The sequence below is a fragment of the Macrobrachium nipponense genome, chromosome 1, assembly GCF_015104395.2.
Source record: "Macrobrachium nipponense isolate FS-2020 chromosome 1, ASM1510439v2, whole genome shotgun sequence".
NCBI classification, from domain to species: domain Eukaryota; kingdom Metazoa; phylum Arthropoda; class Malacostraca; order Decapoda; family Palaemonidae; genus Macrobrachium; species Macrobrachium nipponense.
The window spans coordinates 168,848,741-168,920,829 of NC_087200.1; the positions used below are offsets into that span (position 1 = coordinate 168,848,741).

Consider the following 72,089-nt stretch of genomic DNA (forward strand, 5'->3'; position numbering starts at 1 on the left):
CAGATCATTGAATGGACATGAAACCAGAGCTGGAGAATGGACAGCGGTTTGGGGAGCTGCTGGAAGTTAACTGACTCTGGAATGGAAGCCTGACTTAGAAGCAGATCATTGAATGGACATTAAACTGAGGCTGGTGAAGGGACAGCAGTTGGGTGGCTGCTGGAAGTTCACTGGTCTTGGAATGTAACCTATACCCAGAAGCAGATCACTAAATAGACATGAAACCGAGGCTGTCGGAAGGACAGAAGTTGGGGGGCTGCTGGAAGTTCACTGGTCTTGGAATGTAACCTATACCTAGAAGCAAATCACTAAATAGACATGAAACCGAGGCTGGCGGATGGACACCAGTTAGGGGGCTGCTGGAAGTTCACTGGTCTTGGAATGTAACCTATGCCTAGAAGCAGATCACTGAATAGACATAAAACCGAGGCTGGCCAATGAAAAGCAGTTGGGGGGCTGCTGGAAGTTCACTGGTCTTGGAAGGTAACCTATACCTAGAAGCAGATCACTGAATAGACATAAAACCGAGGCTGGCGAATGGACAGCAGTTGGGGGGCTGCTGGAAGTTCACTGGTCTTGGAAGGTAACTTATACCTAGAAGCAGATCACTGAATAGACATGAAACTGAGGCTGGCGGATGGACAGCAGTTGGGGGGCTGCTGATAGTTCACTGGTCTTGGAATGTAACCTATACCTAGAAGCAGATCACTAAATAGACGTGAAACCAAGGCTGGCGAATGGACAGCAGTGGGGGGCTGCTGGAAGTTCACTGGTCTTGGAATGTAACATATACCTAGAAGAAGATCACTGAATAGACATGAAACCAAGGCTGGCGAATGGACAGCAGCTGGGGGGCTGCTTTAAGTTCTCTGGTCTTGGAATGTAACCAATACCCAGAAGAAGATCACTGAATAGACATGAAACCGAGGCTGGCGAATGGACAGCAGTTGGTGGGCTGCTGGAAGTTCACTGGCCCTAGAATGTAAACTAGACCTAATAACAGATCATTGAATGGACAGATCATTGAATGGACATGAAACCAAAGCTGGAGAATGGACAGCGGTTGGGGGAGCTGCTGGAAGTTAACTGGCTCTGGAATGGAAACCTGAGCTAGAAGTAGATCATTGAATGGACATGAAACCAAGGCTGGTGAATGGACAGCTGTTGGGGGGATGCTGAAAGTTTACTGGTCTTGGAATGTAACCTATACATAGAAGGTGATCACTGATTGAACATGAAACTGAGGCTGGCGAATGGATAGCGGTTGGGCGGCTGCTGGAAGTTCACTGCCCCTAGAATGGAAGCCTAACCTAGAAGCAGATCTTTAAATGGACAGTAATTGCAGGGCTGCTGGAAGTTCACTGGTCTTGGAAGGTAACCTATACCTAGAAGCAGATCATTTAATAGACATGAAATCAAGGCTGGAGAATGGACAGCAGTTGGGGGGCTACTGGAAGTTCACTGGTCTTGGAATGTAACCTATACCTAGAAGAAGATCAATGAATAGACATAAAACCGAGGCAGCGAATGGGCAGCAGTTGTGGGGCTGCTGGAAGTTCACTGGTGTTGGAATGTAACTTATACCTAGAAGCAGATCACTGAATAGACATGAAGCTGAGGCTGGTGAATGGACAGCAGTTGGGGGCTGTTGGAAGTTCACTGGTTTTGGAATGTAACCTATACCTAGTGTTGTGCCTACTTTTTGTCGTGCCTACTTACTTTTGTGATTAGTCCTTGTTTTTTATTTCTCTTCATTATGTTGCGTGGCGTATTTACGAGTTCTTATTCTTCTTCTTCTTGATTCACTTCTTGTTACGGGTAATGTTTGAAAGGTTATCTGTTTATAATGGGCTAACCTTCATTTATCACTTATTACGGTTGTGTTTCTTTTTTTTTTGTAGGAACAGGCACTATATTTATTTAGTTTGGCTATGTCTCTCAGGAGGTCTTTCTTACATAGCGTGGATACGTTTCACGGATTCCAGGCAAGTTAAACACCACTTAATTAATTTGCTTATTATTACAATAAAGTATAAGTTCACAATACACACTACACTACACTGGGACAGAGGGAGAAGGGATACAGCCTCCCGTATAAGGCCTTGTTCTTGACTAAAAACTCTCTGGCACTTCAAAATGAAGTTTCGACCTAACTACTTTTTCTGACTCCTCCCCGAGTGTCCTTTAGGACACCTCCTACTTCTACATGAATGGCTTTCATTACTTCCGGTGCCACCTCTAGATTCATCTGATTGGTTTCGTCCTTCGACGGTAACCACCCACTGAAAGGGTCATAGATCAACTTTTCTGGTGAGGTTAGCATCTTACTGTTTTGACCAACCCAGTGCCAATGTTTGGTCTGGTTTTACGAAACTGCTATCCGTGCAGACTTATGCTGTACACATCTACTCCTTTTTTTTTTTACCTCCACTTCTGGGAGATCCTTCATCACTCTACTTTTACTATATATATTCTACCAGTGGTTTTTCCTAACTAAGTTTTCCCTAGCTATTTCTAGACAGACTCTTATTGTTTCCTAGTACTACATCAAGTTTGCTGTTAAAAAGGTTTCTGTTTCAAATTATAATTTAGTTTAACAATCAAATCTTGGTTCTTGTTCGCTAAGGAGTGAACGATAAATACAAGGGTGTTGTTGTCTTCGATCTTCTTCATGACAGACTCTTATTGTTTCCTAACAACACTCGGCCACCTACCGGCAGTGACCTCAATGCCTAAATTTACAAAAATGATTATATATAAAAAAATACAATGTTGAAATAAATCAAAAATGGTTATATATATATACAATAATGCTAGTATATTAGATACTTGAAGGCAAATTTTTCAGTAAAGACTTAATGGTGTTGAGTTTGTTAACAACTAACACTCTGACAATACATATGAAAGCAACTAAGGTGAGTATTAACAAAACAATATTTATCATGGACATGATAGGGGAAATGTCAGTCTTGTACATATGGAAAAATTGATTAGCTGCCTCAAGTTTGTTAAATGACTTTAATTCAAGTTTGGATACTTTGAAATCCTTGACATTATCAAAAATATTGATATGGCTAGATAAATTTAAGGTATAAGAAGCAAAAATGGTATGCTTGTAGTACGAATAACACAAAATAACTACTTCACAAGATGTCACAAAGGATTTTTTTTTTCTTGTTTTTGTTTTTGTTGTTAATATTATCTGAGATTGATTATCCATACAAGTGATCTTAGCTGTTAGTTTCATCAATGACCTTAGTCATTAAACTGTGAAGCTCTTGGTGTTGTTCTTGTACTGTTGTGATGATGATGGTTACAACCGCTATGTCGTGTATCACCTTGACATGACCATTTCTTTTAGGATTGCTCCCTCCTTGATTTGCAAGAGGGAGATGCAAATATCGCTCACCATGAGCCATAGTGTAATCCATTACCTGCAAATATATCCTAGGCAGTAAACCTTATACTACAATGTTATTGACCTGTTGCACTTGGTCCTATCTTTTTCTTAAATTGTATCTCGAGTCACTAATGCTGATGAAGTATGGGAATCATTTACGTTACTGTTTTCCTTACTACTTGACTCCTTTAAATCTTTAAATCTTTTAAATGTTCTACTACGACCAAATGTCGAATGTACTATTTTAATATGGTTCCAATGTGCAACAGTTTCACTTAAAGTTGATTCATGCATTAGCTTAAATTTTATTTAACTTTAACCTTTCTATTACTCTATATGGACCTTGAAATTAGGAATTACTTTAACATTAGGTCCTTCAACTTTGTGATTAAGCACATATACTTGTTGACCTATTTTTAATTCTGGGACTGTTGATTGCTACTTTTTGTAATACTTACTAGACTTTTGATGTAACTCCTTCAATCGAGCCCTTGTGCCTTTTACGGTCTCGAAAGTCCGTCTTGTTTTCCATGTAACGTAGTCTTCGTAATTATAAGTATGTCTTGGTGGGGACGCTTCGTCTAATAAAGTATTTGGCATTCTTTTCTGATAACCATATAACAGAAAGTGTGGGGTTTCCCCAACAGATTTATTTACAGTGTTATTAATAGTGAACTGTACGTCTTCAGTATTAAGTCCCAATCTTCAGTCTGTGGAGTTACTAAAGTTTTCAGTACAATCCTTTTATTTATCTTACGATTTGTTCTCTCCTACTGCTCCATTAGAGCTTGGTTTATAAGCTGTAACCTGACACTTGGTTAATTTCATAAAACTCACACAAGTTCTCAAAATGTCACTAGTAAATCTCCTGCATTATCAGATAATAATGTTTGAGGGCATGAATGTCTAGTTATTATTCTAGATTTCAGAGCTTCTGCTACAGTAGTTGCTTCTCTGTTTCTGACTGGAATGATCTCACATATCTAGTCAAGTAATCTATGAAAACTAGAATCTGACGATTACCTCTAGTTTGTGTTTGGAAATGGACCTACAAAATCCATTGAAACTACTTGAAAAGGAGTTAATTCTGATGGATATTTCTCAAGAGGGGCTTTTACATTAACGTTACCCTTGTATACGTTACAGATATGACAATTTTAAACACAAATCTTTTAGCTTCTTCATTGCAATTCGGCAAAAATAGTTTCTAGTGACTGTTCTACATGTTTTCTTTATTCCAGGATGTCCTGACAACTTGTAAGAGTGTGTTAGTTCTAATACTTCCTTGGTTAGTGTGTTAGGTACATACAATCGTGAACAAGCATTCGGTTCATCTGATGTTTTATATAGAATTCCATTAATTAACTGAAATTCAGACTGATCATCCTCATTTTGCATAATTACCCACTATTTTTCTAATGTTAGCATCTTTTTGCTGTTCGATCTGAACTCTTTCTAAGTCTAGATCTATGATCTGACAACTAAAACAGAAAGTATTAGTTGTGATTTGTTTCTCGTTTTCTTCTTGCGACCTTGACAAAGCATCTGCAATATGTTATATCTTCCTGGGATATACCTAAATTCTGGGGCAAATTCTAATACACTTATGAACCATCTGTTAAACTTCATATTATGATGCTGCTTTTCTTAAATAGATCACAAATAGGTTTGTGATCGGTAAGCACATTGACTTTATGTCCTAGCAATATATGCCTAAACTTACGTAATCCCCAATAAAGAGCTAAGCACTCTCGTTCGGTAGTGCTATAATTTCTTTCTGCGCATTCAAAACTCTACTTGCATAATATACTGCTCTCATTCTGGTTTTTCCTTGTTGCATTAAAACTGCACCTACACCTGTACTAGAAGCATCGCAGGCTAAGTAGAACTTCCTTTGAGAAATCTGGATACACTAAAATTGGATTTTCTTGTCATCATTTCTTTGGAGTGTTTGGAAAGCTCTTTCATGTTCTGGCTTCCATTTCATAAATTACATCCTTCTTTGTTAAATCTGTTAATGGTTTAGCTATAGTGGCAAATCCTTAATAAAAGGGCGGTAGTAGCCAACCATACCTAAGAATCTTCTTAAGGCTTTCAGTTACTTGGGGCTGGATATGCTACAATTGACTTTATTTTCCCTTCCTGCATACGCAGTCCATTTTCAACTGATGACATGTCCTAAATATTCCAATGATTTCCTCATGAATTGACATTTTCTTAATCTTTATCTTTAATCCTGCGCTCTTTAGTCTTTCTAACACTGTTTCTAATGTCTTAAAGTGACTATCCAAGTCCTTACTAGAAATGACTACATCATCTAGGTTATCTGAAACATCCTCTATGTCTCCTAAGATTTGGAGCATTATCGAGTAAATGTTAGTGGGGCTGATGTAAGACCAAAGGGCATGACTTCAAACTGTAAATGTTCCTTATGAGTGCTAAAAGCTGTCAAGGGCTTGGATTCTTCGTCTAAAGGTACTTTCCAATATCCACTAAGCAAGTCTAATGACGTAAATATCTTTGCTCCACCTAATTGAGCTAACATATCAGTTTATAACTGGCATGGTCATCCTATCTGGAATGGTGTGAGAATTTAATTTCCGATAATCTATTTACCATTCTCCAAGTGCCATCTTTCTTTGGAACTAATAAGAGAGGTGAGTTATATGGTGATTTAGAAGGTACTATTACACCATCTTGTTTCATTTCTTCAATTAACTGATCTACGATCGGTCGTTGACTGATGGGTAATTTATAGTTAGGGATATAAAATGGTTTAGTTCCATCTTGTATTAAAATCTTATGTTGCAAAGTATCCGTTCTGCCTAATTTATCTCCTTCTAAGGCAATGACATCTCTATACTTTTCCAATATTTGTAATAGTTTAACTCTATTCTGAGGAAAGTCTGTATTATTTACTTCTGTATTTAGAATTGAACTCGTTTCTGTGCTAGAGAAGAATGCCTTTTCACTTAGTGTTAGTAAAGGATTATTCACTACAATTCCTGTACAAAATTCTATACCAGGTCTTAGTATTAGTCTTTTGTCTGAAAAATTCTGGACGTATGTCTCACAGTTATTACCTTTCACGTAAACTAAAGAATTGTCCATCCTAACAAAGTCAGGTAAGTTTTCATTAGTTAGCATTACGTCCTTTTCATGCAAGTCTTCGTCTGTTTTAGCCCTGAGACAAACCTTGGTTAGACATTGCGGGTACAAAACTACTTCTCTATTAAGTACAAATGTGACAGTATGGTCATCTGCAGTACTGATTAAACATATTTCTTCGTCATCTCGTATCTCTGAGAAAATAACAGACATCTGTTTCATCCGAATTTTCATCCAGTAGTATTGTTGAGTTTAATTCACTTCATTTATTGTTCCTAATAACAGGACTTCATTGATATATTTTTCTTCTTTATTTTCATCTATTATGAGATATGTACAATCAATTTCTGATTCATTTTCATCCATTTGTTCGCATGCATTAATATTGTTCCGCGGCAATAAATTGTTCAGCTGCGTAGATTTGTTCAGAGTCAAAGCTCTGTTCAGAATTCTGAGTATGCAAGGCTTGCATTGTTAATGTTATTTATTTGTGCACAATTTATCATAGAATCTTTCCTGGCTAAGGACATTTCTTGCAAGGTATTATTTCTACCACTTATTCCGCTAATATCTGTGCTAGCATTATTATCTATCTTAGTATCTTGGATGTTCGCTTCTCTAGAAGATGTCGTCTCAGATAAATTGATCAGATTTATGCAAGACTTTCCTTCTTCTAGCTGAAAACAAAACAGTTTTCTCTATTTCTGCGTGGTAAATTTATTTTATTTTCTCCACAATCTAACATTATTTTTACATCTCCGCATAGCCTTATATGAAAACAGCGCTTGCGTAGGATTAAAACCTTTCCTTCTAATACTACAAATACTTCCTTAAAAGTTTGTCTAAATCTTATGTCCAGTGTGACATTGCCTAGCGCCTTTATTTGTTTCCCGGCTATTCCTTTTATAATTCTACCAGGACCTTGTATTTCTATATCTGCAAAGCCTAAATGTTTTTGTTAATGTTTGTTTATCTATTATATTTACTGTACTGCCTGTATCTAAAAGGATTGAGCATGTTTATTATTAATTCTGGTTTGGATGATAGGTAAATCTTCTTGGCATATTTCCTTATCCTTTACTGAAAATACTATCTCCTTATTTACTTCAAAAGGAAACTTGAAATTATCTTCCTGACCTACCGTAACTATTTCATTCTCATTTTCTACTGGTAATGAAGCTTTCTCATGTATTACCCTCTTCTGTAATTGTCACTGAGTCTGATTATTATTTTGGGGTGTATTACTTTGGGCATTATGGTTAGTATTGGTATTTCTGAACCAACAATTTTGTGTTAGGTCACCTGTCCTATTACAATGAAAACAATACTTTGGTCGCCTACAATTCTGAGTTGTGTGGTTGGAATAACCACAATTTGCGTAATTTTGTTCCTGCTTGTTATTCTGTGTTCTATTATCTCCGAAGCTCTGACTGTGATTTGGGCCGAATGAGGTTGGGTTATTATTGTTTAGATTTCCTCTATACTGTTGAGGCCTATTTTTATTATTCTTGTTTGCTTGGAAATATTTCCCATTCCCGTACCTTGGATTATTCTTAGGGTCTGGGTTTCCCTGTTGTCTATGCTTAATGTTTCTAGATCTGTCTGGGACACCATCTTGCCCTTCCCTGAAATTATTTCTATTTCTATTAGGGTTTCCATTATTTACGAACCTGTAAATTCCTTTGCCAGATTTAGTCCCCTTTTACACATTTCCTCTTCCATAAATCTTAAAGCTGCTAGACTATCCTGTTTCGGATCAGGATCCTGTTTCTTAAAGACTCGTTTTTCTTCTTCCCCGATAGCGTCATATACTATACCATGAACTATGTAATTCAAAATCTCTTGTAGACTAACTAAATCCTTTTTGTCACGACTAAATGAATCAGGATCGCCAATAACTACGCCGGCTCGTTTCAAATCTGTGGTTAAGTTACGGATGGAATTTTCGACGTCCGTATGTAATTTTGCGATACTTTCCCCCATCCTATTTCTGATGAAGGAACCGGGAGAGATTGTACCATTTATCCCGTTGATAAATGGGCTCCCATAGTTCTAGACACACCTTCTTAAATTCAGCGAAGGTCGGAATCTCCTGAAACTTAGGGGACGTGAGAGTGCGATGTGCATCGCCCTTTTCGGAACTAACATAGAGTAACGCTTCATCTATTTTCTTGCGTTCATCTTTAATTCCACTAGCTGAAATTCGACTTTCAGTCTCTGTTATCCACTGAGATACTGTATATGCTTCTAACTTAATTTTGTCAGGATGACCTTTTTCTACCCTACCGCAAAAGCGTGTAGCTTGTGTTATTGGGCGGCGGCCTGTCCCTCTAGAGTTCTAGTTTGTACTTGCAATGGGTTAGGAATGTTATTATGATTAGTAACAGTCACTAGCAGTGGGTCTATTTGCTACTGTCGAACTCGGTATTCTGGTTGGGAACTTTCGATGTGATCGTCGAGTATTTAGTCTCGAGCGTCTGTCAGGAGTTGGACGTAGGCTATAATGACTCAGATCGGGAGTTCTGCTTTCTTGTAACCTAGTAAATAATTTCGTTAAACCATTTTCATTATTCATATCAACAGCATTAGGTTAGATACAATTTAAAAAAAATAGATGCATTGTTGTACTTACATTATCTTCATACTGAGTCTGTCTTCCTTATTGCGATTTCTATCTTCCTAGCTAAACTTATTTCCTAGTGTTTCCTTCCTTCAATCTGGAAAAACATTAACATTAGTGTATGCCGTTATTCCTTATTCACACCACTGCATTTTGTGAATTACATGACAATATCTTTATTGTTCTAGATTTATCACAATCAATGAAGCAAAAAAAATTTATTTTATCTTGCAACTTTACGGCAAAGAAAAATTTTATCTCAAAACTACTTATTATGAATTATTTTATAAAAACATTTTATATTATCGCAGTGGGTGATTTTTCTATATTTATTTTCAGACGTTAATCTATCAGGATACTTTAAACTTTTCTTCTTGTCGCTTGTTGCCGATCACTTCTGCGACGCCGTCCGTCTCTGCCTCTGTTTCACTTGTTGTAGCGTTGTCCGTACGCTGCCGTCGTTCACACCACGGTTGGAGTCCAGTGCGCTGCCTTGTCCATGGGGAAAAATCGTAGCGATTTATGGAGAAATGTGCGCTATCTCAGGATTTATGATAGTTTAGCGCTCACAGGTTGATTGAAGAAATCTGTCGTCAGTCCTCGCTGCGTTGTATTCAATCTTCTTTTATCCGCCTTGATGCGTTGTTACGTATTCCTTTGTCGGGTTTATGGCTTAGGAATGCAGCTATCCTTGTTCCGTACTCTTCTTATGATTTCACTGTGTTTCGTCGCTGCGTTTCGTTCGCCCTCTCAGCAGAATTGAAGTGTTGTTGAGTCTACGTTATACTGAGTTTCACTCTTGTTCGTTGCTCTTTTTCTTTTTTCTTCATTCTTCGAGTTATTGAACTCGGAATTTCTTCTTTTTAATTGTAAAGTTCGTGCCTGGTTTTCTTGTATGTTTCTGACGCTTAAGAATTAGTACTCTTTTATTGGCAATTTTATATCTTCCACTCTGTTTAATTTTTCCACTGTGTGTGTGTGTGTATGTATTTTTGGTGTTATATGCACTCGGAATCCCACTACCGCTGTACACCACTTATGTTGTGCCTACTTTTTGTCGTGCCTACTTACTTTTGTGATTAGTCCTTGTTTTTATTTCTCTTCATTATGTTGCGTGGCGTATTTACGAGTTCTTATTCTTCTTCTTCTTGATTCACTTCTTGTTACGGGTAATGTTTGAAAGGTTATCTGTTATATGGGCTAACCTTCATTTATCACTTATTACGGTTGTGTTTCTTTTTTTTCGTAGGAACAGGCACTATATTTATTTAGTTTGGCTATGTCTCTCAGGAGGTCTTTCTTACATAGCGTGGATACGTTTCACGGATTCCAGGCAAGTTAAACACCACTTAATTAATTTGCTTATTATTACAATAAAGTATAAGTTCACAATACACACTACACTACACTGGGACAGAGGGAGAAGGGATACATCCTCCCGTATAAGGCCTTGTTCTTGACTAAAAACTCTCTGGCACTTCAAAATGAAGTTTCGACCTAACTACTTTTTCTGACTCCTCCCCGAGTGTCCTTTAGGACACCTCCTACTTCTACATGAATGGCTTTCATTACTTCCAGTGCCACCTCTAGATTCATCTGATTGGTTTCGTCCTTCGACGGTAACCACCCACTGAAAGGGTCATAGATCAACTTTTCTGGTGAGGTTAGCATCTTACTGTTTTGACCAACCAGTGCCAATGTTTGGTCTGGTTTTACGAAACTGCTATCCGTGCAGACTTATGCTGTACACATCTACTCCTTTTTTTTTTACCTCCACTTCTGGTAGATCCTTCATCACTCTACTACTTTTACTATATATATTCTACAGTGGTTTTTCCTAACTAAGTTTTTCCCTAGTTATTTCTAGACAGACTCTTATTGTTTCCTAGTACTACATCAAGTTTGCTGTTAAAAGGTTTCTGTTTCAAATTATAATTTAGTTTAACAATCAAATCTTGGTTCTTGTTCGCTAAGGAGTGAACAATAAATACAAGGGTGTTGTTGTCTTCGATCTTCTTCATGACAGACTCTTATTGTTTCCTAACACTAGAACCAGATCACTGAATGGTCATGAAACCGAGGCTGGCGAATGGACAGCAGTTGGGGGGCTGCTGGAAGTTCACTGGTCTTGGAATGTAACCTATACCTAGAAGCAGATCACTAAATAGACATGAAACCGAGGTTGGTGAATAGACAGCAGTTGGGGGCTGCTGGAAGTTCACTGGTCTTGGAATGTAACCTATACCTAGAAGCAGATCACTGAATAGACATGAAACCGAGGCTGGCGAATGGACAGCAGTTGGGGGCTGCTGGAAGTTCACTGGTCTTGGAATGTAACCAATACCTAGAAGAAGATCACTGAATAGACATGAAACAGAGGCTGGTGAATGGACAGCAGTTGGGGGGCTGCTGGAAGTTCACTGTTCTTGGAATGTAACCAATACCCAGAAGAAGATCACTGAATAGACATGAAACCGAGGCTGGCGAATGGACAGCAGTTGGGGGGCTGCTGGAAGTTCACTGGTCTTGGAATGTAACCAATACCTAGAAGAAGATCACTGAATAGACATGAAACCGAGGCTGGCGAATGGACAGCAGTTGGGGGGCTGCTGGAAGTTCACTGGTCTTGGAATGTAACCTATACCTAGAAGCAGATCACTGAATAGACATGAAACCGAGGCTGGCGGTTGGACAGCAGTTGGGGGGCTGCTTTAAGTTCACTGGTCTTGGAATGTAACCTATACCTAGAAGTAGATCACTAAATAGACATGAAACCGAGGCTGGCAAATGGACAGCAGTTAGGGGGCTGCTGGAAGTTCATTGGTCTTGGAATGTAAACTATACCTAGAAGCAGTTCACTGAATAGACATGAAACCGAGGCTGGCGGATGGACAGCAGTTGGGAGGCTGCTGGAAGTTCACTAGTCTTGGAATGTAACATATACCTAGAAGAAGATCACTGAATAGACATGAAAACAAGGCTGGCGAATGCACAGCAGTTGAGGGGCTGCTGGAAGTTCACTGGTCTGCTGGAAGTCACTGGTCTTGTGTTATGCTGGAAATCATTCTTCTTTAGCATTTATGACAGTACTCATGGAAATTGGTGGACTGGAAAACCGAATTGGTTTTCATCTTATCAAGATGTTAAGTTAGCCACTCGAAGTTGAGATTGTCTATGATCGAGTGTATGTACGTAAGTACGTAACTGTAACCAAGTGCGCAGTTGCAAAAGCTGAAATCTCTCTGTTCGAGACGAGTACGGCAACGCTGAGAGGAAACGAATGTCTCTCCCCTTATATTCATTTGAAATGACGTATTTCTCCCTTGTAAAAGGTATGCACTTGTCGTAGTTTATAATGTATATGTTGCTATAACATTTGGTAGTGTTTCTTTATACTTTTACTTTGATATAACTGCCAATTGCCAAGAATTTGTAATGGTACTGTTATGTAAGTTGCACCATGTTGGAGTCTGCATGTTGTTGCAATTGTACCATCAATTAAATGTAGGCTAAGATGTGAATTAGTCTTCCATATGTTTATAAAAATGTCAATTCTAGAGTAAATTCCACCCATGTTATGCATATAAGTCAGGACAACTGTGATGTGTAACAGTAAAGTTAGGCATGAGTAGCATAGCCTAAAGGCCTAACGAATGCATGCTCTTTGGCACGAGATTGCCATCCTAAATGAACTGTTTGTATTACAGGGAACCAGTATAGGGGTCCTGTGTGAGAACCGGGATAGGGATCGGTGTTGGTTCTTACTGGTATTGAAGGAGTACAGCTAGGAATAAGCTAATTTTACAATGTATCCACCTACTGTTAAGAAGAAATGTTATTAAAAAAACCCGGGAGCCAGCCTTTCCCTCAACCCTTATTATAACAATGAAGATTCGACCGTCTCCGACGTCAAGTACCGGTTCCAGCTAAGGATAGGCCAAGAAGTATAGTAGCCTAGGCCTATGAGGTACCTTTATATTAGCCTATGGATTGAAGTGTTTTGTAAAGGCTAGTCTGAGTTAATTGTCCTAAAATGTATGGTAGCCTCCGAATGTCTAAGTCAGGACAATTGACACATCAGTACTGTATACATATGCAGTATAGTAAATACATGAGTCATAAGGATATCACATTAAAAGAGATTTATACTATTACATTGGAATGTAACTTTATACCTAGAAGCAGATCACTGAATAGACGTGAAACCGAGGCTGGCAAATGGACAGCAGTTGGGGGCTGCTGGAAGTTCACTGGTCTTGGAATGTAACCTATACCTAGAAGCAGATCACTGAATAGACATGAAACTGAGGCTGGCAAATGGACAGCAGTTGGGGGGCTGCTGGAAGTTCACTGGCCCTAGAATGTAAACTAGACCTAATAACAGATCATTGAATGGAGTCATTGAATGGACATGAAACCAAAGCTGAGAATGGGACAGCGGTTTGGGGAGCTGCTGGAAGTTAACTGACTCTGGAATGGAAGCCTGACTTAGAAGCAGATCATTGAATGGACATGAAACCGAGGCTGGCGAAGGGACAGCAGTTGGGGGGCTGCTGGAAGTTCACTGGTCTTGGAATGTAACCTATACCTAGAAGCTGATCACTGAATGAACAGGAAACTGAGGCTGGCAAATGGATAGTGGTTGGGCGGCTGCTGGAAGTTCACTGGCCCTAGAATGGAAGCCTAACCTAGAAGCAGATCTTTAAATGGACAACAGTTGGGGGGCTGCTGGAAGTTCACTGGTATTGGAATGTAACCTATACCTAGAAGAAGATCACTGAATAGACATGAAACTGAGGCTGGCGAATGGACAGTAGTTGGGTGGCTGCTGGAAGTTCACTGGTCTTGGAATGTAACCTATACCTAGAAGCAGATCATTGAATAGACATGAAACCGAGGCTGGCGAATGGACAGCAGTTGTGGGGCTGCTGGAAGTTCACTGGTCTTGGAATGTAACCTATACCTAGAAGCAGATCACTAAATAGACATGAAACCGAGGCTGGCGGATGGACAGCAGTTGGGGGCTGCTGGAAGTTTACTGGTCTTGGAATGTAACCTATTCCTAGAAGCAGATCACTAAATAGACATGAAACCGAGGCTGGCGGATGGACAGAAGTTGGGGGGCTGCTGGAAGTTCACTGGTCTTGGAATGTAACCTATACCTAGAAGCAAATCACTAAATAGACATGAAACCGAGGCTGGCGAATGGACAGCAGTTAGGGGGCTGCTGGAAGTTCACTGGTCTTGGAATGTAACCTATGCCTAGAAGCAGATCACTGAATAGACATAAAACCGAGGCTGGCGAATGGACAGCAGTTGGGGGGCTGCTGGAAGTTCACTGGTCTTGGAAGGTAACCTATACCTAGAAGCAGATCATTGAATAGACATGAAACCGAGGCTGGCGAATGCACAGCAGTTGGGGGGCTGCTGGAAGTTCACTGGTCTTGGAAGGTAACTTATACTAGAAGCAGATCATCTGAATAGAAATGAAACTGAGGGCTGGCGGATGGACAGCAGTTGGGGGGCTGCTGGAAGTTCACTGGTCTTGGAATGTAAACCTATACCTAGAAGCAGATCACTAAATAGACGTGAAACCAAGGCTGGCGAATGGAACAGCAGTGGGGGGATGCTGGAAGTTCACTGGTCTTGGAATGTAAAATATACCTAGAAGCAGATCACTGAATAGACATGAAACCGAGGCTGGCGAATGGACAGCAGTTGGGGGGCTGCTTTAAGTTCACTGGTCTTGGAATGTAACCAATACCGAGAAGAAGATCACTGAATAGACATGAAACCGAGGCTGGCGAATGGATAGCAGTTGGTGGGCTGCTGGAAGTTCACTGCCCAGAATGTAAACTAGACCTAATAACAGATCATTGAATGGACAGATCATTGAATGGACATGAAACCAAAGCTGGAGAATGGACAGCGGTTGGTTGGGGGAGCGGCTGGAAGTTAACTGGCTCGGAATGGAAACCTGAGCTAGAAGCAGATCATTGAATGGACATGAAACCAAGGCTGGTGAATGGACAGCAGTTGGGGGGATGCTGAAAGTTTACTGGTCTTGGAATGTAACCTATACATAGAAGGTGATCACTGATTGAACATGAAACTGAGGCTGGCGAATGGATAGCGGTTGGGCGGCTGCTGGAAGTTCACTGCCCCTAGAATGGAAGCCTAACCTAGAAGCAGATCTTTAAATGGACAGCAATTGCAGGGCTGCTGGAAGTTCACTGGTCTTGGAAGGTAACCTATACCTAGAAGCAGATCATTTAATAGACATGAAATTAAGGCTGAGAAGCGGACAGCAGTGGGGGGCTACTGGAAGTTCACTGGTCTTGGAATATAACCTATACCTAGAAGAAGATCAATGAATAGACATAAAACCGAGGCAGCGAATGGGCAGCAGTTAGGGGGCTGCTGGAAGTTCACTGGTGTTGGAATGTAACTTATACCTAGAAGCAGATCACTGAATAGACATGAAGCTGAGGCTGGCGAATGCACAGCAGTTGTGGGCTGTTGGAAGTTCACTGGTTTTGGAATGTAACCTATACCTAGAACCAGATCACTGAATGGTCATGAAACCGAGGCTGGCGAATGGACAGCAGTTGGAGGGCTGCTGGAATTTTACTGGTTTTGGAATGTAACCTATACCTAGAACCAGATCATTGAATGGACATGAAACCAAGGCTGGCAAATGGACAGTGGGTGGGGGGCTGCTGGAAGTTCACTGGTCTTGGAATGTAACCTATACCTAGAAGCAGATCGTTGAATGGACATTAATGACTGACTGGGAAGCACGGCTGCCCAATGGACAGACTGTTGCTGCTGGAAGTTACTGGTCTTGAATGTACCTGGATACTTAGAACGATCAGAGCTCAGAATAGACGTGAAACTTACGCTGGCGAATGGACAGCAGTTGGAGTTGCCTGCTGGAAGTTCACGAGAAAGAGGTAAATTGGAATGTAACTATACCTATACAGCAGATGCATTGTATAAGGACAATGAAACCGAGGCTGGCAAATGGACAGATGGTTGGGGGGCTGCTGGAAGTTCACTGGTCTTAGAATGTAACCTATACTTAGAAGCAGATCACTGAATAGACGTGAAACCTATGCTGGCGAATGGACAGCAGTTGGGGGCCTGCTGGAAGTTCACTGGTCTTGGAATGTAACCTATACCTATAAGCAGATCACTGAATAGACATGAAACTGAGGCTGGCGAATGGACACCAGTAGGGGGGGCTGCTGGCAGTTCATTGGTCTAATGTAACCTATACCGAGAAGCAGATCGCTGAATAGACATGAAACTGAGGCTGGCGAATGGACAGCAGTTTGGGGCTGCTGGACGTTCACTGGCCTGGAATGGAAGCCAGACCAAGAAGCAGAAATTGATAGACATGAACCGAGGCAAGCAAATGGACAGCAGTTGGGAGGCTGCTGGAATTTCACTGCTCTTGGAATGTAACCTATACCTAGAACCAGATCTTAAAATGGACATGAAAATGAGGCTGGTGAATGGACAGCGGTTGGGGGGCTGCTGGAAGTTCACTGGCCCTGGAATGGAAGCCAGACCAAGAAGCAGAAGATTGAATAGACATGAAACTAGGGCTACCAAATGGACAGCAGTTGGGTGGTTGCTGGAAATTCACTGGTCTTTGAATGTAACCTATACCTTTAAGCAAATCATTGAATGGACATGAAGCCGAGGCTGGCGAATGAACAGCAGTTTGGGGGGCTGTTGGAAGTTCACTTGCCCTTGAATGTAACTTAGACCTAGAATCAGAACATTGAATAGACCTGAAACCTAGGCTAGCAAATGGACAGCAGTTGGGGGGCTGTGGGAAGTCATTGGCCCTGCAATGTAACCTAGATCTAGAAGCAGATCATGGAAAGGACATGAAACCGAGGCTAGCAAATGGACAGCAGTTGGGGGGCTGCTGGATGTTTACTGGCCCTGGAATATAACCTAGAACTAGAAGCAGAGCATTGAATGAACATAAAACTGAGGCTGGGAAATGGACAGTAGTTGGGGGGCTGCTGGAAATTCACTGGCCCTGGAATGGAAGCCTGGCCTATTATTATTATTATAAAGTTAAGATGTACCAGCCCAATGAGTCTAACTAGACTCTTACAGTGCTGGCCCGAAAACGTTCAGGAAATTATTTTAAAAAAAATACGCACATAAAATCCATGTCTGCAAAGTGGGATGGGATGGAATGGTAGTTAATGAATTACAATTACAATACATTAATGATAAATGAGGATGATTGTTAAGTGATAGATGAGGTTGGAATTAAAGATATGAATTGAACTTACAAAAGACTGAAATAAATAAAAATGACAAAAGTCATCTATTTTAGTAGGGTATAAATATGATGAATCTAAATAAATAAATTAGATTTTTTCAAAAATATTAATACTCTATATAAAGAAAAATTATCTGACTCTGATAGTATTTCTGATAATGATTTATTACCTAAATATAAATTTCTTTCTCTATTAAAAATTAGGCAATCACGTAAAATATGCTTGACTGTTAAAATTGTATTGCAGACATTGCAGTGATGGATGTCCCCTTGTGGAGTTATTATTAAATACTCGTGAGTTAGTCTCGTGTGGCCTATTCGTAATCTTGTTAATATTGCTTCAGTTCTTTTTTCATTTTGTTCTAATGTACTTCACAAGTCTACATTTTGCTTGATGCACTTCAACCCTTTAACCATTTAGTATGTATATATACTTAACATGCCAACGCTACCTGAGCCGCCATTTAGTACGTATATATAAGGGGAGCAGATGTTTTGACCGTGATGTTTAGTACGTATATATACGATTGATTTTTCCTGCCTTTCTTTCAAGGTAAATCCACTATAATGTATTCTCTCTAAGTCCGAGGAAGTGCTATCAACCTTATCCGAACTAAAACACTTCCTCCTGAACCCCTTTTATCATAATTTTCCTGATTTTCTATATTTAATGTGGGAATTCGCCAATTACTTGGCGGAGTCGCTATGTAGCGAGACAACACGCTGCTGGCTGGTCGTTCATTTACACGGAATTTTAGTCTTTCAAAGCAGGGGGTAAAAGGGCTATAATCCTTTCTAAGCCAACTTAGCATTGGTCATGAGTGGTTTTCTTCTCTGTTTTTCTTTTCCAGCTCTAGTGCAAATGAAAAACGATAAGTACGTAATTGTAGTTTATGACTTTTTCCCCACGAAATATAAAAAACGTACTGGAACGTTACAGAACAAGAGGTTAGATGTAGAACGCATAAACTTTCATTCATGAAACAATGCACAAGTACTATATTCTAAATGAAAGTTATGTACAAATTCTTACACAACAAACATTGCTGAAAATTCATTGACAGTGAGAATGATGAAAATGAAAACAGGGCTAACAAGGTAAAGACAATAAAGTAAGGATATATGTGTAATGATTGCCAGTAATCTCCTATCCGAAGATTTCGTATTTGGACAACGCTGGGAGATTCATACATTGAATAAAGGAAAATCTAAAAAAATCAGATGATGAAATTTATCGCTATCACCATTTTCTTATTAAATTACCCTTCAGTCCGTGTAGAGAGAGGATGTTTTCTTTGTATTCTACTGTCTCCTTTGAACACTGATGCCATATACAGAAATTCGAACCTAACAATTTTGTCATTGATAGAATTATATATATATATATATATATATATATATATATATATATATATATATATGAGTAGGTATGAGTGTTATGTATGTAATTACATTTATAGTGCACATAGAAACACTGTACACAATATGGGTGTCATTAGCTACGTTTCCAAACTTCTTCCCCGACTTACAATCTGACTACAGATAATCTGCATCCAACAATTCGGGGTTCTTTAATCCGGTCATAAAATCCTACTTATCCCTCCCCCGGGCTGTCCAGAAGAAAGAGGCCCTTCCGGGACAAGGCCGAGTTAATCTGCTATCGCTTGAGGAAAAATAACAGTATTTTTTTTTATCGCATAGTTTCATTTATTGTCATCGGTGAATCTGGGCTAGACATTGGGATGTTAGTATGATTTATTTAGGTAATTAGAAAACTAGTTATCTTCACCCTACCTTTTCATCAAAGCAGTTTACTATATGATTTAAATTCTTCAGATTTCGGTTCATTTTACGTCTTCACGGTTAGATACGCAAGAAACCCAAGGTCTAAAGCAAGGTATATAGAATAAGGGAGAGAGGTACAGTCACTTTGGTCGCGGGGGTAGTTGTGGGGTATTTCCGTGACACGCCTGGAGGCCAGGGTGGGAGCGGTCAAGGCAAGTACTACCTGGGAAACTTAAGTACCTTGGGTCGAATGAGATTAAGAGGATTAGGCCTGTAAGATGTCCTTTTCACTCTGTTATCTTGTATAGGTTTGGTGTTCTTTTGAATTCATATAAGGTCACTGTACTATACATACAAAATCGTGGATTAATCATGTTTGGCTCTCTAATATATAATAGAAACCTTAAATTAATATGCTTGACAGGACTTAAAAAAATGTTCAATTAGCATTTGAACCTGGCATTTATTTACAAAGGCTTATGTATCAATTTTACAATCATTATTTAATACACTAACATAGATCGACATAGATAACACTACAGTATCTGGCTTCATAATGGAAATAAAAAATACTTAGTAAAGTGAAAAAAACAACAATTTTTAAAATTTTCATGGCATTATTAAGTTAATTTATGCATCCTAAGAACTGATGATCTGGAAATTTAGATGCCACATAACCTCCAACATATCGAAGGCCCTCTTCGTCTGCAACATTCTCTAAAGTTATTCATGAAATTCATTTTCAAAGTTTTTCTGAATCTTCTTCTGAGATTCTCATCTTCAGTAGAGGCAAACACCATTGCAGAAATCATAAGCTCTCTTTCAAGATCGGTTTCATTTGAATCATTATTTTCACAACTTTTCTCTTGACTGAACATTCCATCTGACATATTTGAAGAATCGCACTCCTTCATAGTTACAATTTTTTCCAGTTATAGAGTTTATTTTGCCAAGTAAATATGACCTTATTCTTGTGTTTGACTTCATCTGGCGTAAGATGATCATAAGTTGCACCCATTTGTCTAAGACAGACAACATGTTTTCCAGTCCATCTTGGTTAAGTCTGGAGGTATTATGTATGATACATCATATTTACTTTATACATATGCAACCTTGGCAAGGATTTGCATGACACAATAAGTCCTTTAGGAACTGATAGATCTTATTACTTTTTGCAAACTCGTATATTGTTTCAGCAGTACACTTCATATTGTCAAGGATTTTATTCTGTTCCGTCAGTTGCATCCCATAAGTATTTATAGATTTTTTCTGTCATAAGATACCCTTGAATTGACACAACAAACCAGGAGTCGGCAAGCTTTATAAAGTCCCTTGTACTTTCCCAGGACATGCTCGTCAAAAGTCCTGACTTCCATAAAAATCTAAAACTTTAGATGTTGTTTCCGAAAGAAGCTGCACTGCTTTCCTCACATTCATACGTCTGAATTTCATTGCTGGGGCTCGCGATCCAAGAAGTTTTCCTTGCTGCAGGTCTCTTTATATGCATTTTCTTCAAAAATGTTTACTCCATATGCGATGAGCAGTAGGTTAAAGTAGTCCTTTCTATTACAACGATGAACCCATTTTCCGTCTTGTTTCCTCATCACGAGGGAATCGGAAAAAGGATACCTCCTCTTTTTTTTCTGCTATTTGAATAACAACCAAAGTTATTCCAGGCGACCATGTAGCCCCCCCAACACAGGCTGCTATGTATGGACTTGAAGTTGAAAAGGGAAAGAACAAAAACCAAAGCTAAAGGGATAAGGAAAATTAAATGGTACGAATTACAGAAGGAAGGGGATAAGAAGAGAGAGTTTAAGAGGAGGGTTTTGGAGATATTGATATAGGGATTGAAGATGTTCAAGAATGGTGGGCACGAAATGCAGCAGTAATAAGAAGGCATGGAAAGGAGCTGCTAGGGAGACATCTGGTATCATATAAAGGGAAGAAGGAAAAAGGATAGTTGGTTGTGGTGGTGGGGGATGAAGACATGAGAAAGTAGTAAAAGATAAGAAGGAGGCAAAGAAAGATGGGAAGAGTCACAGTCAGTGGAAGACAGAAATAGGTACAGAGAGAAAAAACAAGGGGTGGTGAAAAAGGTGGTAGCCCAAGCTAAAGCAAAGTCGTATGATGATGTGTATAATGAGCTGGGGACAAAGGAAAGGATTAAAGAAGATGATGAAGCTATCAAAGGCTAGAGAATAAGAGCACCAGATATAACACATCATCAAACATAAAGAATCAAGAGGTGTAGTGCTTAGAAAGGAGGAAGCACATTGTGAAGAGATGGAAAGAATATTTCGAACAGTTGTTAAATGAAGAAAATAATAGACTAATAAGAGAGGATGGGCAAGTGAACATTGGCATGGTAATGAGGTTTTCTAGGCAAGAGGTACTAAATGCACTGAAGAAGATGAAGAATGGGAAGGCAACCGGAACCAGACATGATCCCGTGGAGGCATGGAAAGCATTAGGAGATGAAGGAGTGGATATACTGTACGATCTTATGATAAAGATCCTTGAACAGGAAAAGATACCAAATGAGTGGCGTGGGAGTATATTGATCCCAATTTTTAAAGGGAAAGGCGATGTCCAAGAGTGTGGTAATTATAGGGCATTAAATTGATGTCCACACTTTGAAGATACTGGAAGGATGATAGATGCTAGACTGAGAGAAGAAGTACAAATAGGTAAAGAGCAGATGGGATTTATGAAGGGCCAAGGGGAACAACAGATGGTATATTTTGTCTGAGGCAAAAATAAAAATGGAGAAATTCGGGGAAAGACAAAGGACCAATACATATGGTATTCATTGACCTTGAAAGCTTATGACAGAGTCCCGAGACAAGAGGTATGGAGGAGCCTGAGGGAGAAGATGGTGCCAGAGAAGTATGTGCGATTGATACAAGAGATGTACCGGAATGTAGTTTACCAGAGTGAGGAGCAGTGTTGGGGAGACAGAAGGTTTTGAGGTGAGAGTAGGAGATTACACCAGGGGTCGGCTCTGAGCCCATTTATCTTTAACATAGTGATGGATGTTATTAATAGAGGAAGTAAGGGAGACAGTACCATGGAACATATTGTATGCGGATGATAATTTGTTCTGTGTGCAGAGAGCAGGGAAGATCTGGAAGTGAAATTGGAAAGATGGAGACAAGTATGGAGGACAGAGGAATGAGAATGTAAGTAGATCCAAGACAGAATATATGTGTACCACCACTGAGGGGGATGATAGAGAAAGTATTCAGCTTGGTGGAGAGCAAATAAGGAGAGTTGATAAGTTTAAGTATTTGGGATCTTTTGTTAACGCTGGAGGAAGTATGGAAGAAGAAAAAGTAAAACATCGGGTACAGGCAGGCTGGAACAACTGGAGAGCGGCCTCGGAGTTCTTTGTGACAAAAGAGTGCCGCTTAGGTTAAAGGAAAATTTCACAAGACGGTGGTAAGAACAGCAATGCTGTATGGTACGGAAAACAGCAAGCATGAGAAAAGCAGAGCAGAAGAAGATGGATGTGGCAGAAATGAGAATGCTTAGGTGGATGTCTGGGGTAACAAGAGTGGATAGGATCAGAAATGACTACATAAGGGGGTCAACTAAGGTGGTGGAAGTATCAAAGGAAAGTGACAGGAGGCTGAGATGGTATGGGACACCTGTGAGGAGAGATGAGGACCACGCTGGGAGACATACTATGGGAGTGGAGGTGCAAGGAAGAAGAAAAGAGAGGGAGACCAAGAAAGAGATGGAAGGACTGTGTGAGAGGAGATTTACATGAGAAGGGAATTGATGAGGCAGAAGCGCAAGATAGAAATAGATGGAAACGGCTCATCCGAAACGGCGACCCCATATAAAAATGGGAAAAAGCTGGGAAGAAGAAGAAGAAGAAGAAGAATAACAACCAAACACGGCGCAGTTGTTTGGCATTATTTAAATAATAATTTAGATTATATAAAAATCAAAACTATGGTTGTATTCGAAGAATGTAAAATTAAAATTAAATCATCAGAGATGACTTGTAGTTGACCTGTGATATACATTTGAATGAAACGGTAGCTGATGTGACTTCTCGCCCTGACCTGGCCAGGCCTCCAGGTGGATGCGGCTCTTGGGGGATAAGCCGCAACCCCCCACAAATGACTCTACCTGACCATTCTATATACCTTGGTCTAAAGAATACCGTGTATTCTTTAGACCTTGCGCAGAACCTAGCATGGAAAGGTGTGGCGGCTTGTTTCCGCCACATCTTCACGACATCTGAACTTTGGCCAAGGTTTCATGAATCAAATCTGGGAAAAGTGACTTATTTGATGCGCTTGGTATTAGGGTCTGGAATTGTAACGAGTCCTTTTGAAAGATTCCAGTTCCTTCTTTCATTGATGGTCAGTTCGGAATTCCCTTGTTGATGGTCAAAAGTCACGGGGAAAGTTGGAAAAATTAGTCATCTAGAATTCAAGTGAGATAGGATTATTAGCATTTCCTTAAAGTTAGGAACGTTTCAAGCCAGCATAATTCAGGTGTCTGCACCACAGCAGGCCGCCCTCAAGAAGAAAAGGAAGAATTCTTCAGACATCTATAAGAAGTAAAGAGATTCTGTCCCATATGTAGAGAATACATAATAATTAATTGGAAATATGAATGGACATAGTGGGCAAGACAGGACAGGCATAGAGGGCATATTGGGAGCATTTAGCATTGGAGACAGAAATAGAGAAGGAGAAAACATAATTGATTTTTGCATACTAAACCAGATGTCCATTATGAACTCTTTCTATAATCATAGAGACAGCCACAAGTGGACGTGGTACCGATGGAACTCGGCTTTAGGAGCAAATACTGAAAAATCAATGATTGATATGGCAATAACAAATAACAAAAATATGGCCAGAGATGTAAAAAGCATCCCTTCTGTGTCATTCGATTCAGATCACAGGCTTCTCTTAATTAAATTAAAGATGACGAAACCCAAACCAATTAAAAGCCAAGTGAGAGGAAGATTTATTTTAGAGAATATGAGAGGAGTGCTTAGTTAGATATCAAAACGAAATAAGTCGAGCTAAACAAATGCAACAGAAGAGCAATGACCCAAATGAAAAATGGAGACACTTTAAAATGGCTGTAGTGGGTGCTGCTAATAATACAGTGCAAAAGAAAAAGAGTTCGAGGTTGGAGGAAAAACAAACTTCTTGGTGGATCCCCACACTAAAGGCCGCTGTTGCAAACAAAATGAAACTCTTCAGAATATGGATGAAAATTTGAAAACTTGAAAATTGGAAGATCGCAATAACTATTAAGAAGCCTCGAGAGAAACGGAAAGAATAAAAGCTCAAACAAAAAGAGAAAACATGGGGAAAGAATAGAAGATCTGGGAAATGATCTCCAAGGTACCAGAAAACTCATATATAGCACTGCCAAAAACTATAGAAAGGGAAGCCAACCACCACTTATGTAATCAAAGACCCTATGGATGGGGCAATTTTAACCGAACCCCGAGAAATTGAATTAGGATGGAAACATCACTTTGAAACACTACTAAACAACGGAAACAATGACCTTGAAGAGCATGTAGAATTTGATGTGTTTGGGGATGCAGAAAACCTGATCATAACAACACTGGAGTTTAAAAAATGCTCTCAAGAGGATGAGAAATGATAAGGCCCCTGGAGTGGATACAATACCTGCAGAGCTCCTTAAAAACATGGGGAGGATGGAGTCATCTGGCTACTATAGAGCTAATCGGCATACTCTGGAATAGGCAAATGCCACCTGAAGACTGGAGAAGAGATCTAATATGCCCAATCTATAAGAAAGGTGACAAGACAAATTACAGCAATTATAGAGGAATATCCCTAATGTCACATGCTTTTAAAGTATATGAAAGAATACTTGAAACTAGATTGAGAGGATATGTTAACCAAAGCTGGGTGAATGGCAAAACGGTTTTCGACCAGGAAGAGGGACAACTGATATGATTTTCTCCCTCAAGATGGTACTTGAGAAGAGCTGGGAATGGGACAGGACAGATATATTGCTTTTATAGATCTTATAAAAGGCTTTTGATAGAGTACAAGAATGAAAAAATATGGGATTGCCCTAAAAGACCCTTACTATGGAATCCCTGAGAAACTTATAAGAGCAATTTATAACACCTATCAAAACATCAGATCCAGAGTAAAAACAAATCAAGAGAATGAAGACTGGTTTGAAATTAAATCAGGAGTAAGACAGGGCAGCGTCCTTTCTCCACTTCTTATTATGTTGTTCCTAGATAAATGTATGAGGGAACTAGGTGGGGATGAAGCTGCAGATATGACCATCAACCTTATGTATGCAGATGACCATGCAATGATAGCCCCCAGCGTAGAATCTCTCTAAGAAAACGTCAACAACTGGAAACGCGATCTTAAAAGCTAATGGAATGCGGATCAACAAGAATAAGACAGGGATCATGCACCTATCACGAACACCAAGTAACGTAGATGTAGAATTAGAAGGCCAGACATTGAAACAGTGTAGAAATTTCAAATACTTAGGAGTAGAGTTTAGTGACCAAAACGATTCAAAACTGGAAATAACTACCCGATTACAGAAATTCAGTAACAATCTGTATCTGCTCTACCCACTAATGAAAGACAGAAATATACCTCGCAAAGTGAAAACCATAATATACCTCTCTATTTTAAGACCAATATTGACTTATGGCCATGAATCATGGACATTAACATCAAGAACTAGAAGCCAAACTTCTCAAGCAGCTGAAATGAAAGCCCTAAGACCTCATAAAAGGTGAAAACAAGACTCCCCGGATAGGCTACGAAATGAAGACATTAGAAGAGAACTGGAGTGGAGGGATACTAGATTTTTGTGGAGAGAGGACAGCTTAGATGGTTTGGACACACCAAAGAATGGAGGAGGAGCGTATCCTTTAAGGTTTTGGAATGGAGAAAGTTCCTGAAGCAGGACGACTGACAGGCCTGGAGGCCTACCTGACGTCTGGTGAGAAAGGTGAGAAAGACCTAACAGACTTCGTTGGAGTACTCCTCTTTTCAGTGCTTCATAAGATATATATGATTTCCAAATCTATTTTCCGGACTTTCTGCCGTCCTACAGGATACTCAAAGGCTTCATCAACAATTCCAGTGGACCGTAAATCATTTAGAAGTAATTAATACACAACTGTCTAAAAAGCTACATTTTAAGATCAAGACCTGAATACTTCATTTACCTTCATCTTCCATACTAAAACAGATAATTTACAATAGAGCATGCAGCAGTCTGGTTGAATATATTCACTTTCTTAGATATAGGAAAGTAGTGCTCAGAAATATTGGTATTTATAACTTATACCAATATATATCAGTAAAGGATGAAAATTCACCAACCAACAAATTCAGATATATTGACATCAGATCAATTGCGCAGATTGGTTTAGTCATTCTAATAATATATCACCGTTATTTACCATATCTTATCCCAACAGTCTTACAGTGGAATAGGTTCAGTACTAATTTGATTCAGCGTTTCAGTAAAATTGACAATTATACTACCAACAATTTTTTCATGAAATATCCAAAAATACTATATGCTTGTTCTTGATCACTGAAATCATTAGGGAACTATTTTTTCTTTAGTTTAACCTTATCATTAAGAAGCCTATATAAAGTTTGCTTATGTAAATTGCTTTCTTTTTCCAAGATTTATTTATTATATTGTTGCAGTTTCTACATTCTCAAATAAATGTGACGGTTCTTTACTATTCTTTATACTCGTGCAGCTTCAGTTTTTAACCTCCGCTATTTGTCCTGTTTATATTATTTTCCCTCTTCAGCGTGAAGGCCATACTTTTATTCGGCAGATTATAACGATTCATGAGGTAACCTACGCTGTCTGAATCAAGGCACTAACAAAAACATGACTAGGAAAATTTTATATATTTCTTAAACCTCTCCAAAATACAGACATCACTCTACAAGTTTCGTAAGCATTAACTCGCTTAGAATCGTGGTTGCTGACGTCACGTGGTAACGCTCCTTATTCATATGTGAACTCTTTGATGTGAATTACAATGACGTCAGTAACAAGCAAGTTAGTTCCGTTTTCATGAATTCAAACTATCTCGAAACCACAAAATGTTGGTGATCATAAATTAGCAAGACATTTCTAACATCTAGAAATAAATAAATTCAAATTTATAGTTACTCAAGTATAACAGACTGGATTTCCTAACTGAATTTACCCAAATAATTTAATAGATGGAGACAAGGAGATCATTTCCCGTTCTTAATTCCACCCTATCTCGAACACTTCGAAGCTTCGAAAAGCGATGACGTCAGAGTCTTCGGACAAACTACTAGTCTACGGCCGTTAGATGTCCCTCCCTCTGACGCGGGAAGCATGCGTCGTTTATGAGCGAACAACCGCTCTCTCTTTCATTATTGCATCTGCTTGCAAGCCAGTGGTAAACCGCTTAAGGTAACCTAAACTGATCTGTTGGTTAACGCCCGAGCCATGAAGAGACAGCGAGAAAGTGCTCCAGACGCCCCTGACAGCAGCAATAAGAAGAAATGTGCAACAAGATGGTCGTCCAAGAAGGAACAAAGGAGTGGCGGCGTTGTAACGGTCGAGGCGTCGTCATCATCAGCGTCATCGGCGGCGTTCAAACTCAGTGATACCACGCCGTCGCCTGCCCCAACGCCTCCGACTCTGCTCCGCTGCTCCTCCTCCACCACTCGCGTCCTCAGCATTTCATCCTCCATCACGTATAAATGAACCTTCGGAATTTCTCACAGAGCTGAGAAAATGCGCTTTCCCAGCGTTGGTGAGTAAATATTTTACTTTTTGCATTTTTCATTTAGCCTTCAGTTGAATCATGAGAGAGAAAGACAGGACGCAGGGCGGCTTCTATCTAGGGCTTGTCTTCTGGGTGGCAGCTGAGGAGGGGCGCGTGGTGGCCTCTGGGTTGTAGACTAGATACCATTTGGGACACTTGGGGTCAGGCATTTGATAGTGAATAACAAGCAGCGTTGATTGATTGGATGGAATTGACTCCAGCTTTCTTGCGAAAACGGTTGGGGGATGTTGGTTAGTTGTATATCAGCTTGTCCTGGTCAAAATTCAACTTCGCGGTTAGTTGTTCTACGACGAATTGTACCAGTTCATAGCTACTTTCGTGGTGTTAACTTGGTGTGGAATATGTTGTACGTGTGTGCTTGCATTTCCAAAGTTGGTGCTTTCTATGTGGACTTGCTTAAAGGCTATCCTCTGTTTACCAGATAGTCTTGAATTTGGCCAGTAGCCTACTGCAACCAAGCCTAGCAGGCGTTTTAATACGTATTACTTCAGTTTTCAGTTTCTGAGACTGCAATTACACTAACATTTTAATAAAGCTAACATGAGGAATTCCTTGGCTTTGTGTCCAAGTGCAAAGGTCTACCACCCAGGTCAGAGTTTGTTGACCTGTGGTTGAGTGAAAAAGTTATGTGAAGCCAGGTTGCATTCGTTTTGAGTAATGTGTAAGTTCTCTTATGATGGCTGTGATCTGCAGTATTAGCCTAACAAGTGCACACAACCCGAGTGAGTCTTGACCCTAGACTGCATAGATTGGCTTAACCTAATGAGTTGAAGGTTGGTAGACCTAAGTACTTGCTCTGCGTGGTATTTATTACTTTGGTAATTTACGTTATAATATTTTCATTGCATATTAAGAATTTACTGTTTTTGTTGCTGGTTGACTGTAGGGTAGAAAACCCCGCATGGTACAGGGGTGGACCATGTACGATCAATGTGTACAACCCCATAAAAAGTACATTATAACGCGTCCTGACATCGGAGATGGGCATCATACGCGCTGTGTTGGTGAGAAACGGAGCTAAAAGATCTCTACTCCGGTGTAAGGACACGTTTATAATGTACTTTTCTTGGGGTTGTACACATTGATCGTACATGTCCACCCCTGTACCGTGCGGTTTTTTACCCTAATAAACATCAGAACAGATTGTTTTTGTCTGCTGGCCATCCTGGAGTACTAAAGTGCATATGCTGTGTTACAGGGGGATCGGAGGGTAAGTAGCATGCCCAACTAGGTTAGGTTAAGGTATGATAGGGTAATGCATCGCTGTGTGGACAGGTGGACACTCCCAAAATAATAATTTCAGCACTTGAAGTATCCTGAATTAGGTGCCAGTCATAACCCAACCAGCATGGAAACAGCAGATAGAGACCCCTACTTTCTTCTCAAAGTAAGTTTTTTTTTTGTTTTTTTTTTTTTTTTTTTTTCCCCCTTCACAAAATGTCATAATTTTCTGGTCAAACACAAGTTAATGAAAGTAGAGCCGTGTGTAGTGCAAACTTACCTCCATGACACCTACGACGAAATCTTACACATAACACCTTATGGTGTAGAAGATTGACACCATCTCGGTGTTTGCAGTCACTTGTGTCGATAAAAACTAAACCATTCTCCTTGTGCTAAATCCGCACACCACTTTTACCCATAAGACGCTCTGGGTGGGACATTTAATTCACAGTCTTAAATGATGAAAGTGTATTGGCTCCGGCCAGCAAAACACGTTTGTCTGGGAAGAGGAAGAAGAGTGCTTATGGTAACATTGAAATAATTTGAAGTGGATATTGTCGCTGCATATTCTTTAAAACCTTTGGGTAACTTCGCCAGCTTCACTTCCTGTTTTGCTTTTAGCAATAAAGGTGCAAATTTCTTCAAATTTGATTGGTACTGCAGTGTTTGAAGACTAAGTCTCATAATCATGACATTTTTCCAAAATCTTTGGTGAATTAGCTGTAGAAGTATGGAACTACAGTAAAGATCTAAGATCGCGAGTGTGAGCACACAAGTGAACCACCTATTCCCCATTACAATTGTCATTATTTAAGCAACCAGTGTGAACCAATACTTTGAAATAAGCATAACAGTTGTCATATATTAAAAAGATAGCATTACAGTAACAATAACTACTGTTTATGATAGTGATGTAAATTACAGACCAGTGGAAACAATATTTGGAAAGTAAAAACTGCAATTTTATTACAAATTTCAGTATAAAATCACTTATAAATGCAATGAAAGAAAAGCATGCAGCGAGGATAAATGACATTATATATATATATATATATATTGAAATAACTTTCAGGAGGTGAACATATTTCAGATTATTTTGATTACGAAAATGGCAACATCTGTAGGCCAAAGGTTGAGAGTTTTGTGCGGTGAGGATAAGTGCTGACATTATTTTCACTGCGTAGTGACAATATCCACTTCCGAAATAATTGGTTAAAAACCAGAGTAAGGTTACGCATTGCATATATTTATTATGTATTCACGATAATTCATTTTAAAATTTCGTTGTTGTGAAAGTAACCAGATTCCTGACAAATTTCATCGGATTTGATGTGAACTAGGGTAAACAACTGCAGTTGATCATCGTCATCACGTGGCTTGGCCTTATCCTCTTGATATTTAATTGGTGAAACAAGAATCCAATTACATCTGGGATTTCAAAACTGCTTTGAAAACATTTTACGAATAGCTCACATGCTTATTTTAGTTTGTATGGGTCTTTCATATGTCGCATTATGTTGACAAAACTTCAATTTTTTGAATGTTATGCATAAAGATGTAATTGTATTCTTGTTTCACCAATTATAGAGTGAATAATGTATCTCATTGCGTTGAAGAAACTAGTCTCTTGAGTGGTATGCTTAATTATTGAATTATAGTTTTATTTATTGAATTTTATTTTTATTTCCGATTAAATATAGTGAAAGGTGACTCAGTCCATGCAAGTGCCCGCACAACGATGCATTACCCTAGTTTATTGCCTCCTTTTATGGTAGATCTAGGTAAAGACTTTGCATTGGGTTATTTCTGTGGAAATCAAGTTTCCTATAGTAATTTGGGTTGTTTATCAAGAAGTTATTAATTTTGGGGGGTTGACGCAATTACCCCAGGGGTAGTACTAAACACTGATGTAAATTTGATGTTCCAAGTCCTAGTGGCTGTCGTATTCGCAGGAACGTTCTTTCCAACCCATGCAGTTAGTGCCATTTATAATAGTTTTTCCTTTAGCCAATCCCTTCTTGAACATATTACTTGTTGAAGTGCAGATTTACTTTTTCCACATGTGGCGTTATCACCATCTGCTCCAGTGACGATGCGCCCCAAGTCCTTCTGGGGCAAATCTACTTCTTCAGTTGTTGATGCGCCCCAACTGCTCACTATATAGTTGTTGCGCCCCAACTCGCGCAATTAAAAAAGATTACACATTGGATGCAATAGAGTAGTTTTCATACATAGAAAATTCTTTATTGCATACTTGTCATGAAGACACCTTTATTTCATATTCGGCAAATTAAATTTTTTGCGCCCTAAATCCTTTTTTTAAATTAACTCAATTTGGGAGATATATTTCAGACTGGATGTAGTAGAAATAGTTTTAAATTCTTTATTCTTTTATCACAAAGCCTGTATTCCTTAACTAATTGAATTGAATATGAAATAGAGAATACCATATAAAATATTGTAAAACTAATATCTAAAGAAAAGGAGTCAAAAGAGGATGGAAAAATTAGAACGTTGACAGATCTCCACTAGTGTACCTATCCCAGCAATTATGCAAACTGCCCTGGAGTGTCCTTTTATGATTTTCTCGATGCACTTGAGTTTCCTGTAAGACACTTAACTTAAGTGGCCTATCAATAATATCTTCTGCTTCTTCTTTTAGAAGGGTAGTTAGGATATAGCTGTAATTGGCTTTTCACAAAAACAGACAGTGCATGGGTATGTTGGCAGGGCCATCGCCATGATTGATGTGTGGTTAAAACTGTATTTGTACTCAAAAGTAAGGAGCCCCACTACATATCCGTGGACGATCGATTTTTGTTGGAAAAAATCTTTAATAAAGTAACTACATGTATAATGCATGTTTGGAAATGATAAAGGGAACAGTATGATTGCTAATAACGAGGTTTTTGTAGTTGCCCCAGTGAAAATAAAGCCTAAAAAACATCAAATGGTAAAGGGGGACCCATTGGGAAACTTTTTTTTTTTTTTTTTGGGGGGGGGGGGGGGCGGCGGCCTCAGACTTTCACGGCACCCAAAACTCTCAATTCCCGGTTTTGAGACACACAAATGTACATATTTACGGTTTGTTACGGCTGGCCCTTTACTCTGAATACAAAAGTTTGGCCTCTTCCTCTGCATTCAAGGTTGACGTAGGCTAGCCTAGGACCCCTTACTTTGCAGAACTTTTTAACCACTAGCCTTAAATTAGATGCTAGGACCCCTTACTTTGCATACATAACTTTGAACTACTACTTTACATGTAAATGGTAGACTAGCCTAGGCTACCTCACCAGTATTACTGATAAATTAGTTGTCAACGGTGAATGTTTGTGTGCTGTCAGTAAGGCCATGGCGGAACAGCGCTTCATGCCTTATCCACATAGTATTTGAAGATTTATGGCAAGCACGGTATGTTCTGGCAAGAGGTAATGTTGCGCTGTGCGCGCTAGCCACGGGTTACAGTCAAGGCCGTACATACAAAAAAAAAACACAACTAGCCTAGGCTATAAATCCCCTCATAAATGTAACATTAAACACCTTACTCGTTCGCCACGGCCTTACTGTTCGAACACGTGCTTTGGTATTGGCTTCGAACTAACCGAAAAACTAGTTTACATACAAATTGTGGCATCGTGCATGCTTCTGCATGCCCACCGTCGGGCCGATAGATCTGTTCGAACACGTGCTTCGAGGGGTTTTAAGTTTTCGTGAATTTAGCAGGGAGTTTACCCATCCCCATGAGTAAGAGGCTCCTCTAAGATAAGAAATGTGAGAGTAAAAATATGTAGTGCAGCAGTGCTATATTAACCCTCACAGGGCAGTGCAAATAATGCAAAACCTCTTGCCTGCCAGTTAAAAAAAAAAAGGAAGATGTGCAAATACTCTGACGAGAAAATTTCTAAGGCTGTTTGTACCAACCATGGGAATTTGGAAGTGAATACCCATTGCAGTGTCTATGCAGATAGGTGAAATAGTAGGTGATTAGCGAGTTATCAGTTACAAAATTCATTGTGCTTGATATTGCAGACTTAGTTCACATCATGTAGTAAAAGGGAAAGAGAATAAATAAAAATGGGAACATACCCTTTGTAATTTAGGATATGTATATTAAGTGATGTACGTATACTTGGAGGAGTGGTGGTGTCGTGGCTTCGCTCATGATATCACATGGGTGTCTTATTATTCTCCCTGTAACTGAATTGTGGTGTTTATCATAGGAATTGCACTTCATTTATAGTCCATTTAATAATTTCAATATTTTCTTCCAATTTCATTCAAAAAAATATGGTGTAAAATACTAATCACTAATTTGATGCCTCTTGTTAACAATGGTCAGTACTGAGTGTATCCTTTGCAGAACAAGGGTTCAAGGTTGAGCAAACTCAGAAATTTCAAGAAACGTAAAACCTTTATACTCGGTGTTTTCATTGTGTAACTCGAAGTCCAAAATTTATAACAAGTCATTATGTCTTATAAAATGCTCTAGCTTACAAGGCGAGTCTCTAGTTGCTATGCTACTGAAGAATACTGCAAGATTACTATCTGGAGATATTCCATGAGAAATCAGGTGCATGAATCTAACTTTGGCCCAGGCACTGACAGTTAACTTGTTGTAGTAATTGATGCTGTTCCGGGGGGGGGGGGGGGTCTATATTTTTTTTTTCTCTCGTATTAGATGAAATTTGCAACAATAATTCTACAATCAATGTTTGTCCTTGGGCTGTGTCTGTCTTCTTGACCATGGGGAAATATTGTAGAATGGTGGGCTAAAAATGGGGGGGAAAGGAAACACGTGTTGTTGAATTGTAAGGCTGGTCTTACAGAAATGGTAATTTCGGGTGTGTTCTCCCGTCATTCTCCGTCCATGGCTTAGATTGAAAGAATGCAGATCAGCTTGGGCATGTCTTTAGCATATGTCCAGACAAGTTGTTTTGGGTTTTGGCTTTGACTGACAGGTAATTACAACTTTAACCTTTTGTAGGGAATCATGACCTTTAGAAGTGTTAGAAAAAGATTCTAATGAAATTCCCAATTAGCATTATATAAAGTTCTAAACATAAAGACTTCCCAAAATTCTGAATTGTTAAGATGTGATCCTAAGTATTTTAGCCTCTGCCTTGAAGTTTGGTTGTTCATTCACATTGGAAGGGCTACGGCCTGACTGTGTGGTCTTAGCTGGGGAGGTAAAATGGTAGGATGTCCATTAGGTATTAATTCCATAAATGTCTGAAATGGGCACAGCATATTCTAGATAGTCCTTATACATGGTATGCAGAAAAGTATCTTAAGTTCTTTCTGCTTACCATGTCCTAGCAGGATGGTCCTTTTCTAAAGTGCCACTGCAATTGTGTATACATCGAGTAGCTCAGACTGACGAAGTTTACACAATGATTACTACCTTCTGTTGGTCATTGCTAAATCCGTATTGCAATCACCACCATGAGTTGATCAAAAGCAGCTCACGTCTACTAACAGTTTGGCTGATATGACAGGTGAGAGCGCCGGACCTTCCTGACCTTTTGTTAACGCCTTTGATTTTCCAAACTTAATTTATGAACAGGTATGTTTCCATTGAGGGTTCTCAAAGGATTTCTGCTCCTGGCTTGGTCCTTGGATCAAGCAGGAAATATGCTGGAGCAGTTTAGGTAGGGTTTCAGGGTTCCGGTGAGGTTCCTTCTCTTAGGGAGAAAGTAGATCGGGAAGACTGCACCTTGGAGGAGGGACTCAAGGGTCCTTTGCCAAAACAGGCGGAAAATCCCGAGATATAGAGGACCTTTCAGATCAGTGCTGATCCATCAGCATAATGGTCTAGAGGAAGGACCTATGACCTCGTCAGTTGATCATTCCTCTCAACTTGGGACCCTGTATGGAAACCCCAGGCTTCATTGGGATTACTGTTGTCTTTCCCTTGCTGTCGGGGGGTCCTTGATCAGGTGGATGAAGTATAGTGCGTTATTTTTCTAAGATCGCTCTGGTGGGGCCAGGTAGAAAAGGAGCGTCGTCATCTACGGGTATGTAAGTCCCATTTTAAATGCTTCCTGCAGATATAATCCTTCCTAGGAGATTCGGTTTAGACCTTGGGAGTCGAGGGAAAGGGTTTGCTTTTCCTGTTAACTTTTTTTTTTTTTTTTTTCCATTCCCCATTCTATTTAGCTATTCCTTCTTTCTCTTTCTATAATTATAGATGCGCTGAATGGCCTGTTGGCGCCGGTGTTTAGACTTTAAACTTAAGTTCATAAGTCAATTGATCTATTATGCCCTTAGAAAAGACAAACCACTTTGCATAACATTATCACTTTCTCTTTTCGTTTTTGAAACTAGAGATTCCACTGTATTTCCTGCCTCTTGCTTCCTTGTTAAGTCTACGAATAAGTTCATTCTGACACTTGTCGCTTCAGATGTTGTCTGGATAGCCTTCAAAACATCAGTTACAGGACCTTTATGATAGTTTTTATAAAATGAAGTATTTCAGGAAATTATAGACATATTTCCTTCCTTGGCCTCAACTGGTGGGTGAGGACGTTTACGGGAGTCACTTAAAGTATTTCAATAGACCATAAAGCTAATATGATTACCTTAACATGGAAATTGGCAACATATATCTGTACAAGCCACACCACAGCAATCATGTTATGGTAAACGCACTAAAGTCTCGCAAGAGATTCCTCCTCTTCTGCCTCACCAGAAAAGGTTATACGAACCTTCAAAAGAGGTTGTCAGGTAAACAGGTGGCCCTGGGTTTAGTTCACCTAGACCCCAGTCTCGGTGCAACAACCGATTGGAGAGGCAGTTCCCATCTCACAAGAAGCAGCAGAAATTCTGGTGGCTGTTTTCTGAACGTTTTCCTGCCTAGATCTGTGGTCTTTTGCATTGGCCAAACTAAGGACTCCCTCGGGCCAGTTTTTGAACAAGGGTTCGGCTTTAGGTAGACAGTACCAGTTGGGCAATTTCCTACCCAGCCCACTAGACAACATCCTTTAGTCCCTGGGAAAAATCATTAATTCTTTTTCTTTCTCTTGTACTTAAAATTGTCCCTTTCAATCTCTTCCAAGAGAAGGCAGATGAGGGTAGTAAAGAAAGGACTCTGCCCCTAAGGCGTCTTGCTTTGAAACTTCTAAGGTTCGGCTTCTCTACCCTTTTACCAAAGGGAAGAAAAGGATTCTCACATTGGCTCCCTCACCTGTGAAGGAGGTACAGATTTTCAAGCTTGCGCTAGGCCTACTGAATTACTAGCCAAGAGTGGTACTTGCTCCCTCTGCTACTTGAGGGAGCTCACTTCTGATACTGACACTGTGCCAGGGCTTCTGCCTGGGAACAGAGGGGGCTCTTTTCCCTCTGTGCCAGGAGTGGAGTTGCACAGGTGCATCGGTTCTCCCGGTCACTACCGTTAAAGGTTACCGGCCCAGGACTTCAATAATGGCCTGTCTAAACGTACAACTGTAGAGGCAAGAATGGAGTTCCCTATGCAGACTTTCACCAATGGCTTCGTTTTTGAAGTCTTGGACAAGTACTAAGAATGCCATTGCCTTTTCCGGCAGTCACCCCTCTTTACTCCTTTTTCCTCATCACGAGTACACAACAGGGGCGGCTCGGCCTAACCCAGAGCTGTGGCTTGGCAATGCCGACTTGAATTGGAAGCTTGGCTCCTTCCTTTGTATTCCGGATGAATTCTGTCTGCAAACAGGTTGCAGGAGGGGAGGGAATTGGTCAATGCAGACCCCTGCACTCCTTCCCCCTTTGGCATATTGGCCACATGCCCTTGGACATTTTTCCTTGGAGCTGTGGTGGAGGCTCTGTTTGTGTGCCTTGCCTGGCTTCTATAACAGGACAGGTTCACATCTCGCTTTAGACATGTGGGCAGAGTGGATTGGCTACAGTGCAGGTAGGCTACACAGTAGAGTACCCATTCCATTTGTCAGACTATTGAAGCAACCGCTTGTTTCTCTTGGAAAGGGAGGAAGATCAGGTTCCAGACAAGACACAACCCATTGCTGGTATTTGCTTTACTGTCTTTCACAAGTTGCTCATCCAAGCTTTTTTCCTATGATATGACTTGTCCATCATAGGAAGAAAGCCCAGAAGTCTATAGTTGACCTCTCAGTTCCAATACTGCGATAAATTCGTCAGAGGTACGATTCAAACCCTAGTTCTTAGGATCAGGCCATGAATCAAGGTGAGTTGCTCGTCTGACCAATATCGGAATCCTCTCACTAATTGTGTCTCCGAATGTCAAGGACCAATGGATTGTACATTGTGAAGTGTGTGTTTATTATTATTATTATTATTATTATTATTATTATTATTTCTCTTCTTCTTCCTCCTGGCCCATAAGCAAAATGGATACATGAGCTCCAGAGGTTCGAGATTTCCTAATGTGAAGACCTCAGTTGTATACTTAGGAAAAATACAATTTACTTTAAAAAATTGTGTTTTGGAGGCCTTAGGCTCTTAGATTGTTGATTAGTTGCATGGCCTGATGTACCTCTGGCTCTTGTAGAGCTAGGCGTCCTTTATTCTTTTTCATGAGTATGGCGGGCTCTTAACATTTGTCAGTTTCCGATATGAACCTCAAGAATCTCGTGGTCCCCTTTCTCTGCTCATGAGTGTGACCAGGAGCATGGTGTTTATGGTGGAGGTGGAACTTCACAGCCAGAGACTGTTCTCCCTCTTCAGGTGCTAGTCTCCTACACATTTATTTCCTTTGGTAGATAAACCAGAACCTTTAATCTTATCTCTAACCACCTCACAAGGTTCTTAGTGCCTGAAGAGGGTGGTGGTAGCTGATGAGTTGATTGTTCACCCCTTCCCCATTCACAGATCTTCACCAGATAACTACCTTGTTAACAAAGTTTCAACAACCATTTTCAGATCATACTGTTCAGGTTCAGGTTTATATACTTTGGAAAAATACAAGTTACTGTGAAAGTTTGATGAGTTTTTGTTCTCATTACATATTTGTTTAACATAAGGTTTTATGGTTGATTACTGAATAGCACTTTTAACTTTAGTTAATGCGTCTGGTATCTCCGTGTTTCAATAATTGTCTCACGGTCGCATAGAAGGCGCAAGAGTAAAGTCTAGACCAATGCATCGTTGGAGCCCACTATGTAACAACTGGTCTCTGGTGTGTGAGTGTAGTACATTGATATGTTGAAAAAAAATTCATTTTAATCACTTTATTACAAAATTCATAAACAATGAAAGCAAGAAGTGAACAGACATAGCAAAGCTATGAACTATTAGTAAAATATTTATGAATAAAAAATACAAATTGATATGATGCAAGCAGTTTTTATAGAATTAAAACAATACAGTAATTGTAAAGTAGTAGAATAGAACATTAACATAGTTACTATATACAATACCCCAACTAATGATAGTTTTCTTTTGACAGAGAGACAGTGCACTAATAGCCAAGCTTCTTGATTGTGTGATGAGGAAGTTTTTGCTTGTGCCAAACAAACTGTCATGGGGAGAAGAGTGTGAGGCAGTTTTGACACTACTGTATGTTTGTCTGCACTACCCAACAACAGTTACTCCACAGTTTGCTGAAGAGGTTGCTTCAGAGTTTGTTGGTCGTTGTAAGTAAAGATTATTGTTATATGGATATAGCATATTTGTGAATGTTAAGATATTTACACTAAGTTATATATGTAATATAGAATTGACAGGTTTATGTAATTTATTTATTTTTTTTTTTTTTCTCTCTCCAAGGGGTAGCTGACAGTGGAGCTGGGAGTCTCGGAGACATAGCTGTCCTCATCACTGAAAGAAATAAGTGTAGCAGCTTTGCTCTACTGTTGCTCCTTATTGGAAATCATGTTCCTGAGAAAGTTGATAAATTCCATTTGGAGGCATGTATTTCATGGAGCAATGATTGGTCCCCTGGTAGCAGAGCACCTGATTGGCTGATTGATGCACTTGGGCACAATGAAAATATTTACTCACTGAAGAGTATGCTCTTTACTTCGTACATGTTGTTGAAGGGCCAACCGTGGACTTTGGAAGTGCGAGATAATTACACTGGTGTTCTTGTACAGTACCTTGCTGCTTGTAAACTGTATAGGGAGTCTAACTATTATGAAAGTTTATCGCTGTTGCATGAAATTAATTTGGAGGAATGTGGAACCTCGCTGCAAGGCTGGGTGTTATGGTCAACAGGCCTATGCTTATTCAAGTTGGGAAAATCCAGTACTGCACTAGTTAAACTTCAAGAGGCAATTGATAAAAGTAATTCTTCTGTTCCTGCCATCTTCATGTGTCGCAGGTGGTTTCGAAAGATGGCATTTCCAGTGCTGAAGTGGAGACGTTGTCACTTTAGTAGCGGTAGGTATAACTTGAAGTTAAGCCTGTAGTACTTAAGTAAGCCTGTCGATCCAAAAATGTTTTGATTATGAAGTTAAATAGTAACTTTTAAAAATTAAGTTTATAAATCTTTCATGTGCAGTTTTGAATGTTAAAAGAATCAGTGGAAGACTGTTCGCGTAGAAGACCAGAACAATCTCAAAAAGTTGTCTACTAAATACTAGAGAAATACTTAGCACGTTGGTTGAGTGAGTATCTCTGGTGCATGTGGTTTAGTTTTCATGACTAGAGATTTCACACTCATCCAATGTGCTCAAGTACATTCATCAGTTTTAAGGACTACAGTCTTATCAGGTAAGTCATTGTTATGCACGTGGGAAATGTACTTCCCAGCAGTTTTTATTTATTTATTTTGTATTTATTTTTTTTCTTCAATTGGATTTGTCAGTGTATACCAGTGGTGTAATGTAATTTCCCAGGTAGGAACTACCACTGTGGTAGGGTTGACTAGTTTCCCATCACAGTGATAGTACCTTACTGAGAGTTTACAGAATTTTCTGCTATATATCTCGTTGTGGCATGTGTAAGTTAATGTTGTCATGAAGGACTTGTAGTTTAATTAATAGAACAATAAAAAGTATTCCTTGAATTTCTTTTTAACTCATTCACCTAATGGAATGGAAACTGAGCTGTGGTGAACAAAATTTAGCATTTATAAGGTTAATTGTAAACCAGAAGGCCTGGTATGCACTAGACATCAACTAGATATAGTGTGCAATAGATTTCACCACTTGTTGCCCATAATGGGTATATTAAATATATGTACACTAAGCCACTGTGAAATCTTACAACATAGTAGCACCACTGAGAGGAGGACTGAAATTTCTTTGTATCATGTGTCCAAACCTGTGACCAAAGAGGTTTCCTAAAATTATTAGTTTTGTATATGGCTGTCGGTTATACAAAATATCTTAACTGGACACATTCCAACAATTCATCAGTATCTAAACTGGCAATGTGTGATAAGCTAGTACAGTGGTAATAAGTTCTTGGAAAAATGATGGCATAGGGTTATTGATTAGCAATGAATTTAAACATTGTTTTGGGGGGGGGGGGGAAGGCAGGGTGGTTGCCATTCATTGCAAGGTTCATCAAAGAAGCTTCAAAGTCTTGTCAGAAAGGTTTGAGGGGAAAGCAACAAAGTTACTACTATAAAGTTCAGGAATGAGTGGCTTGCGCGCTCTGCGGCCAATCTGGTGGTCCGAACTTTGAATCCCGACTCGGCTAACACGGAATCAGAGGAGTTTATTTCTGGTGGTAGAAATGAATTTCTCTACTGTGTGGTTCGGATCCCACAATAAGCTGTAGGTCCTGTTGCTAGGTGACCAGTTGGTTATTTTGGTGTAAGGACTTGAATTCTGAAATTCTGTTTATATAACCACGGAGGACCGCCTCTGGCGTGATCGGTAAGGTCTTGGCCTGCCACCTCTAGCATTCCACGGAGGTGTTAGAGGTGAATTTCTGGTGATAGTTTACTCGATGTGGTTAGGAAGTCACGTAAAGCTGTTTGCCCCATTGCTGAATAACCACTGGTTCCATACAACGTAAAAACTAAAATTATAACCTAGGAGGGTGATGAAAGCAAACCAAGTATAAGATCTGGAATTGAGAATTCTTATCCAAGTAATTATCCTTTTACCAACGTCAGATTAAAAGGATGTGAATTTTGGATCCTGTGTAAGGCTGCAAAGAAAAAAATTGTGAAGGATAAGGTTGTGATTTAAGGTGGATGGGGTTGGTGAACTTTCAAAATGTTTCTGAGGGAAAGTTTTTAGTAGGTATTAATTCCCCCAACTTAAATAAGGCGGGAATGAAGACTTCATGTCATCCAGAATGTTTGCAGCAGGATAGTTTATCCTATGTCAGGAATTAGTGATTGGTAAGACAGAAAAAAACAACCAAACTGGTGGGTACCTTTCAACTTCCCCTTGAAATGATTAAATGTTGAAAAAAAAATTAATTTGAAATGGGTGGTAACAATTGTTTTAAAAGCAAACTTGTCAGCACCGTTGGTTTGTCGGGGATTTTAAAGTATGCCAGGCAATCTTTACTTTTTATCATTTAAGTACTTCTTATGGTTATGAAGCCAGCTGCAGTTGAACTGAATTACCTGTGGTTGTCCTTGAAGGAATAACAATTCTCAGTTGCATATATTTATTCAGACATTTAAATTATTTCATAATAGCCACCTTTTTGTGAAGGGTGACGCTCCACTTTTTGCAAAACAATTTTCCTGCACCTGCTTAAAGTTAATCTGGATTTGACAATGTTTGAAAGCATGTTCTTTTTTTTCTTGGAAAGAATAACAAGAAAGTAATTCTTTACTTTCATAATGATCAAAGTACCTTTGGCATTGCTCCTTACCTTCCTGTGACTCCCTTTGATGAGGTTCACTGGTTGGACTATGCTTGCTTAGGAGGTAGATAAAGGTGCCATATGAAAAGGAAAGCACTGAGGAAAACTTATTGGAAAATATTGAGGTAGGTAATGAGAGGTTGTACAGCAATGAAATGTAATCTGCTTTTAAATATATTTTAAATTGTAATTGCAGTTTTCTATTTTTATTGCTTGTCAACATACTGGTGCTTGAGGTACATTGTGAAGTCTGTCATGAAGTCAAGAAAGGTAAAGTAAACTAGGCAGAGAAACTTGCATGTAGTGGAAAGTCTCCTTAAAATTTATATAGCAGCTTGCATACACAAATGGCAGAAGTTCAGAAAGCTGACTCCAAGAATTTTTTATTGATTATAATGCATGTCACAATTACTGCCATGTAGTCTTTGGAGCCGGTATTTATTGTGAGAAGTTAATAAATAACCACTATAGTACTAGTCTGGCAGCTGTCTTGACCTTGTGTTCACAAATGCTACTGAAAGCGCCTCAGTGGCGTGGTTGGTATGGTATTGGCGTCCCACCTCAGTGGTCGCGGGTTCGATTCTCGTCCATTCCATTGAGGAGTGAGAGATGTGTATTTCTGGTGATAGAAGTTCACTTTTGACGTGGTTCAGAAGTCATGTAAAGCCGTTGGTCCCGTTGCTGAATAACCACTGGTTCCATGCAACATAAAAACACCATTCAAGCAAACAAACAGATGCTACCGGGATTGGATCTAGTTGAGTAGGTTCATCTGAATGTTTTATCCAAAGGTAATGAGGAGATTAATCAAGTTGTTCCTGATGATAGCTTTTCAAGTAGGTGTACAAATTACATACTTGAAATCCCAGGTTTATTGGGATCCAGTAGAGTGGTATTTATAGTCTTGAATTAAATAGTTTTAAATGATCACTATAAGACTTCTTATTGAGAGGGGAATTCCTTCTAAGAGTTTGGATCGCATTATTGAAGGCTGAGAGTCACTTAATATTTCAAATGCTACATTAGATCCAGAATTAAGTGCTATATATATTAGATCCATGTTTCAAGAAGAAAAATTAGACGACTACTATTTAATAAGTTTTCCTTATAAAGGTCATCAAATATAGGACAAATGACCACCCATGGTTTTGATAATAGTACTACATATAGTCCAGGCTACTGTGACAAACGGACCAAATTTAACACTAAGACAAAATGATTAAAATGAAAGTTACACCATTTTTGTTGAGTTGCCATGCTGCAAATAGAACTTGTCACTGCTGAGATAAATTGCAATGTAAATAATTCCTCTAAGAGGAAACTTGAAGGAATTACTCAGTCTTATCTATCGTTGGGTCAGGCTCATCTTCCACTACACTAATAGATTATGGTAAATTGGTTATTGGCCCTAGGGAAATGGCTGAACTGCTTCATTGAGCTTTTGAAGCTAAGCAGTCTGCTGAGGATGTCCCTCTCCCAGATACTTGTAATACTGAACTCTCTACAAAATTGCTAGTAACTCAAACCTCCTATGTGGCTGGTAGCTAAAGCCAAGGAAGAAAATTGGAACTGCTACCAATTTTGTTGTCTCTAGAAAAGTAGATAGTACTATAGATTTTTTGTCCAAGAGTCGGATATCTGCAAACTGCAGGATCTAAGGCCAATCTCTTATTCTCTCTGCTCACCAAAGTTGCTAAAAAACTATTTTTTAAACCACTAAATAAATAGTACATGTGACACCTAAAAGATTGTTACCTGACACATAGTCAATATGCATATAGAAAGCAGTTAGGCACTTGCAATGCACTTTTAGACTTGCAATTTGCAAGAGAACCTTGATAAGGGTTTCAAGTGCAGACTAGTATTTCAAATAGATTTTAATGATGCTCTCAATTTAGTAAATACCAGGGCACTTATTTATGAACTCCAAAATCTTGGAGTGGGTGGTATGTTTTAGGATTACACGCATGATTTCTTTACAGGTAGGCAGCAGCAAGTTGCTTTGGATGGGAGCTTTAGTGAACCAATACCTATTTTGTCTAGAGTTCCACAGGGTAGTGTTCTTGATCCACTTATTTCCAGGTATACAAGTTATATGGTTGTTGGCTTGAAAAATAGGATTGTTCAATATGATGATGCAACAATTGTTGGTGTAGTAAAGTCTCCACTTACAAGAAATGAAGCTGCCCTCAGCCTCAGTTAGGACATGGACTGGGTTAGTGAATAGTGTAGTTGGTGAGGTATGAGGCTAAACTCCAGTATGTAAAACAACTAATTACCTGATCTAGGTGTAACTTTTGACTCATAGTTAACTCTTGAGAAACACCTAATGAATGTATCGGAAAGTGCCAGAACAAGTTAGGTATTGTTCGTAAGGCATCGTATGTTTATAACAGTGATAAAATCTGTACAACCTGTTTTGGGTCTTGTGCCTTCCATACTAGAGTACTGTTCTTTGGTATGGATGTCTGCTTCTGCCAGAGATTTATCTTATAAATAGTGGTTTGTGGTGGTAGGTTACTGTTTCCTAACAGTAGCAATTATGACTTGGACCATTGATGGATGGTCTCTTGTTAGCGACTTTTTCATGAGTTGTATTTCTGCAGAGATCTTTCACATCCGCATTTGATCTCTGATCCCCTTTCCTGCCAAGATATACAAGCACCTCAGTGGCGTGATCGGTATGGTCTTGACCTGCCACCTTGGTGGCCTCAAGTTCGATTCTTGGGCATTCCACTGAGGTGTGAAAGATGTGTATTTCTGGTGATAGAAGTTCACTCTCGACGTGGTTAGGAAGTCATGGAAAGCTGTTGGTCCCGTTGCTGAATAACCACTGGTTCCATGCAATGTAAAAACACCATGCAAACCAAAAAAAAAACCTGCCAAGATAAACAGAGTTGCTGAACAGTTGCACAATATGCTGTAAACGTGCCTTGCTTTCAAACTTTTCAGTTCCAGAGGTCCTTTATTCCTTATACCATTGGACTGTGGACCAACCTTCCAAAGATGTCGTGCAATTGGAACTTCAGATCAAACGAAGATGCAATGCATTATGATCCTAATGCATTTCTTGCGTTTTAATATATTTTTATCGATCTATATAACAATTTATTTATTTGTTCTTTTTTGATAAGTGGAATCTCTTCTTTACATACAATGGAATCTCAGTTTTCATGTATGACACTTACCTGGCAGGTATATATATAGCTATATTCTCTGTTCGCACTGGCAGAATTTTCAAAACTCGTGGCAACCGCTAGATCACTGGTAGTTCAGGTGATCGCCACCCCGTTCCCGTGGCGCTGGTGCTCGGAATCATTCCCATTTTCGTCAGATTTTTTCTGCCACCCGAACCGGCAACATCGTTGTGGGTTCCCTGCTAGAATTTCGAACTCGTTAGCTGACTTTCGCTGTATTTTGATGGATTTATTGGGTATCGTATTGGAAAGTTGGATTGGCAATCGCGTTTGGAATTTCTTATAATGTCTGATTCTGGTTTAGTATTTACAGTGTGTGAAAGAAGGGTGCAAGGTGAGACTGCCGAAAGCCTCGGTAGACCCTCACACAGTATGTAAGAAGTGTAGAGAGGGTGTGTGTACTTGGGATAATAGATGTAATGAGTGTGAAAGTTTAAATGAGAAGGAATGGAAGACTTTCACTAAATATGTTGAGAGACTAGAAAAGGACAGAGTAAGGAGATCGGTTGTCTCGGAGTGAGAGGTCAGGCTCTTCTAGTAAGGCCTTGAATGCTTCTGTTATTTCTCCTCCTCCATTCCCAAGTAGAAGTTGTGATCCTTCTCCTCAGGTTTCTCCTGCGCCTGTTGCTGTTTCTGAGGATCCTAATTATGTGAAAGGGTTTGCCGCCCTTGCGTCAATGGGCGATCAGATTCAGCGTCTTACAGACAAAGTGGGTGCTTTTGAGAGTGTCAGTGTAGTGGAGGGGGCGGCTGATCGTCTCTCGTGCTCCTAGACCTAGGCCTCTGCAAGCTCCAGACCCAAGGGAGAAGGCATGTCGACAGTCGAAGGGAGGCGCAGAGGGGTTCCCTTACGATCAGTCGTCCCTTCAGGCAGTCCTGTTGCGTCCAGGCTGCAGCAGTGCGCCATAGAAAAGGCGACACTGGGAAGTGTTTTTCTTCTACCGATAGTTCTGCGTCAGGCAGGTATCGACGCTATGCGGAAGAATCGCGTCCGCTGAAGAGGACGCATAGACCTACGTCATCTCAGGATGAACTTGACGCTCAAGAGCGGTGGAGTAGCCCCGAGATTTTCTCATCTAGTGACGATGAGGACGTGGTTCGGTTAAAAGGAGGAGAACTTTTCGTTCAAGGCAGGACACAAGACTTCATTTAGACGGCGGTTCGCCTGATAGGAGCCCTCCTTCTGCATCCTGGGCAGTTTTCTCGTATCTTCTCCTTCTCGTAGACCTCAGATTCGAGTTTCTCGTCGTAGCAATACTTTCTCGTCTTCGTTCCCCGCATGCTCAGGCATCCCGTCAGGAAACAGAGACTAAGGACTTTCTTAAAGAGATGCAAGGAAAGTTAGCCGATCTAGTTATATCGTGGGAAGCAACGGACACATCCTCCTACGAGACGTAAGGACGTTTCTCTCCCGTCAAGTCCTCCAAAAGGACGCATGATTGTTTGCCTCCTCCTCATCGCACTTCGGATTCTCGTGTAGGACGCAAGTTACCGGCTAAGTCGGACGGACTCTACCAGGCGGACAGGACGCAGGACGCAATTACGGAGCGGATTCACGTTTGGTGGACGTATCTCAGAAGGACGCAGGACGCAGGCGGCAGGAGGTTAACCCTTCTTCTTCCCGTGAGGTTAGAGAAGATGTTCAGCAGCAAGACCTTGGATTACAAGATGTTTCTTCGGCAGAAGAGGAGATGGAAGACTTAGCGTCTGAAGAAGAGAAAGATGGTGAAGCACCTTCTTCAGACTACAAGAAGTTAACTGATTGCCTTCTGTCAATTTTGAAGGGGAATTTCAGCCTTCAGCTCCGATGTCACCCCTTTCTCAATTCTCCAAGAATAAAACACCGAAGAAGTCATCGTTTTTGAAGATGAAGCTTTCAATTACAGCAAAGAAGGCTCTTCAAAGGATCGATACGTGGTTGAAAGAAAAGAGGGAAGCGGGCAAGACTTCTTTCTCCTTCCCTCCAGCCAAATTAGCATCGAAGTCCGGAATCTGGTATGCGACGGGGGAAAGTCTGGGCCTGGGAGTTCCTGCCTCCTCCCAGGGGGATTTTTCCAACATTGTTGACAGTTCCCGCCGACATGCTTTGAATTCGGCTAAAGTTTGGTGGACGTCATCAGAGTTAGATCATCTCTTGAAAGGTATTTTCCGGACATTCGAGGTTTTTAATTTTCTTGATTGGTCCTTGGGGGCTCTGGGACGAACCTTGGAAGATAAGGAATCAACTTCTTCGCAACTTCCAAGCAGTATTATGTCCTGCATGGACAAAGCCCTAAGGGATGGGGCGAATGAGTTAGCATCGCTTTTCACCGCAGGAGTTTTAAAGAAGAGGTCATCCTGTGCTCTTTTGCTGCAAAGGGCGTTTCTAACGCTCAGAAATCCGAATTGGTTTTTTCCCCACTCTCGGATCAGTTATTTCCTTCGGATCTTATCAAGGATATTTCGCTTTCCCTGACTCGGAAAGCGACGCAGGATCTTTTAACGTCTTCGGTAAGGAAATTTTTACCCACCAAAGTGGTTAAGAAGACACCTAAGGAGTCAAGACAGGCTAGTCAGCCCTTTCGAGGCAAGTCCTTTTCTCGTCCTTCCTTCAGAGGAAGAAGAGCTCCTCCCAAGAGGGGTTCGAAACCCAGTAATAAACAATGGACTCCAGAAGTTTGGGAGATTTGGCAAGAAAAGGGAGCAGATCCTTGGGTAGTCACGGTAGCCAAGGAAGGTTACAAGATTTTCTGAAGAAACCACCTCTTTCGACATCGCCAAGAGAACTTGGAGCTCACTACAGTGATCCAGGGAAACAAGAAGCACTGCAAGAGCAAGTACTTTCTATGCTCAGGGAAAGGAGCAATAGAACCTGTTCTGGATCACTTATCCCCGGGATTTTACAACCGGCTTTTCTTAGTAGCGAAATCCTCGGGGGGATGGAGACCAGTACTGGACGTAAGTCAACTCAACCTATTTGTGGAGAAGACAAAATTTACTATGGAGACGACCGATTCAGTACTGGCAGCGGTGCGTCCAGGGACTGGATGGTTACCCTGGACCTTCAAGACGCATAGTTTCATATTTCAATTCCCAATTCATGCAGGATCCAGGAAGTACTTAAGATTTGTGATCCAGAACAGGGTCTTTCAGTTCAAAGCCCTCTGCTTCGGACTGTGCACAGCCCCACAAGTTTTTACAAGAGTGATGTCAAGCGTGGCAAAGTGCTACATATTCTAGGGATAAGAGTGTCTCTATACCTAGACGATTGGCTCATAAGAGCCCAATCAAGAAGACAATGTCTGGAGGACTTAGAAATGACGTTGGCATTAACGAACGAATTAGGGCTGATGGTGAACTTAGAAAAGTCGAATCTGATCCCCAATCAGGAGCTAGTTTATTGGGGAATTCTTTGATTTCCTCAGCGACTTTTCGGGCTTTTCCATCTCCCGACAGGCAAGCTCAATGCATCCGGAAAGTACAAGCCTTTCTAGAGAAAGAACAATGTTCTGCACGAGAGTGGATGAGCTACTGGGGACTCTCTCGTCACTGGAACGGTTCGTTTCTCTAGGAAGGCTTCACATGAGACCCTTGCAAATATCTTTTTGAACCAAGTCTGGCCAAGAAAATCACAACCGGATTCCTTCCTGTTTCGAATTCCTCGCAAGATCAAAGAGGAATTACTTTGATGGCTAACTCCGGGGAATAAGTTAGCGGAGGGAGCGTCGCTCCAGCAGAAGAACCCAGACCTTGTATTGTTTTCAGACGCGTCGGATGCAGGCTGGGGAGCGACTCTCGGCCCTCAAGAAGTGTCGGGTCGCTGGAGCAAGGAGGAAGCGTCTTGGCATATAAACAGGAAGGAACTGATGGCGATTTTCTTGGCTTTGAAAGAGTTCAACGCGGTGATCCGCAACAAGGCGGTGCAGGTCAACGCGGACAATACCACAGCTCTGGCGTACATCCGCAAGCAAGGGGGAACGCATTCAGTCTCTTTGCAAGTTGACGGAGGAGATCCTTCTATGGGCAGAGAAGGAAAACGTAACCCTTCTCACCAGGTTCATTCAAGGGGAGAAGAATGTGAGAGCGGACCTGTTGAGCGGGAGGAAGGTCAACTTCTGTCTACAGAATGGACTCTTCATCTAGAAGTATGCCAGAGTCTGTGGAAATTATGGGGTCGTCCAGTGGTGGACTTGTTTGCGACCGCAATGACAAAGAGATTGACGACTTATTGATCTCCAGTCCCAGACCGTCAAGCAGTCGCAGTAGACGCCTTTCTTCTAGATTGGACGGGCTAGACGTGTACGCCTTTCCCCCGTTCAAGATATTAGGAAAGGTTTTGAAGAAATTCAGGGAGAGTCAAGGGACGAGAATGACGCTCATAGCTCCCTACTGGCCGGCCCGAGATTGGTTCACAGAGGTACTGGAATGGACAGTAGATGTACCAAGAACACTTTCAGCAAGAGTAGATCTACTCAAACAGCCGTCACTTCAACAGGTACCACAAGAACACCCTCGCTCTGGGTCTGACTGCTTTCAGACTATCGAAAGACTTGTCAGAGCGAGGGGATTCTAGAGAGGCGGCCAGAGCTGTGGCCGGAGCAAGAAGAGCCTCGACTATTAAGGTGTACCAGGCGAAGTGGGGAAATCTTTCGTAAGTGGTGCAAGAGTCGGAAGATTTCTTCATCCAGTACCTCTGTGACCCAAATTGCCGACTTCCTTTTATATTTAAAGAAGGAAGTAGGGTTGTCAACTCAGACAATTAAAGGATATCGTAGTATGTTGGCCTCAGTATTTAGACACAGAGGTTTAGATATTACCAATAATCTCGATCTGAGAGACCTAAATAAGGTCAATAAAAAAGGGCCTTTTTAAACAAGGCAAGAACATTACCGATACAGAACACCTTCCTGGAATCTCGATGTAGTCCTGAAATTCTTAGGAACTAATAAGTTCGAACCGATGGATCAAGCTTCGTTTAGAGATATCTCGAAAAAGACCATCTTTTTGGTGGCCTTGGCCACAGCTAAAAGGGTTAGTGAGCTGCAAGCAATTAGCAAACATGTTGGCTGGAAGCATGACAAGGCAGTTTGCTCTTTTCAGGAGGTTTTCTTGGCCAAGAACGAGAATCCAGCTCATCCCTGGCCAAGGTCTTTTGAGATTATGGGTCTTTCAGATTTGGTAGGACAGGAACAAGAGAGAGTTCTCTGTCCAGTAAGGGCTTTGCGCTATTATATAGAGAAAACCAATAATATTAGAGGAACTTCAGAATCACTGTGGTGCTCTGTGAAGGACCCTAGGGAGAGCAATGACCAAAAATGCTATTGCCTTTTTCCTCAGGGAACTGATTAAAGAATCACATATGTTATGCCAAGAAGAAAATTTCGGCATCCTTAAGGTTAAGGCGCACGAAGTGAGAGCAGTAGCTACTTCCTTGCATTTAAAAGGAATATGGCCCTCAAAGATATCATTGAACGACGTTTTGGAGGACTAATTCAGTGTTTGCGTCTCATTACCTTAGAAACGTCAAAAGAACCTTTGACAACTGTCAAACTTTGGGCCCTTATGTATCCTCAGGAGCAGTATTGGGCAAGGGAGTTTCCACCCCATAGCTTACTAACATGCTAGGTATTTTAATTAAGTGGTGTTGTTTTTATGGGTTGTCTGAGAGGGTTATTTCCTCTTCAGTCTATGAAGTGTAGTGTGTTATGTTAGCTTTGTGTGTGGTTCAGGTGGTCTAACTTATCCTAGCATGAATGCCCGCGGTAAGAGAGGGCTAGGGTTTCCTGTCAACGAATTGGTCCCGTCCAGTTGTCAGACCCTTGTTTTTAGCTTCATCAACTATTAGGTCATATCCTAGTTGGGAGCTACTAAGGTTTAGCAGGCTAAGAGGCAGGATTTATGAAGTCAGCTACCTTAGCAGGGAAGGAATCTAAGAGTATTTGGAATTTATTTTAAATTTTAAAACTCTTACAATGTTGCTGTCTTTGACCCACCTCCAAATGTGTCAATCAGCTATATATATACCTGCCAGGTAAGTGTCATACATGAAAATGATGTTATTATGGATGATAACAAAGTTTCATGTATACGTTACCTGGCAGGTATAATAATTAAAATTTCCCAAATTCCCCCCACCTCCCTCAGGAGGAACAGGGTTCAGAAAAAAAAAAATCTGACGAAAATGGGAATGATTCCGAGCACCAGCGCCACGGAACGTGGGGTGGCGATCACCTGAACTACCAGTGATCTAGCGGTTGCCGCGAGTTTGTTTTGAAATTCTGCCAGTGCGAACAGAGAATATAGCTATATTATACCTGCCAGGTAAGTATACATGAAACTTTGTTATATCTAATAACATCATTTTTGTACATAATCCAATTAAAGTGTTCCACACCCCTAAAAATACTAACAAAATAGGGAATAAACACTTTTGCATACAGAAAACAGAGAAATAAATATAAATGAATAATGAAAATAAATGAACATTTAACATCACACTGACCTTTATGGAAAACACTTCTTAGCATATGGAAGATGGAGAGGGGAGAGGAAGAAGGAGAGGTTAGTGTTTGGAAGGGGAATCTCCCTCCAGAATGACTTCAGGTACCAAGAACCTATCGGGGTTTACTTCTCTTAATTTTTTACTGGTACTATCTGAGGTTGCTTCCTCTGTTTTTTACTGGCCCTAGGACCAGCTTGAGAGTTACTGGACCCCTGTTGCACAACAAAACTGCACAGAGAAATTTTTTTTCTGTTGTTTCTTTAAAATTTGCCTTGAGTTAAATGGCATTGTTATTAAACATGATAGAGAAATGATTAAAACTTTTTTGTTGGGATGATAAATCTCCACAAAATTTTTTACATCATTCCACTGAATTTTCCAAACCAGCTCTGCTGGCTTAAAAAACATCAACAGCAGTGCTTGTTTTAGGAATTTTCTCACCAAGATTGGCATGTAACTTCCTCCAACACTTTGCTATGAGTTCTTTCTAGAATTCTATAGTGTTTTTCGCATTTGGAACTTTCTTTGTCCCCATGATGGCTTATTTAGCAGTTGCACTTAAATAAAAAAGCACAAAAACAACGAACACTAAAGCAGAATGGGTCACAGAAGAAGATGGGATGCTTTGTATGGGTGCTTGATACGGGCGCCTTGGGCATTCCATTGAGGTGTGAGAGATGTGTATTTCTGGCGATAGAAGTTAACTCTCGGCGTGGTTCAGAAGTCACGTAAAGCCTTGTTCTTGTTGCTGAATAACCATTGGTTCCATGCAACGTAAAAACACCATACAAACAATTGATATGGGGCCTGGGCACGCTCTGGGCAACGGATGGAGATTTTCTGAGTGTATGAAAACTGAGGAGACATACAACAACTGAAACAAAATTTTGTAGAAAAAAGTCTATGAAAACCAAAACATACGAAAAGAGAGGCGTACAAAAATAGAGGTTTTACTGTTTTCCTTTAGTTAAATAAGGCAGTAGAGATCTTGCTCTTTAGCAGTGGTTAAACCACTAGTAACTTTTTCAAGCATGCCTCCCCTTCTTGGAACTGCTGTATATTATTGCCGTAAACAGAAGGTAGAAATTTGGCTCAAGTCTTGTTGCCTTAGTCAAGTTCTCCAGATCCTTGTGCGCAATGATCTTCATGTCAAGAGAAGTTGAAACTTTGTTTCAGAGCCTTGACATTTATGGTGATATAGACCCCAGTAGGATCATTCTTATCTGAAAAAAAAAATGCTGATTACATGGCTCAAGTTTAGCTGGACTTTGAAGTTTCCCCTTGGTTTGGAGGAAGGGGAACATTGCTGCAGTACCTAAGGGAATAAGTCCATCCTCATGCCCATATTAATATAGGCTGATTTCAGTCACCCTGGTTTTGTCATTTTTGAGATGCTGTTCACTAAGCATCTTTGTAGGTTAACTGAAGATAACCTTCTCCCAGTGGTACAGGTTAGATTTTGTAAAGGCCCTGGTACTTTACAAAACACTCTTGTCTAAATCTTCTATCTTGCAGAGTGTTCATGAAGGTGCAAAGGCGCACTTAGTTGATTAGATTTTAGTGTAGCCTTCTGACCATGTGAATCATAAAGCACTTACCTACAAGATAAGTTTATACTGGGAGGTAATGAATCTTTTAAAAACATTTAAAATGTATTTTGAATAGGTCAAACCATAGAGTCTGTGTTAATGTCCAGTATAGTGGCGGTAGTAATGTTATTTCATGTGTTCTTGAGAAGAAACTGCCACATACACCAATGATGGTACTCTTCTAACTATTGTTCCTCCTTTGCCCTAGCTCTGTGTTTGCAGAATCCTTGAATAGAGATCTGACACATAGTATCCAGAAGTGGTGTAGGCTGTGAGGCATGAAGCTCAACTCTTCAAAAACTCAACTTTTATAGCTGATCTAGAAAACTTTTGCCTTTGTGTCCTGATTTAGTACATTTAAAATGTCACTGGCACTTAGGATTTTAATCTTAACTTTTGATAAGAAATTGACTTTTGAGAAGCATGTACATATATGATAATGATTTTCATAAAGAATCAATTTTTAGGTACTTGCCCTCTATCGTTATCTACAACTACTTGGCGTAGGTTCAACAAGTATTAAGTTTGAAACAATCGTTAATGGACGCTTCCAATAGTTATTCCCCCACCCTTTTGGCGGGTTAAGAGCAAATGTTTTGGTTGTTCACTCAGCTCTTAATCTCTTAAGAAGGAATGAGGGAGGGTTTTTCATGAATAGGTGAAACTTAGCCTCTATTATTTAACTTACTCCAACACTGTGCACTGGAGGTGGGCAAGAGATTCCCCATAACCAAATTATCAGATATTATAAGCACTATAAGTATCCTCATTCCTGCTTACCAGATGAATATGATCTTATGGCGAGTACTTGTCGGATGAGGATCTTCAAGTGAGGTCCACTTTCTTAGAAGGTGGCATGTGAACCCCAAATGTGGCATTGGTTGATAATGTACAACACAGAATGGCAATTTATTGGCCCCTGTTGCCTCAGGCTTGCCGAGTTGACGGGAGCTACAACCACAATTAAACCATGATCCCTCGCGTTACCAAGTACGTAATCAAGTTACTGTGGCACCTCGGTTCCAAAACCAATGAGCCCCATTTGGAAGGAAAGTGGTACTTATCAGCTCCGGGTACCTTTCTCCAATGAGGAGCAATGGCTCTGCAACAAAAAATAACACAATTTACTAAAAAAGAAAAAACAAAAGCTGTTTGCCCTCATCCAAGAACAAAGTAAAGTCAACTACAGTATACAGAATTATCTAAATAAATAAATTGGAGTAAACTACCACATACAAACTCATCACATTCAGTTCCTCTTACCCAGGAAAGAGAAAACTAAAGCCCCTTCCACATGAATGGCAAATGCACAATGGGCAGATGCTATTACCAATATTCTTGGTGGATGGCAATCACAAAGTGTGGGCTAAGGTAGGTTTGCATGCCTTGGACTGTTTGATCTGGTAACATTGTTTAAAAAAAGTCAGGGAATTATGAGCAGATCTGAGAGCCCGTCGTGTGGAAGGGGCTTTAGAGATAATCTCCCCTGCCATAATCAGAGATGTTAGTGTATGGCATCCTTCATACTGGATCTCTACAGCTCTCAAGTAGGTGGAAGCGAATACAGAGCCACATCTCCAGTGCTGCCAAGGCTAGACTGTCCAGAGAGAAGTTGTTTCACCTTCAAAAGAGGATCACCTTCTGAAGAGACTGCATGATGTCCCTCCAGAATTAAGGACATAATCAAGAAAGCCATGGCATTCTTAGACATAGGAACCTCAGGCTTCTTGACCAAACAAAAAAAATAGGTATCTACACTGCTTCCTTAAGGCCTGTCCACACGATCGGGCCTGATCGGCGGACTTCCCCTCTAACGGGCACACTTGTCGGGCAAACCGTTAAATTGCCCGATGGGTCTTGTAGCAAAATCACCATGGTGGTGCCCGATGACTTGAGCTTCGACCCTGGCAGACGTACGTTAACCATATACATTTCTTTTACTGAGCCAGCCTTTGCACCATTTTCTCTCCTTTTTCTTCTTTTTCATCACACAGAAAGCAATTATCATGCTAAACAATATCCTCTTCTTTGCGGTAGGTACCATGTTTATCGTACCGCACTGAACACACTACTGGCATCGTCGGGCATGCCCACCTCTCCATCGCCTCACCCATGTGGACAACACTCACGGGTAAACCGGCCAGAATTTGCCCGTCAACCCCGGAGCACGCCGATCAGGCCCGCTCGTGTGGACAGGCCTTTACAGGTTGAAGACAGGACGTATAATACTTCAGCCGTAATGATGCATAAAAACAGCTCTTTCCTCAGGAAAAGATAATATTGTTGCAGTATGTGAAAACACTACCAACAATATTATTGCTTGTAATTCACTTATTCTTTTGGCCAAGGCCACCAGAAATAGGGTTGGGTTTTCATAGAAAGAGCCTTGAGAGAATCCTGTCTCAAGGGAGGCTCTAAGATGTCAAAAAGACAACGTCTAGCTCTAAAAAGAGGTTTCTGAAGAATCTTCGGCACCTCCAGTTGAATTGAGCAAAACAGTTTCACGTAAGAATCCTTTGAAAATTCAAATCCAAAGATATATGCCTTAAAACAGAAGCCAGCATGATTTATAGCCTTTGATGGCAGTAACAGACAGACCTTCAGCACATCTTAAGAAATGTAGTAACTATTACGTTATCAGTCCTGATGTAAAGACATGAAATGCCCCTGGACTTGCACTGTGATCTATATAGCGCCCACTGCTTTTGATATATTAGTGGACTTGATCCTTGCAGCAATGGGATAGAATCCTAAGACAACTGTAGCGCCTCAGTGGCGTGGTTTGATATGGTGTTTTGCGTTCCACCCTCGGTGGTCGCGGGTTCGATTCTCGGCCATTCCATTGAGGAGTGAGAGATGGTGTATTTCTGGTGATGGTAGTTCCACTCTCGACGTGGTTCGGAAGGCACGTAAAGCCGTTAGTCCCGTTGCTGAATAACCACTGGTTCCCATGCAACATAAAAGCACCATACAAACAAAACAAAAACCAAGACAACTGTGAAAGGCCTCTAGCTCTAAGGAGCTTGTCGACAGTTTCTATGCAGTTAGACGAAGCATGTCAATATATCCGTGAAGCCTCCCTGTCCTTGTCGGTTGAAGTAGATTTCTTTAAAAAGGTGGTGTTCATACGTAGAACAAACCTGCGGTCTTAACAATAGGATAATCTTTTAGCACCAGCTGGAAACTGGTTAAAACAAAGATTGTAAAGCAAGGAAAATGTGGCATCTGGCAACTCGTGTATAACAGGAGGGAAGCTGATCACCGGCCAGACTTTTTACCTCATGACGCGTCAGCCTTTCTTTGACTGCCTTGGAGATTAGCGCCCTCCTTCCCAAGCAGGTTTCTGTGTTAGCCCATGATTTATTTATGCTTTGCTTTCATTTTGTGTGTATGTGTGTGTGCCTGATTGCTTGTCATGGAGTCCACCAAGAGTTCTAAGCCCCGTCAACGCATGTATCCAGATACTGACCCCAATACCACTTACACAAGGTGCCGTTCCAATTTTTGTACGGTCACTAAACCTTGCCTGGAGTGTTGTTCCTGGCCTGTGTCGCAGTGGAAGGCTTTCTACAAGAAGAGGGAGCACCGTAGAGTATCTACTACTTGCCCCATTGGCAGGTTTCTCACCTCCCCCAAATACGTAGCAGCATCCCCTTCTTCCAGAAATGTTCCCTCTTTTTCTTTAGATGCCCTATCTCATTCCTTTTCTTCCATTGATTCATCTTTGGAAGTACAGGCAGTCCCTGGCTATCGGTGGACTCGGTTAATGGCGATTCAGTTTTACGGCGCTTGTCTAACGCCATAAAATTGGCGATTTATAGCGCCGTAATTGGCCAAGTTTCGGTTATCAGGGCATAAGGTGCAGATAATAGAGTTATAGTGCCATAACATACCTAAAAGAGGCACCATCAACTGGTTATCGTAGAGTTTCGGGTGATGGCGGTGTTTGCTTATGAGCACCCTGCCAAGAATGGACCTACCCCCCGATAATCAGGAGTTGAACAGGAGGATTTTGTGTATAGCATAGCCCACTCTCTCATGGGAGATAATCTCTCCCAGGAGAGAGAAGGCTATTCTATCTGCTTCTTTGTTTCAGATACAATGTCGAATAAGATGGTGGCTGTTTGGGTGTCCCTAGCCCTACAGGCTTCTCTGTCTTTGGATGGCCTGTTGTCGCATTTCTTGTCTGCTCGGCAACCTCCTCCAGGCCTCTACTACTTTGGCTCTTGCTGAACGCTGTGATGCTTACTTGGTCACTTCTTATCTCCCCACCAGTGAGGCCATCGACTCGCGTTGCCATTCCAAACGCCCAGCATCCTCTCAGCCTATGACGTCAGCTGCGGTGTTGTCTCTTCCTCCACCTATTGCTGTGACATCATTGTCTCTTCCTCCACCTATTGCTGTGACATCATTACCATCTTCATCTATGATGTCATCACAGAAGCTTGCTGATGGTTGATAGGCTGGACTCTGTTTTTCCCAAGAGGCATCCTGTAAGTACTCTTCTTCTTCTCTTTCCTAGCTGAAACCCATTTTTATATGGGGTCGCCATTGCGAATGAGTCATCTCCATCGATTTCAGAGGAACCTTCTTGTCACAGAGGACCCCTGATGCAGACCTCCAGGTATTCCATCCTGCCTGAATTCAGTGTCTCACCTCTTGGTCCATGCTTCCACTATCCTCTAATACGGACCCTAAGTACTTGAACTTCTGTACTTTCTTTATTTCTTCCCCACCCAATCTTATGCTACTGCCACCGTCCTCAGTAATCTGGAACACATATATTGCGGTTTTTTATTTTTTTTCTGCTTATTTCATTCCATTCCTCCTCCATCCTCAAGTCTGCTGCCTCCACCTCTCCAACCGTCCTTTCCAACTCCGCCCCCCCCTCCCCTATGAACACAACACAATGTCATCCGCGTATAATATGCACCATGGCACTGCTTCTCTAACAACCCTGGTCATCACATCCATCACGATGTTGAAGATGAATGGGCTAAGTGCTAACCCCTGGTGTAATCCAACTCCTATCTCAAATCCATCCATCTCTCCAACACTGCTCCTCACTCTAGTATACACATCCTGTGCATCTGAATAATTCTGACATACTTTTCGGCACCATCTTCTCCCTCAAACACCTCTCCATATTTCTGCCTTGGCAACTCTGTCATAGGCCTTTTCAAGATCTATGAATACCAGATGCAGGTCTCATTATTTTTCTCTGAATTTCTCCATCAGCTGCCTTATGCAAAATATTCCATCTGTTGTGCCACTTCCCTTCATAAAACCTAACTTTTTATGCATGACACTTACCTGGCAGGTATATATATAGCTTATCCTCTTGACGCACTGGCAGAATTTCAAAACTCGCGGCAACCGCTAGTACACTGGTAGTTCAGGTGATGGCCACCCCGCTCCCGTGGCGCTGGTACTTACTTGGAAACTATTCCCGTTTTCCTCAGATTTTTCTCTGCCAGCCGAACCGGCAACATCGTTGTTGGTTCTCTGTTGGAATTTCCTGCTCGTTATCTGACTTTTGGATATTGGTATCGTATTCAGGAAGTTAGAGTGGCAATCGCAATTGTTTTGAATTTGTCTAGTATGTCTGATTCAGGAAGTATGTTTAGAGTTTGTGTGAAAGAAGGGTGTAAGGTGAGACTGCCGAAATCATCGGTAGATCCACATACTATTTGTAAGAAGTGTCGTGAGTTTGTATGTACGTTGGGACAATAGGTGTAATGAATGTCAGTGTCTGAATGAGAAAGAGTGGAAGGCTCTTATGAAAGTATGTGGAGAGATTGGAAAAAGATCGGTTGAGAAGATCTGTATCTAGGAGTGAAAGATCGGGATCTTCGAGTAAACCTTTGGATGATTCCTTGCATGTGTCTTCTCCAGCTCATTCACATGTAGATTGTAGCACCTTTTGTCCCTTTTTTTTTTTTTTTTTCCCCAGGTTTCTCCTGCTGCCAGTTGCTGTTATCTGAGGATACTACGGATCCACAAAAAATAGTGCAAAAGTTCGCTGCCCTTGCGTCCATGGAGACCAAATTAAACGGTTAACGGACAAAGTGGAAGTGTTTGGTGACAGTGTTGTGGAGGGGGCGTCTGATCGTCTCTCTCGTGCTCCTAGACCTAGACCTCTGTAAGCTCCCAGACCCAAGGGAGAAGGCATGTCGACAGTCGAAGGGAGGCGAGAGGGGTTGACATGCGATCAGGCGTCCCTTCAGGCAGTCCTGTTGAGACGTCCCAGGCTGCTGCAGTACGCCATAGAAAAGGCGATACTGGGAAGTGCCGTTACTCTTCGGATAGTTCGGCCTCGGGAAGGAGCAGACGATTCGCGGAGGTATCGCGTCCTCTCAAGAGGTCATACTGTCCGTCCTCTTCACAGGAGGAAAGGGCTTTCGACCAGGAAGGGTGGAGTAGCCCTGAGAATTTTTCATCGGAGGATGAAGAGATGATCCCTATCAAAAGGAAGAGGATTTCACGTCGGCTGGGAAGTTCGCTCGCCGCTCGTGTGAGCCCGGTGCGTCCTCGATCTCCTCATCATCAGGAGTCTCGTAAGGAGGCGGGGACGAAGGAGGTGCTGCGGGATATGCAGCAGAGATTGGCAGTAATTGTGCAATCATGGGAGAAGCCCAACAACCTTCGGTTAGACGTAAGGGGACTCGTCTCTCCCGGTTAGTCCTCCAAGAGGACGCAGGACGTACAACGCGATCCAGGACGCAGTGCGTCCTGTAAGAAGACGAAGTTCAGGATGCAGGACGCAAGAGGAGAAGTGATGGACGCAGCGTGGACGCATACGTTCAGGAGGACGCAGGACGCAGGCGGCAGCAAGTCAAAACATTGTCTCGACAAGGAAGAGAGGAGTTTTGTAGGGAGTCAGTGCCACATTCACTTTCTAAACAGCAGCTGCATAAGGACTCTGATTGGGAGAATCAGCAGGATCTTGGTTTGCAAGATATTTCTTCGCAGGAGGAAGAATTTGCGGAGAGTACGGAAGAGGACAAGACGGAAGCGCCTTCTTCGGATTACAAGAGGCTAACAGAGTGCCTTCTTTCTCTGTTTGAAGGAGATTTTCAACCTTCAGGCCCGCCATCGCCTTTGTCGCAATTTTCAAAGAGAACGAAGAAAGCCAAGAAATCGTCGTTTTTGAAAATGACTTTGTCATTTCGGCAAGAAAGCCCTTCAACGAGTAAATGAGTGGTTGAAGGAGAAGAAAGAGTCGGGCAAGACTTCTTTGTTTTCCTCCGGCCAAGTTGGCTTCGAAGTCTGGTGTTTGGTATGCTACGGGGGAAAGTCTTGGCCTGGGAGTACCTGCCTCCTCCCAGGGAGACTTTCCAACATAGTGGATAGCTCACCCGTAGACATGCTTTGCATTCAGCCAAAGTGTGGTGGAACGTCTTCGGAGTTCGACCATTTACTCAAAGGTATCTTTAGGACTTTTGAGGTATTTAATTTTCTTGACTGGTCGTTGGGGGCCCTGGCTCGGACTTCGGAGATGGAAGAGTCGTCAGTATCCGAGTTGTCGAGAAGCATCATGTCCTGTATAGATAAAGCCTTGAGAGATGGAGCTAATGAATTGGCTTCAATATTCACAGCAGGCGTCTTGAAGAAAAGACATCTCTTATGCTCGTTCGCTGCTAAATGGAGTGTCGAACGCGCAAAAGTCGGAGTTGATGTTCTCTCCCCTGTCAGGACAGCTCTTCCCTCAAGAGATCATTAAGGACATATCTCTCTCCCTCACTCAGAAGGCTACCCAAGATCTTCTTACGTCATCTGTGAGGAAGTATTTACCTTCTAAGGTCATGAAGAAGACTACGAAAGATACGAAGACAGCACAGCAGCCCTTCGGGGTAGGACTTTCTCCCGACCAGCATTTAGAGGGAGAGTTCCAGCCAAAAGAGGTGCTAAAACTTCAACGAAACAATGAGTCAAAAGTCCTCCAGACTTGTGTAGGGGCCAGACTTTTGGACTTCTGGGAAGTCTGGCAAAAAACAAAAAGGAGCGGATCCTTGGTCCGTAAAGGTAGCGAAGGAAGGGTACAAGATCCCCTTTCTCAAGAAACCACCTCTCGCTACAGCTCCGAGAGCCCTAGGGGCTCACTACATCGATTTAGAGAAGAGAGAGGCTCTTTGGCATCAGGTCGTCACCATGATGGAAAAAGGGGCAAGGGGTCAATACAACCGGTTCTGGATTGCGAATCCCCAGGTTTTTACAACCGTTTGTTTTCTAGTACCGAAATCATCAGGAGGTTGGAGGCCGGTACTGGACGTAAGCCAGCTAAACTTGTTCGTAGAAAAGACCAAGTTTACGATGGAGACGAACGATTCAGTACTGGCAGCGGTACGACCAGGCGACTGGATGGTAACACTGGACCTTCAGGATGCGTACTTCCATATTCCAATTCATCCAAGGACCAGGAAATATCTGAGATTCGTAATCCAGGGAAGGATTTATCAATTCAAAGCCCTGTGTTTCGGGCTGTCACGGCGCCTCAAATTTTTACAAGAATGATGACGAATGTGGCGAAGTGGCTTCATTTGGCAGGAGTCAGAGTATCTCTCTACTACCTCGACGATTGGCTCATAAGAGCACAATCAAAACAGCAATGTCTGGAGGACACGAATGTAACATTGGATTTAACCCAGCAGGCTGGGTCTGATGGTGAACCTGGGAAAAGTCACGACTGATCCATCTCAGGAAATAGTTTATTGGGGATTCGGATATCCTCAGTGACTTTTCGGGCTTTTCCGTCACCCGAAAGGCAGACCATGTGTATACGGAAAGTGGGAAGAATTCCTATTGAAAGACCAATGCTCAGCGAGAGAGTGGATGAGCTGCTGGGGACACTCTCTTCGCTAGAGCGGTTCATTTCACTAGGGAGACTTCACATGAGGCCCTTACAGTTCTTTCTGAACGAAGTCTGGCCAAGAAGATCGCAACCAGATTCCTTCCGGTTTCCAATTCCTCCAAAGATAAAGGAGGAACTAAAGTGGTGGCTAGTGCCGGAGAGGTTGTCAGAGGGTACGTCACTCCAGCAGAAGAACCCAGACCGGATATTATTTTCCGACGCAGTCATCGCAGGCTGGGGAGCGACGCTGGGCCCTCGGGAGGAGTCAGGCCTTTGGAGCGAAGAAGAAAAGGCATGGCACATAAAACAGGAAGGAACTGATGGCGATCTTCTTGGCTATGAAAGCGTTCAGACCGTGGATCAGCGGCAAAGTAGTGCAGATCAACGCGGGACAATACCACAGCTCTGGCGTATATACGGAAAACAAGGAGGAACTCACTCGTTGTCTCTTTGCAACCTGGCGAAGGAGATTCTTCTTTGGTCGCAGAAAGAAAACGTCACCCTGCTACCAGGTTCATTCAGGGAGAGAAGAACGTCAGGGCGGATCTGTTGAGCAGGGACGGACAAGTGCTTTCCACGGAAGTGGATGTTGCATCGTCAAGTATGCCAGAGACTGTGGAAAGCTTTGGGGCACTCCAGTAGTGGATCTTTCGCTACCGCGGCGACGAAGAGGTGACCGAACTACTGTTCTCCGATCCCGGAACCCTCTTGCAGTCGCAGTCGATGCCTTCCTACTAGAATTGGACGGGGCTAGATGCGTACGCTTTTCCCCCGTTCAAGATTTTAGGAAAGGTAATGAAGAAATTCAGGGAAAGTCGAGGAACAAGGCTCACCCTGATAGCCCCATACTGGCCGGCCCAAACGTGGTTCACAGAGGTACTGGAATGGACAGTAGATTCCCCGAGAAGTCTACCCACGAGAGTAGATCTTCTCAAACAACCCCACTTCGACAGGTTCCACAAGAACACCCTCGCTCTGGGTCTGACTGCGTCAGACTATCGAAAGACTTGTCAAGCGAGGGGGTTTTCTAGAGAAGCAGCGAAGGCAGTGGCAAGAGCACGAAGAACATCGACTATCAAAGTGTACCAGGCGAAGTGGGACAACTTCCGTAGATGGTGCAAGAATCGAAGATTTCTTCATCCAGTACCTCTGTGACTCAGATTGCAGATTTCTGTTATACCTGAAGAAAGAACTAGGTTTGGCTAATCAGACGATTAAAGGCTATAAGTGTATGTTGTCTGCAGTGTTTAGACACAGAGGTTTAAACCTGTCCAATGACGCAGATCTTAGAGATCTTCTCAGATCGTTTGATACAAAGAAGGATCGACGGTGCAGAACCCCTTCTTGGAATTTGGACGTCGTTCTCAAATTCTTGGAAACGGATAAGTTCGAACCTATGGGCAGTGCACCGTTGCGAGAACTAACTAAGAAAACTATTTTCTTAGTAGCTTTAGCTACAGCTAAAAGGATTAGCGAGCTGCAAGCTATTGACAAGCAAATAGGTTGGAAACACAACAAAGCAGTTTGTTCGTTTCAACAGGAGTTCTTAGCAAAGAATGAGAATCCTTCGCATCCATGGCCAAGATCATTTGAGATTGAAGGACTGGCTGATCTGGTAGGTCAAGAGCAAGAAAGGGTTCTTTGCCCAGTAAGAGCCTTACGATTTTACGTAGAAAGAACAGGAGGCATTAGGGGAACTTCAGGTTCTCTGTGGTGCTCTGTTAAAGATCCTACTAGACCTATGTCTAAAAACGCAATGGCTTTCTTTGTAAGAGAAGTCATTAAAGATGCTCATTTGCTTTGTCAAGAAGAATGCTTCGGTGTAATTAAAGTTAAAGCTCATGAGGTGAGAGCAGTAGCTACGTCCTTAGCATTCAGAAAAAATTTAGCCCTCAAGGACATTATAGATTCAAACGTATTGGAGGACAAACTCTGTGTTTGCCTCGCATTACCTTAGAGACTGAAGACAACTTTTGATAATTGTCAAATTCGTTAGGCCCGTTATGTATCCTCAGGTACAGTACTGGCAAAGGAGTTTCCACCCCATAACCTAATAACATGCTAGGTTTATTTTAATTATTACTAGTGTTTTATGGTTGTCTAGGAGGTTAAAGACCAACTCAGTCTGGTGATTAGTGTGTATTATATGTGTGTGTGGTTCAGGTGACTAACTTTCCTAGCATGAATGCCCGTGGTGAATGAGGGCTAGGGTTCTCTGTCAACGAATTGGTCACGTCCAGTTGCAGGCCCTTATTGTTAGCTTTCTCAACCATACAGGTCACGTCCTAGGTTGAGAGCTACTAAGGTTTAGCAGGCTAAGAGGCAGGACCTACGAAGTCAGCTACCTTAGCAGGTAAGGAACATAATACATAGTTTCAAAAAATTTTTGTTTAAATTTTTGAATTATGACGATGTTGCTGTCTATGACCCACCTCCAAATGTGTCAATCAGCTATATATATACCTGCCAGGTAAGTGTCATGCATAAAAATGGTATTGTTATGATACAATAAAGTTTTATGCATACTTACCTGGCAGGTATATATAATTAAATTCCCACCCTCCTCCCCTCAGGAGACAGGGTTCAGAGAAAATCTGAGGAAAACGGGAATAGTTCCAAGTACCAGCGCCACGGGAGCGGGGTGGCCATCACCTGAACTACCAGTGTACTAGCGGGGTTGCCGCGAGCAGTTTTGCAAATTCTGCCAGTGCGTCAAGAGGATAAGCTATATATATACCTGCCAGGTAAGTATGCATAAAACTTTATTGTATCATAACAATACCATGTTCCTTCCCTATTGTCACTTCCTCTCTCAGCCTGCTATCTATTATTCCTGGACATCACCTTTACCTTTAAATATAGGTATCAATATGCTTTCCCGCCATTCTTCTGGTAACTTTCCTGTTCGAATATTTTTACCATCAGATCATACAAGATGTTTACCCCTTCCTCTCCTAAGGCTTTCCAAACTTCGACTGGGATTAAGTCAGGTCCTGTTGCCTTCCCATTCCTCATTCTTTTTAAGGCTCGTATCACTTCATCCCTAGATATCCCACTTACCATTCCCCATGTTTACTTGTCCGTCCTCTCTTACAAGTCTTTCATTTTCTTCATTTAGCAGTTGTTTGAAATACTCTTTCCATCTTTTCAGGATGTCTTCTTCCTTTTTTATGACCGTACCATTCCTATCTTTCATTTGCTTAATATGGGTGATGTCCTTTGTTCTTTTATTTCTTACTTTTGACAGTTTGAGCATCTTACTCAACCCTTCCTGGTTTGCAAGTTTATTATAAACCTCTTCATATGCCCTTGCCTTAGCTTGAGCTACCACCCTTTTTAGTTCTTTGTTTCTTTCTCTTAATCTTTCTCTGTCCTCCTCCAGCTGTGACTCTCAAATCTCTTCTTTGCCTCCCTTTTACCCTTCACTTCCCCCACCTCTTCTCCCCACCACCAGCTCTCCTTTTCCTCCCATACTATTCCAGATGTTTCCCCTAGTACTATCTCCTTTCCATGTCTTCTAATCACTGATACATTATGCCTCCACCATTCTCCCACATCTTCAATTCCCAGATCAACCTCTCCCAGCACTCTTCTCCTGAACTCTCCCTTCTTATCATTATCCCTCCCTAACAATTTATACCACTTGATTTTCTTTACCCCATTCGTTTACGTTTTCTTTTCTCTTTTCATCTTTAAATCCATACAAAGGAGCCTACGTTGGGGGGCCACGTGGTCACCTGGGATAACTTTACAATTCCTAACTTCACCAGCCTTGATCAATTGTAAAGGAGGTAATCTGTTTGTGTGCATCTACCGCCACTCCTGTATGTTATCAAGTGCTCCCTCTTCTTTTTGAAGAATGTGTTCACTATTGCCATATCAAAGGACACAGCAAAGTCTACTATACTCTCCTTCTGGGTTTCTCTCCCCAATCCTATGTCCTCCATGCACCTGTTCATTTACATCCTTTTCATTTCCGACATGTCCATTAAAGTCTGCCCCCACTACAATCCTCTCCTGCTCTTCAAGTTCTTGTGTTACCTCACTCATTTCGTTCCAAAAACGGCTCTTTTCTTCCTCTGTGCAGCCCACTTGTGGAGCATAAGCGCTAATGATGTTCATTGTTTCCCCTCCACAACATATCTTCACTCTCAATGCGGTCATTCTTCTACTCACTTCCGTCACTGCATTCTCATTTCCCCCCGACAAACACTACACCAACGCCATTCCTACCCTGCTCATTTGCGCCACTATATTATTAGCTTGTATCCATCCCCCAGTTCTTTGGCTTTAGTTACCCTTCCATCGAGTTTCCTGCACACACAAAACATCCATCTCTTATCCTCTCAACTCCGCCAACTCTCTTTCCTTTTCCTGTCATAGACCCAATATTGAGCTGGCCTATTCTGATCACATGTAGAGCTCGCTTCTTTAGCTGCACCCGCTCATGATGCAGTAGCCCTTGCCTTGTCACAGAGTTAGGGCGATGTGTCTGTGCATCGTTTACGGAGTACGCCGCAGCACTATTCTCATCAATATCTCGACTCATTTCATTGGTTCTGGCGTGGGTTTTTACAGTCGGATGCCCTTCCTGACACCAACCCTCCCTATTTATCCGAGCTTGGGACCGGCACCCATTGAGGCTGGCTTGCCCCACAGGTGGCTAGATTAAGAGGCATCCTGTACTCTGTAGCAAGAAATGTTGTAGAAGGAGGGCTCCTTCCCCTTCTCCGTCTCCTTCATTGTCATTCAGGAGTTAGAAACAATCCTCTTCACAAAGAGGATTCAAACCTCTGATGTTGGATCTTACTCTGGTCCTTAGTAATCTCACTCGAGCTCCATTCAAGCCTGTACGTCGATCGTCAGACAGGAATCTGACTCTGAAGATGGTTTTTCTGTTGGCCTTGGCTTCCTCAAAAAGAGTTGGAGAGCTTTCATTACCTGAGTTATGATGTGAGACTCACCAAGGGTTGGGTGTCTGTGGCCTTCCAATTTGTCGCAGAATTCGGGGCTAAGACTCAGAATCCCTTGTTGCATGATGAGAGATTTTCCTCGTTTTCTATTCCCTTGCTGAATGAGTTTGTGGACAGCGGTCCGCAGGAGTTATTGCTTTGTCCTATCAGAGCTCTACGTTGCTATCTAAAAAGGACTCGTCACCTAAGATTAGGTATCATAGACTTTTTGTTAGTATGGGCTGGTCCAGAAGGGAAGTGTCCGAGAACACAATTTCATTCTGGCTATGTGAGGTGATGAATCGGGCATATTCCTCAACTGATAGTTCTGTCACTGAGTCTATGCAGGCTAGAGTACATGACGTCAAGAGGTATAAGTTCCTCATTGCATTTAAGAAGAACTTGTCTGTTCATAGGATTTTGAATGCTGGTTTTTGGCTTTGGCAAACCATGTTTATTTCCTTTACCTATAGGACATTGTCCACAGGTCCTTGGACACTTTTTACTTGGGTCCTGTGGTAGCTGCCCCACAGTTTGTATCTTACCTAAGATGATTGTGTGGAAGAGAGAATGAGTGAATTGGCTGGTCTCCTTTCTCTCTTTTCCTTTCTTCTTCCTGAGTGAAATTGGTGGTCTCCTTTCTCTTTTTCCCTTTCTTCTTCCTATGGATGGGTCTAAGAATAGGCACACATAAGCTGGAACTGGTCTGATACAGGTGAATGAATAGTATGTAGTCATACTGGCTGTAGTTATTTGTTTTATTCTTATGCAATAGACAAATCTGCTTCTTAGTTGCTCATACTCCTCTCTCTAGCAAGAGGAGGGAGGAGTGGTAACAAACCCCTGTGGCCTACATGGTTTAATGCTTGAACAGGCAGAGTTCTCTTTACCTTCCATGAATGCAATGAATCTGGTCATCTCATTGTGTTTAAACCCACCAGGCTGAGTATTTAGCTATTTGCTTACCTATTCTCTCAAGGGCTGAGACCCCGTTCTTTAGCACTTGATCTTTTAGAAAGGGTGGTCAGGTGGGCTGAACCCCCAGCCAGTTCAGGGTACTTGTACGTCCCTCCAAGTATAAGTCTATCCTATTGTTAAGACTGAAGGTTTGTTCCGCATATGAACAAATGACAAATTTGATTCAATTGTATTTTCATAGTTAACAAACCTGAAGTTCTTAAACATTTACTGCCTGCCTCTAGCTGCCCTCTCATATATGTACTGGGTTGGAAGAAAGACTGACGTGACATGAAGTACCAAGCCTGGTTGGTGACCAGCTTCCACCTCATATACACATAAGTTGACAGATGCCAGAGATTCCTTGCTTTACAATCTTTGATTTTTTTAACTGGTTTCCAGCTGGCACTAGAAAATTATCCTATTGTTAAGACCTCAGGTTTGTTAGCTATGAAAAATACAAATTTATTAAAAATTTGTCATATTATGTGGGAACTTCTATCAACATTTCTAGGTCTATGAACCAATGTCTCCTCAGCCACCAAGGTGTGTTAAAATTGTGGTGTTATGGGATTCCCTCAATTTCTTGACTACTTCCTTCAACAGTGGAAACGGAATGCATATACGAATAGGTTTGCCCAGTCTAAAGCCATAGCATCTACTGCCCAGTCTTTAGGGTCCAGAATTAGGGAAATGTACAACTGAAGAAGATGATTTGTCTTCATTGCTAAGAGATAGATGGGAGGTTGGCCAAACTTTCTCCAAATTTCCTAGCACACAGTCTGGTTTAACATCTGTTTGTGGGAGATTACCCATCCTGGACGATTTAGTATGTCTGCCAGAACATTTAATTGACTGTTTACAAACTGGTTCTTAATGTTTCTGACTTTGTGCCCCCTTGTCATCTTAGATGCAACAGTGACATTGAGTTTCCAAGAAGACAGAAATTACTTTGTTGGTCACTGTACTTGCCAGCCTTCTGCAGCAAACTTATCGATAGCCAACAACTTGCAGTTTATGTGCAGATATCTTTTGACTGGCAACCATACTTCAGAAGTGACCTGATTCCTCATAACTATACCCCAGCCCTTGTTCAAGGCATCTAGGACAATTGTTCAAAAACAGTTGTTCGAAAACAAATATTCGAAAAGTAATTTTTCGACATAACAGTTGTTCGAATCAACAATTGTTCGAAAAATATACCTATAAAAAGTTGTTCAAAAATATTTATTTTATAAATACTCCTTTTGTTTTTGTTATCAAAATAAAAAAAATAGTATTACAGGATATAAAAGGACACAATAAAATGGACATGAATTTATTTTTGAGTAATACAGGATAAAATAAGTTTAATAAAATGACAATTTCAAAACAAAATATCTGCAAGTTTACAAACTGAAATGATATGAAATTGCACATAAATAATCGATCACATTCTGATACTTGAAGAATTTATCAGTAAGCAACTTCAAGCGTTCTGCAGACCTCTGATATTTCTTTTTCCTTGTGTTGCACTCGATCCCACCTAATAATTTTTCTATATTAATTTCAGTCAGGGCTTGTTCTCTTCTTAGTGCTGCTAAGAATTTCCAGATAGTTGGATGACATCCAGAGACTTGATGAAGAAATGCGTGGTGCCATCCTTCAATTATGTTGTTTGTCTTGGGCAAATCTTCTAGTACCCTTTCAACACAGGACCACATTTCAATTTCAAATTTAGGTTGGCGACGCGTATTCTTACGGCCAGGCCGCCCAATCCAGGCATCTTCAAAGTAGTCCACTACAGTACTATAGGTAAAGCTTCAGCTGGAAATATATTTTCATCCATTAGTGCGCTGAAAGTTTCGACGACTCGATCTGCAGGAACGAAGGCAAGGGCTAGTAGCATGTGAATGTTTAGCGAAAACTCAGCATCAGTGTCATACCTTCTCTTGAGGCCGAATTCACAAATTTTTCTATATACACACCGACACCAATGAAAAAAACACCCGTAATGATTACTAGATGGCAATTCTTCCTTAACTGCCTTTACTATAGCGGGCTCAAAATCTGTTTACAGACTCAACATCTAAAGGCGGTGCTATTGTTTTAACAGTTGTAAGGAAATTTCTATATGTTTCTTCTCTCTTATTCGGTAATAAGGCAATAATCAAAGGTATCACAGCCGTTTTTCATTCCATGAATTGTATAAAGCTGCTCGAAAATAACTGGCACAGTTTTAAAGGTACCATCCATAAAATGATATTAATTCGTTTCGATGATTAACAGCTGATCTACATTGCTCTTCCTTCCTCACTCGATTGATAGTTCGCTTTATGCTGCTGGTTTGTGGTAGAGCAGCTGCAACACAGCCACTTAACTGTGCAGCTGCGTTAGAGATGAAAAAATGAGGAGAATCTCGTGCTGTTCTTGCGTCAGTCTTCAGTCTATCTAAAAACTTCCGTATCTCAACATTTTTCGAATTTCCAGAGTGATTATATTCACCTGAAGTAGAACTGATCGAGCCATCAACTGTTATAGCGCAGCCTTTGCACTTTTCAGCAAAATGTTGGCATTTCCAATAGACCTTTGACCTTACTTGCTTGTCTTTTACATATACGATCCGTCTAGTAATAGCATGGCTCTTCCTTTCTCGCTTTGAACAAATTCAGCCATGTCTTTTTGCAAAGGGTGTATCCTCCAAACTAAAAAAATCTTGGAAATGAACAAAGTATTATGTTTAATTGTTTATAGCTGTCTTTTTTGAACAACTGTTATGTTTATCTTTTTGTAACAATTGTTATGTCGAACTATTACTTTTCGAATAATTGTTTTCGAACAACTGTTTTCGAATAATTGTTTTCGAATAATTGTTTTCAAATAATTGTCCGGATGCGGAATACAGGGACTCTAAGAGACTTCCCTACTAGCAGTATCTCTTCAGACATCCACCTACAAAGGTAAGGGAACAGATCTGGGTTCCAGGGCACTAAATCTTAGATTGTTTGTGACTCTTTGTGCCAGTGCTGCCTGAAGTGCAACTGAAATGGTCTTATCTGTAGTCGAGCACCTGACACTAACCTCTCTAGAGAAGATGTGACTAACAGTGACAGCCAGCATTTGGCTGGCATGCTTCCTGAGGATTCAAATTTGCTTGTAATTGATATTAGTCTACTCGAGCATGTGTCAGAAAAACTGGAAAGAACAGAATCTGTCACCATGCCCAGGTAGGTCACTCATTGAGATGGTTCCAGAGAAGACTTCTCTATGTTTATCAGTAACCCCAGGGCTTTCACTAAGCCCAGAACTAATTGTCTTGCCATCAGGCAATCCTCCCTGGACTTCGCAATGATAATCCAATCATCCAGGTTTAGAATTAGCTTTACTCCAAGTAAGTGAAGCCATTTTTGTGAAGGGGGATAAGACCCTGTTGAAAACCTTAGGTGTAGAACCTAGTCTGAAACAAAGAGCTTGAAATTGGCGGAACTTAGTGTGAAACAAAGAGCTTGAAATTGGTAAGTCTTTCCCCCTAAGACAAATCATAGGAATTTTCTTGAACAATGGGGAATGGGGACATAAACTCTGTGCCCCTTTCTCCAAGGCAGTTTAAGACTGTGGAGGCCAACTCTGGGAAAAGGGTCTAGTTGGACATGAAGGTTGAGCTTGGATAGGTCCAAGACAGGCCTCTAACCTCCTGTTGCCTTTGGAATTAGGAATAGTCTGTTGTAAAAAACTGACGAAGTATCCTGTATTTCCTCTATAGCTGCCGTCTGTAACAGAGGAGAGACTTCTTGATTGAAGACCGTTCTCTTCTCTAGGTTGTGTTTGTATGACTGAAAGGCTATGGATTGGTTTGATAGAGGAGGAATGCAAGAGACTTCCAATAGTACTTTCACCACCCAAGCACCTACCCATAAGCGTTCCCACACTTGAGCGAAAAGGCCTAATCGGAGGGCTCCAGGAGCTATTCTTTATCAGGCTTTATATTCTTGTTAGAGGAGGAGATAAATTTCCTCCCTTTGCAGAACGGGATCTCAAGCTTTGCTGGCGAAAGGATACTTTCCTCCTTC

At 41.2% G+C, this 72,089-nt stretch overlaps 1 protein-coding gene across 1 annotated transcript; it reads left to right on the forward strand.

Moving 5' to 3' along the window:
* Positions 1 to 26,153: 26,153 nt before the first annotated feature.
* On the forward strand, positions 26,154 to 50,061 carry LOC135218993 (uncharacterized). Its single transcript, XM_064255431.1, has 6 exons — positions 26,154 to 26,220; positions 27,882 to 28,033; positions 38,688 to 38,874; positions 39,008 to 39,619; positions 43,996 to 44,211; positions 49,727 to 50,061. Exons 1-6 carry the CDS (start codon positions 26,154 to 26,156, stop codon positions 50,059 to 50,061), a joined length of 1,569 nt encoding a protein of 522 aa, XP_064111501.1.
* Positions 50,062 to 72,089: the final 22,028 nt, after the last annotated feature.

Bases quoted from the DNA above. Each gene is read 5' to 3' on its own strand.
- LOC135218993 (XM_064255431.1), top strand. From the start codon at position 26,154: ATGGAGAAAGTTCCTGAAGCAGGACGACTGACAGGCCTGGAGGCCTAC. The intron at 26,221-27,881 runs GTGAGAAAGACC...GTTCAAACTCAG, and splicing joins CCTGACGTCTGGTGAGAAAG to TGATACCACGCCGTCGCCTG. The intron at 39,620-43,995 runs GTAGGTATAACT...ATTTCTTTACAG, and splicing joins ACGTTGTCACTTTAGTAGCG to GTAGGCAGCAGCAAGTTGCT.